Source organism: Schistocerca americana, chromosome X (genome assembly GCF_021461395.2).
Source record: "Schistocerca americana isolate TAMUIC-IGC-003095 chromosome X, iqSchAmer2.1, whole genome shotgun sequence".
NCBI lineage: Eukaryota > Metazoa > Arthropoda > Insecta > Orthoptera > Acrididae > Schistocerca > Schistocerca americana.
In genome coordinates, this window is record NC_060130.1 from 729,643,013 (window position 1) to 729,715,101 (window position 72,089).

The 72,089-nt window shown below is 38.8% G+C and overlaps 3 pseudogenes; 1 reads left to right on the plus strand and 2 right to left on the minus strand.

Annotated features, from left to right (window-relative positions):
- The first annotated feature begins 9,029 nt into the window (after positions 1-9,029).
- On the plus strand, positions 9,030-9,967 carry LOC124555583 (annotated as a pseudogene).
- A 409-nt stretch (positions 9,968-10,376) lies between these two features.
- Positions 10,377-19,632, minus strand: LOC124555582 (annotated as a pseudogene).
- A 6,041-nt stretch (positions 19,633-25,673) lies between these two features.
- LOC124556284 lies at positions 25,674-26,927 on the minus strand (annotated as a pseudogene).
- Positions 26,928-72,089: the final 45,162 nt, after the last annotated feature.

Sequence of the window (72,089 nt, forward strand, 5' to 3'; positions counted from 1 at the left end):
GTGCGGGTCATTGTCTGTTTCTCTGTTGGCGCGCGACGTTATTGGGATTAGGAGGCCGAACTTACACAAATTCACTCTGCCGAGAAGGCCCTGCCCTGTTTGAATCCCACCAGTTCTGATGCAATTCAGGTCTGTCGTTACGAATATATCGTCTGTCATCATGTCGGTAGATTCCGTAGTTTCTTCCTTGTCCGTCACGTGGTGGAGAATTTCTCCCTGAATCGTAACTGTGCGCCGAACTGTTGCGTCTGAAGTTATTCTGCCTTCCTTGATAATAATTGTTTTGGTTCCCATATTGTCTGTTTTTCTGATTGTCTCTGTGATAGTCATTACTACGGAAATGCGATCTTTCTCTGTAACTATTATTACTCTGCCAGTGTTTGTCATATGGGTGGTGTCTGTTTTGGTCACGATTTGCGTTGTAAGAACAGACTTGTCGTGTCCAGTTATTGTTTCTGTGGTCACGGAATTGTAACGGATGTGACCTGTAGTGATTGTTTTCCTGTTTTCGCATCCCGCGACTGTCTGTGTCAATTTCTGATTCTTGTAACAGTCCCTGAAAAGCTTCAATGTCGTCTTTGCAACGTCCTGCTAAAATAATATGTCGTAAATGTTCAGGCAATTTGATTAAGCAAATGCGGATGAGTTCTGAGGGGCTGTATGGGTTTGAAAGATACTGATTCTTATGCAACATGTCTTCAAAATATTTGACAAGACTGGAAAATTCAGATTGTTCAAAGTGTTTCATCATCATGATGCTATGTTTTACTCGGTCTTGTGTAGCTTGAGACCAATATGCTGAGAGGAAGGCATGGTAAAATTCTCCTTCACTGTGACAATCGTGAATGACCGATCGCATTCTTACAGCTGGTTCATTCTCCAAGTAGCCACACATCAATTCTAATCTGTGTTCTAACGACCAGTTGGGAGGAAAACAATGAGAGAATTGATGGAGCCATGCTTGTGGATGAATGTCATTGCCAGAATTCTTAAATGTTTTGAATTTACATGTAGTAATGAATAGCTTATAGTCAAAATCATCATGTCGGCGAGTCGCATATCGGTCATTGTTAGGTCGTGTCGGCCGTTCCATCTCAAAATTCGGTGCACATTCCCAATTTCTTTCATAACTTCCGAAATGCCCTGTGTTATTATTTTGTGGCTGTTCCGTATTTCTATGTCCCTCTTCCCGTATTGGGGCGCGAGTGTCCTCTGAAATACGTAATTCTTGTATTACCTGTGTCAGCTGATCTTGTACGTCCTGGATTTCTCTTTTGTACTGTGTATTGATTTGATTTTGGTTCTGTTTGAATTTTCTAATTTGTTCATACTCTTCTGTGTCAGTGAAGGCTACAGGTCTTGTGTCATTCAGATCATCATCTACCTTTGTAGATAAGTTAGTGACCTGATCCGAAAGTTCGGCTACTTTCTCCGATAGTGAACACATTTCCTCAGTGTGTTTTTCTGAACCAAGTTTCAGAGTGTCCATTTGTGTTGAAATCGAATCTACTGTGTCCTTTACGTTTTCCTGAGTTTTTGCAAGTTGTGTAACCGAATCTGTAGATGCAACTGAGTCAATTTTAGCCCACAAGGTCTCATGATTTTCATGAACAATGGTTTGCAGTTCTTTTATGGCTGCTTCGTGATTCTGTAATGCATTTTCATGCCGCGAAAAAATAGGGTGGAAATGCTCACAAACTTGTGTTTTTACGTCATTACAGACTTTTTGACATTTCGATTCGATGTTATGTAACTCAGTAGTTAAATCTTCACATGTTTGTTCAAGTGTGGTGTCTAACTTTTGAAGATTTTGTTCCATTGTGTCTAACTGTTGCTGTGTTTGTCTCTGGTGATGTTCCATTGTGTCTAACTTTTGAAGATTTTGTTCCATTGTGTCTAACTTTTTAAGATTTTGTTCCACTGTGTCTAACTTTTTAAGATTTTGTTCCACTGTGTCTAACTTTTTAAGATTTTGTCCCATTTGTCTCTGATTTTGTTCCATTTGTTGCATTAATTGCAATAATAATGTATTAGTGTCTGGAATCTGTTTCTCTACGCTTTTCGGCAGTGCATTTGCACCGGCAACATTAACATTTTGACAAGCAGAAAATGTGTCGTGACTTTTTCCTGTTTTTGCATCCCGCGACTGTCTGTGTCAATTTCTAATTCTTGTAGCAGTCCCTGAAAAGCTTCAATGTCGTCTTTGCAACGTCCTGCTAAAATAATATGTCGTAAATGTTCAGGCAATTTGATTAAGCAAATGCGGATGAGTTCTGAGGGGCTGTATGGGTTTGAAAGATACTGATTCTTATGCAACATGTCTTCAAAATATTTGACAAGACTGGAAAATTCAGATTGTTCAAAGTGTTTCATCATGAACGGTGATGACCCAAAACCTGAATCTACAGTATTTGCGAAATTGTGTCCTGTCATTTCGGATTCCTGAGGCGAGCTGTTGCCGACCGATCGATCGATAATGTTTCCCTGTTCACTACCTGTTTCACTGTCTACACCATTGTTTGCAGCCCTCTCCATTTCCCTATGCGCAATTACCAAATTACTACTTTGAACATCAGTTAATTCATTACTCGGTGGCGCTAACACACTGCTTTCGTCTTCACTGTCATTTCTCAGTTTACTTTGGAGCCTAGTATTACGTTTTTCACACGCCATAATTGTCACAATATTTCACACTGATAACACAGAAGAGCACAATTTGAAGAGCAAAATAAAATAACATAGCAATCGATATAATTTCTACTTAATTGCAAGCGCAGCTGCGAAATACTTTGTGCAAATCTACATGCGTGGCACACCTTTTTTTACAGTACAACAATGAAAGACTGCAACTACAAAGGAGATTCTCTCTACAATTACGCGCCAGCAATAAACAAAATCTACGCTAATTACACAAACTACAAGAAAATATCAGAAGATTCCCGTGAGGTATCCTCGGCTAAGGGTCAACATATGAAACTTCCCCTTTGAACAATTGTACAAGACTGTGCTTAAACTGACATACAATATTTTTAGCGCAACGCAATCTGACTTTCAAAAATCCCTATAAAAGAATGGCCCTGACTAACATTAACCTATACGTTTCACAAATCACTTACCTCACAAAAATCTTGGTTACTCGAAGTACCGCAATACAGCGAGCACCACTACTGCCAGCTAAATAAAAGATACAAACTACGGAAGGCACTAACTACTGATAGGGATAGTTAGCAAATGAAAGATATTAATAGAGAACAAACAATGTATTTGCCTTAATAGTCATAATATATATAGCAGTTCATGACAAATTACAAAACTCCGCCATCTCTCGCCCCATATCCACCACTGCTGGCAGCTCACCTCCAACTGCGCAACGCTACGTGCTGTTAACAGCCCAGCTGCCCAACACTACAATGGCGAGTATTACAACAATGCAAAGCAGCCACAGACTGCACACAGCACAGCCAGTGATTTTCATACAGAGGTGGCGTTACCAATAAAAAAAACCTAAACAGCCTACTTACACTATAATTGCAAATACTGCTCCTATAGATAATACATAATGGAAGTGGGCTACTACATAGTATGTATCATGCAATACAATATCAAGTGATGAATTTGCTAATACTAATGCTGTTAGTCCACCAATTGTGAATAGAAAAATAAATCCTAAAGCTCATAATAATGGTGGATTAAATTTGAATTTAGTTCCATATAGTGTAGCTAATCATCTGAATACCTTAATTCCTGTAGGTACAGCAATAATTGTTGTTGCTGATGTAAAATATGCTCGTGTGTCAACATCTATTCCTACTGTGAATATGTGATGTGCTCATACAATAAATCCTATTAGCCCAATTGATAATATAGCATAAATTATACCCAATGTTCCAAATGATTCAATTTTTCCTCTTTCTTGACATACAATGTGAGAGATAATCCCAAATCCTGGTAGAATTAAAATGTAAACTTATGGGTGTCCAAAGAATCAAAATAGGTCTGTTAATAGTATAGTAATAGCTCCCGCTAATACTGGAAGTGAAAGGAGGAGAAGGGCTGTAATAGCTACAAAACATACAAATAAAGGAGTTTGATCTAGGGTTATACTTTCTGATCGTATATTAATTGCTGTTGTAATGAAGTTTACTGCACCAAGAATAGAAGATACACCTGCTAAGTGGAGTGAAAAAATAGCTAGGTCTACAGTTGCACCCCCATGTGCGATAGCTCCTGCAAGAGGGGGGTAAACTGTTCATCCTGTACCAGCACCGTTATCTACCATAGAAGATGTAAGAAGAAGCGTTAATGAAGGCGGTAGTAATCAAAAACTTATATTATTTATTCGTGGAAATGCTATATCTGGTGCACCAATTATTAATGGTACGAGTCAATTACCAAATCCACCAGTTATAATAGGTATTACTATAAAAAATTATTACAAATGCGTGGGCTGTAATAATAACATTATAAATTTGGTCATCTCCAATTAGAGATCCTGGTTGACCAAGTTCAGCACGAATAAGTGTTCTTGTTAATGTTCTTACTATTCCTGCTCACGCTCCAAATAAAAAGTATAAAGTACCAATATCCTTATGGTTTGTTGAGAATAATCATTTTTGCAGTAAGATGGTTGAATTTTAGGTGGTAGACTGTAAATCTACTTATGAGATGTTTCTCTCTTACCATGTTTTAGGTCTTATATTCAATTATGATTTTAGAGTGCAATTCTAGAGGTGTAAAATTTTACTAAGGCCTAAAAGATTATTCTTTTAATTATAACTTTGAAGGTTATTAGTTTAATTAACTTAAATCCTTAGTATAATGAGATTAAGGTTGATGTTGAGATTAATCCTGTTGTCGAAATTATTACTGTTATAGGAAGAATAATTCTTGATTTTTGAGACTTTATTTTTATAGATCATGAATTTTCTGTGTATGACATACTTAGGGCTGTAAATCTAATATGTATATAATAATAAAGTGTAATTGTAGTTAATACAACCATAATGGTTATAATCGTTGTTATGTTATTTTCTATTAATGATTGTATTACAATTCATTTTGGTAGAAATCCAAGGAATGGTGGTAAACCACCAAGGGATAGGAGAGATAAAAATATTACGATTTTAATTTCAGTTTTTATATTTCTGGCTGAATAAATTTGGTTTATAAGAAATAGATTTATTTGCTTAAATAATAAGACCATAATTAATCTTAATAGTGTAGTAAATAATAAAATATAGTTCTCAGATGTTTTCTCTTACTGTTAGGGACCTAATTATTCACCCTAAAAGTCTAATTGAGGAATATGCTAGAAGTTGGCGTAGAGATGTTTGATTTAAGCCACCTATTGCCCCAATAATAATTCTTAGAATAATAATTGTTCAAATGAAAGTTCTTAGTTGAATACAATAAGATAATACCATTATTGGGGCAATTTTTTGTCATGTTATTAGTGTTAAACAGTTATTTCATCTCGAAGCTCCTATTACTTCTGGAAATCAGAAATGAAAGGGTGCAGCCCCAATCTTTAATAATAATCTAGATTTAATTATTATTGAGGGAATAAATTCTGTTCCTCACCCTATTGGATACTTTATTTGAATCCGCAAAATTGAAAATAATAGTATTGTCGATGCTATTGCTTGGACAATAAAATATTTAATTGACGACTCATTTATTATTATATTTTTATATCTTGTTAGGAGTGGAATAAATGAAAGTAAGTTGATCTCAAGTCCTATTCAAACTCCGAATCAGGAGTTTGATGAAATGGACAGGAACATTCCTATAATTAATGTTGATAGGAAGAGAAGTTTTGTAGAGTTGTTGGTCATTAAAAAGGAGAGGATTGATACCTCTATAAATGGGGTCTGAACCCATTAGCTTGTTTAGCTTACCTTTTTACATAAAGGTGTATGATGCACGTTAGTTTTTGATACTAAAGGAGGTAGTTTAATTCTGTCTTATGTAATTTTTAATGAAGGTAATTTTTATTTACTTGATTTACCCTATGAAGGTAACACTTTAATCAGGCACTTCATTTATATTTAAAAAAAAATTAAATTTTTTTTGATTTTGTTTATGTATTATGTTGGTTATTTCTAATTATTTTATCTCGATTCGAATAATTTGAATATATATATATAATAAATAATTTATATTAATATATTACATTTAATTAAATTTAAATACCTATAATGTTATTTTATTATTATTAAATGATTATTTTAAAACATTTATTTACCTAGGATTATAGCTACTTATGTTTTTAGCTTAAAATAGGTTTTTATATTATAAATTATATAATAATATGTAATTTAATATTAAATATTAGTATAATTGGATATAATAAATAAAATTAATGATATTAAATAAAAAATATTATATTAATATAAATGATTATATTAATTATAATAATATAATTACATAATTTTCAATAATTAAATTATTTAACTAACTAATATTTAAGTTCATTTAATATAAGGTTAATTTTATATTAGTAACATATTACAATAAATTTACATGATTTTATAAAATATATTTATTATATTATTTAATCTTTCTTTATTAAAGTGAAAAGAAATATTAGATAAGAAAGAATATAATACATTTATTGGTATACATGTTCCATATTAATCTTTATTTATATATAATAGAGACGTTGTTGTGCTCATATGGGGGTGCGTTCTTTTTTTTGTCATTTTTTGTGTTTTTTTTCTTTTTTTTCTTTAAATATTTGAATCTTTAATTTTTTCTTAATCTTATAAATTTTCAAATTTCTTATTTTTGTTTCGAAAAGTTTTATTCTTGCTTGTTTATTCAATTTTTCTTTGTATTATATGTAAGTTTCGTTAAACTAAATGTTGTTTTTGCAGTAATTTGATTTAATTATCAAGTGATTTTGGATTTAGCAATTGATTTAGTATCGGCATAATTCGTGCCAGCAGCCGCGGTTATACGATTGATACAAGTGAATATTATTGGTTAAAACAGTTGTTTATATTTTTAGGGTTAAAATATAGATTTGTAAGGTGAAATGTTAAAATTTATTTATAACTCTTTTTATGAATCTGTGAAATTTAAATAATAAACTAGGATTAGATACCCTATTATTTTAAATGTTAATTATATTTACCAGGGTACTATTAGTTAGGGTCTTTACACCCAAAGAATTTGGCGGTATCTCATTTCATTCAGAGGAACCTACCCCGTGATTGATAATACACGATTTACTCTACTTAATTTATTTGTTTGTATATCTCCGTTATCAGAGAATCTTTTTAGAGTTATAATTCTCAAGATTTATAATTATAAAATATTTCAGGTCAAGGTGCAGCTTATAGTTAAGAGGCGGTGGGTTACAATAGATTTTTGTTTATAACGGATTTGATGGTGATATACTGTTAATGAAGGTGGATTTGATAGTAATTTAATTTATTTAATTTAACTGATATTGGCTCTGAGGTGTGTACACATCACCCGTCGCTCTCATTATTGATTATTCTATTTTATTATTTTAAGGTAGCTTCAATTTAGATGAGATAAGTCGTAACATAGTAGATGTACTGGAAAGTGTATCTAGGAAGGGTTTCAAGATATAACTTATTAGTAAAGTGTTTCATTTACACTGAAAATTTTTCTGTGCAAATCAGGATATCTTGATTATTTATTTTATTATATTTATTTTTTGTTTGTTTAATTATTTAATAAAAATAATTTTGTCGAATTTTGTCTTAGTATATTTTGTAGAATTGATTTTTTAGATTATAGTTTATTGGTAATGTAATTGTTTTATGAAATATTATTTTAAATTTTAAAAAGTAGATTTTATTTATTGTACCTTTTGTATCAGGGTTTACCAAATTTTTAGTATTTACTTTACTTGTCTCGATTTGGGTTGATTTATAAATAATTTATAGTTAATGTATCACAATTAATATTAAATTATTTATAGAAATGAGATGTTAATCGTTTCCCAAGATATCTAGTTTCTTAAGAAAAAATTTAATGTTTTGAAGTTAATTGTTTTTATTTAATTTTTTAAGTATAAATATTAACTCATTTATTCTTTAAGGGATTAGCTTTGAAGTTTATAACCTATAATTTGTTTTATGAAATATAATAGTAAGCTTTAAACCAGCTATCTTTAAGATTACGTTTTAGTTCATTATTTTATATTTTGATTTTACAAGTATTTTAGGTTTGTTATTAAGATTATTGATTTAATTTGAAAATTTTTGTAATAATGATAGAATTAGAATATTTATTTGTATATAATTTTTACCTTGTGACTTTATTATAAGGAACTAGGCAAAATTGATTTCCACCTGTTTATTAAAAACATGTCGTCTGGCCTGCTCACTGAGCGGACTTTTGAAGAGCCGCAGTATTTTGACCGTGCAAAGGTAGCATAGTCATTAGTCTCTTAATTAGTGGCTGGAATGAATGGCTTGACGAGAAATCAACTGTCTCTTAATAAATTTTTGAATTTAACTTTTGAGTCAAAAGGCTTAGATTTTTCTTTAGGACGAGAAGACCCTATAGAGCTTAACATTTTACTTTTATATAGTTTTTTGTTTGTCTTTCTATATTTAATGACGATGTTTTGTTGGGGTGACATGAAGAATAAATAAACTCTTCGTTATTATATCATTTACTTATGTTTGTTGTTTTGATCCGTAATTTACGATCATAAGATTAAGTTACCTTAGGGATAACAGCGTAATTGTTTTTGAGAGCTCATATCGACAAAGCAGATTGCGACCTCGATGTTGGATTAAGAAAAATTTTGGGTGCAGTAGCCCAGTAATTAGGTCTGTTCGACCTTTAAATTCTTACATGATCTGAGTTCAGACCGGCGTGAGCCAGGTCGGTTTCTATCCTAAGATTATTAACTCATATTAGTACGAAAGGACCATATGATTGAAATATTTTTTATTTTATTGATTAATATTAATTAGATTACTATTTTGACAGATTAATGTGTTGAATTTAGAATTCATTTATGTAGGTTTTTTCTACAAATAGTATTGACACTTTATGATTTAATTATGTTTATTTTGCATTTTCTTTTATTAGTTATTTGTGTTTTAATTAGTGTTGCTTTATTAGAGCGTAAGGTTTTAGGTTATATCCAAATTCGAAAGGGTCCAAATAAAGTAGGATTTGTAGGAATTCCTCAACCCTTTAGTGATGCTGTTAAGTTATTTTGTAAGGAGCAGCCAATTCCTATTATAATTAATTATTTACTTTATTATTTTTTTCCTGTTTTTAATTTAATAATTTCCTTGGCTGTTTGAGTGATTTTCCCTTACTTAACTTATATATGTTATTTTTCATATGGATTTTTGTTTTTTTTATGTTGTACTAGATTAGGTGTTTATACCGTTATAATTGCTGGTTGGTCAATTAATTCAAATTAATCTTTATTGGGTTCTCTTCGGTCTGTTGCTCAAACAATTTTATACGAAGTTAGTTTAGCTTTAATTTTATTATCTTTCATTAATTTAATTGGTACTTTTAACATGTTTGATTTTATAAATTATCAGCTTTATTGTTGATTTATTATTATTTCTTTTTCTTTAGCTTTAGCTTGTTTTGCTTCTTGTTTAGCTGAAACTAACCGTACTCCTTTTGACTTTGCCGAAGGTGAGTCTGAGTTAGTTTCAGGTTTTAATATTGAATATGGTGCAGGCGGGCTTACTTTAATTTTTTTAGCTGAGTATACTAGAATTGTTTTTATAAGAATATTATTAGCTTTAATTTTTTTAGGTGGTGAGTTTTATTCTTTTATATTTTTTATTAAGCTTGCTGTTATATCCGTTGGTTTTATTTGAGTTCGGAGTACGTTACCACGTTTTCGTTATGATAAGTTAATGTACTTAGCTTGAAAAAGTTTTTGCCTTTATCTTTGAATTTTTTTATTTTGTTTGTTGGTTTAAAGATTTTATTTATTTCATTTATTTAGTGAAATTTTTTAAGGAAAGTTAATAGAAGAGTTAAACTTCTAGTTTTATGTTTTCAAAACATATGCTTTTCCTATGCTAATTAACTTGTTATTCCTTAATTAGTTTATCTCATGTGTTTGCAACATGAACATTAATTAAGAAGTATGTAAAGTAGATAATTGTTAAGATTTGTCCTGTTATAATATAAGTTTCTTCAACAGGTCGTTTACCAATTCATGTTACTAATCATTCAACAACTACTATAATTCAGCATGAAATCTGATTAAAAGGATAGAATTGAATACCTCGGATTGGTGTTTTATTATAAAATGGTAAAATTATTAAGATTCTAATTGATAAGAATAATGCAATAACACCTCCTAGCTTATTAGGGATTGATCATAGAATTGCATATGCAAATAAGAAATATCATTCTGGTTGAATATGAACGGGGGTTACTAATGGGTTAGCAGGTACAAAATTATCTGGATCCCCTAGGAGGTAAGGATTAATCAAGCACAGTATAATTAATAATGATGTTATTTATACTATAAGTAGGCTGTTTAGGTTTTTTTATTGGTAACACCACCTCTGTATAAAAATCACTGGCTGTGTTGTGTTAAGTCTGTGGCTACTTAGCATTGTTGTCTGGCATTGTAGTGTTGGGCAGCGGCAGCTGGATGTGAACACCGTGTAGCATTGCGCAGTTGGAGGTGAGCCGCCAGCAGTGATGGATGTGGGAAGAGAGATGGCGGAGTTTTGTAATTTGTCATGAACTGTTATATATATTATGACTATTAAGGTAAATATATTGCTTGTTCTCTATTAATATCTGTCATTTGCTAACTATCCCTATCAGTAGTTAGTGCCTTCCGTAGTTTGAATCTTTTATTTAGCTGGCAGTAGTGGTGTTCCCTGTATTGCAGTAGTTCGAGTATTGAAGATTTTTGTGAGGTAAGTGATTTCTGAAAGGTATAGTTTAATGTTAGTCAGGGCCATTTTTGTTCTAGGGATTTTTGAAAGTCAGATTGCATTGCGCTAAAAATATTGTGTGTCAGCTTAAGCACAGTCCTGTACAATTGTTCAAAGGGGACGTTTCATATGTCGACCCTTAGCCGAGGATACCTCACTGGAATCTTCTGATTTTTTCCTTGTAGTTTGTGTAATTAGCGTAGATTTTGTTTATTGCTAGCGCGTAATTGTAGAGAGAATCTCCTTTGTAGTTGCAGTCTTTCATTGTTGTACAGTAAAACAGTTGTGACATGAATGTAGATTTGCACCAAGTATTTAAGTAGACATTATTTCCATTTCTATGTTAATGTGTTATCTTATTTTGTTCTTCAAATTGTGCTTTTCTGTGTTATCATGTGATATATTGTGACAATAATGGCGTGTGAAAAACGTAACACTGGGCTCCAAAGTAAACTGAGAAATATTAGTGACGACGAGCGTAGCTTATCAGCACCACTGTGTAATGAAGTAACAGACATTCAAAGTAGTAATTTGGTAACTGTGCATAGGGAAATGGAGCGGGCGTCAAATAATGGTGTAGACAGGGAAACAGGTAGTGAACAGGGAAGCGTTATCGATCGATCGGTCGGCAACAGCTCGCCTCAGGAATCGGGAATGACAGAACACAATATTGCAAATACTGTAGACTCAGGTTTTGGGTTCTCACCGTTTTCTCAAATGAGTCAAGACACATTTTCCGCTTGTCAAAATGTGAATGTTCCCGGTGAAAATTCACTGCCGAAAAGCACTGATGAACATGTTTCAGACACCAGTGCATTGTTATTACAATTAATGCAACATATGGGACAAAAGCTTCTAAAGTTAGACACAATGGAACAAAATCAGAGACAAACACAGCAACAGCTTCAAAAGTTAGACTCATTGGAACAAACTCTTAAACAAACACGTGAAGATTTAACTACTGAGTTACATAACATTGAATCGAAATGTCAAAAAGTCTGTAATGACGTAAAAACACAAATTTGTGAGCATTTTCAACCTAATTTTTCGCGGCATGAAAATGCATTACAGAATCACGAAGCAGCCATAAAAGAACTGCAAATTATTGTTCATGAAAATCATGAGACCTTGCAAGCTAAAATGGACTCAGTTGCGGGTACCAATTCGGTTACGCAACTTGCAAAAACTCAGGAAAACTTAAAGGACACAGTAGAAAGACACATGCAAGAAATTAATACTTTATCAGAGAAAGTAGTTGATCTTTCGGATCAGCTAAATAATTTATCTACGAAGGTAGATGATAAGCTGAATGACACAAAACCGGTAGTCTTTAATGACACAGAAGAGTGCGAACAAATTAGGAAATTCAAACAAAATCAGAATCAAATTAATACGCAACACCAAAGAGAAATCCGCGAAGTACAAGATCAGCTGACACAGGTAATACAAGAATTACGTACTTCAGAGGACACTCGCGCCCCAATACGGGAAGAGGGACATAGAAATACGGAACAGCCACAAAATAATAACACAGCGCATTTCGGAAATTATGAAAGAAATTGGCAAGGTGCACCGAATTTTGAAATGGAACCGCCGAAACGACGTAACAATGACCGATATGCGACTGGCCGACATGATGATTTTGACTATAAGCTGTTCATTACTACACGTAAATTCAAAACGTTTAAGAATTCTGCCAACGACATTCATCCACAAGCATGGCTCCATCAATTCTCTCATTGTTTTCCTCCCAACTGGTCGTTAGAACACAGATTAGAATTTATGTGTGGCTACTTAGAGAATGAACCAGCTGTAAGAATGCGATCGGTCATTCACGATTGCCACAGTGAAGGAGAATTCTATCATGCCTTCCTCTCAGCATATTGGTCTCAAGCTACACAAGACCGAGTAAAACATAGTATCATAATGATGAAACATTTCGAACAATCTGAATTCTCCAGTCTTGTGAAATATTTTGAAGACATGTTGCACAAGAATCAGTACCTGTCAAACCCATACAGCCCCTCAGAACTCATCCGCATTTGCTTAATCAAATTGCCTGAACATTTACGACAGATTATTTTAGCAGGACGTTGCAAAGAAGACATTGAGGCTTTTCAGGGACTGTTGCAAGAACTGGAAATTGACACTGACAATCGGGGAACGCGGAAACAGGAGCACAAGAATTACAGGTCACATCTGTCACAATTCCGCGATGACAGAAATAATATCCGACAAGGCTATTCTTTCAACATAAATCGTGACCGAAACAGACACCACCCGTATGACAACCGTTGGCAGAGTAGTAATAATTACAGGGAAAGATCACCTCTCCGCGGTAATGACTATCACAGAGACAATCAGAGAAACAGACAATTTGGGAACCAAAATAATTATTATCACGGGAGACAGAATAACTTCAGATGCAACAGTTCAGCGCGCAGTTACAAATCAGGGAGAAATTCTCCACCACGTGACCGACAAGAAAGAAACTGAGGAATCTACCGACAAGACGACAGACGATATAATCACAACGACAGACGTGAATTTCATCAGAACTGGCGGGATTCTAACAGAGCTGGGCCCTCTCGGCAAGGCGAATTTGTAGAATTTCGGTCTCCTAATCCCAATAACAACGCGCGCCAACAAAGAGACAGACAATGACTCGCACAGCAGGCAGCCGCGTGCGCCCGCTGGCTCCGAGAAAAATAACATAAGACGCTAGCCTTGAGAAAAATTTTAGTATTCTTTACCGATGTATACAATACGATAATTGCTTTGAAGTTGAAAGTCTGCGTACTAGGAAGAGTAAAGGTTTACACCACATTTCACATGTAAAACCGTTTATTAAATGATAATCTGCTGAGTACTTAGTCTTTGCCATAAAACTTTTCACTTCACATTTCTAGTATGCTTTGTCAGATTTAGGAAACTGTTAACATGCAACAATGTTTGAAGTGAAATATCCAGTCTAGAACCTAGGGAACATTTTTAAACAGAAATTACGAATGTATTGTTATAGAGAACAGACGTCACAGTGTTATTGTGTGTGTACATTCTTGCTTGTTAGTTGCACGATTACGTAACGACTGTAAGGCTCACATACTTAGAACATTTACCAGTACTGATAATGAGATTTTAATGCAACATTTTGGTTTACTTGAATATATATTCCGGATTTAATGTACTTTCAGTGAGATACCAAATGACACAGTGGTTAGTTTATGTGACAGCTACACGATTTTATCACGATGCTACTAATGAGTGAAAACTTACAATGTTGCTTTTGCAGTGTTTCTGTTTTACATCTGTACAGTTTTCTGTTTTATTCTGGAAAGTAAAACATGTTTTAGTAGTAACTTTTGTGGTATAGCTACAATGAGACTGCCTTTTCCGTAGCACAACAATACGTTACAGCACAGTACTTTCTTCATCATGGCAATAAGCGTAATAACTAAGATATCTATACGTAAAGCATTTCACTTTTGTTTATCATGAGATAAGTACATTAACTTCTGCAGAACTTAGCTATCGGAGGACTATAAGTACGACACTTCCACAGAATTATCTTACAGCAAGACGCACATTTAGCGCTACAGGACACGCATTTGAGTGATTAATTTTGTACTTAAAACATTTATTTTTAAAGATATTTGAAGTACAATGATACAACGGTTTTCAGTGATACATTTCATTTCATTGTTGTAATCTGTAACACCTGAGGGTATAATTACATTAATCCTCAGGGGGGTACACGCTTACTTTGTGTATCATGTGTTTGGCAAGCACAAGGAGCCCTAGCTAATATGATATTTGCTTACACAACTTTACACATCGGTACCATATTTCTCTAACACAGAATTACACAGCTATCTGATCATTTAACTGAGAGATAAACATTTTTTTTTACTACATCAGTGACAGATGTTTACGTAATTACACAGTTGGATAACTTCACACTTACGAAATTGTATTTTGTCTGTACTTTGAGAAATGCTCATATTTTTCGGAACCATTGTGATACTACGAGAGCTTTGAATGATGTATTTGGTATGAGATCATGATTTTTAAAGTACGTTTGAGGTAGATGACACTATTTCAATGAGCAGAGAATTTTTTTTAGGTTTTTAAATTATTGCAGAATGCTACAACGTTTTTGAGAGTTGACTGAGGTGTTATGATGTTATTATTACGATGACTATGTGTATTATGCTGTTGCGGCATGTTTATGATCAATAAGCTGATGCTATATGAGGAATTTGATTATGCTATGTATTTATCACGATGAAATATTGAAGTGTCGTCGCAAGATTGACGTGTCGACGAATATGTATATGTGTAATAAGGTAAGGAGTAATGAAAAGTGATTAGGGACTTTGACTTGTGGAAAAGGATGTTGGAAACCAAGAATCGTACTTTAGAATTATGAAATGTGTGTAAATGCGTGAATGTATCACAATGCCGGTGAACATTTTTTGGACACTGTTATATTCATAAGATTTTGTTTCTACACATTTGTAACGCAATTTCTCAATCTGTGATTTTTTTTTATATGAGACTGCCACTGTAACGGAAACTGGTGTCGTAAATATTTCGGTAAGAATGTTAAGTGACCACCTGCACGTAATGCGTCGTGGGCACCCAGCTGGGCGACAGTCGCCTGAAAAAAAAAAGCCATTAGCCTTTCTGAGGTACAGGTGGAGAAAAAAAAAGGGAGGCCATTATCCTCGCTATTGACGTTCCTTTGTAGAAAGCATCGCAAAAAATGACGTGGTCGAACTTGAAAACATATGATTACACTGTGGAGCTCTTAATTTATGATATTTACTGAAATGACGAGAAATATTTTTATGTCTATACACCTGATTATGACTACTGTCTCTCTAGTTGAGAGATTTTTCTACTAACTTATGAAATGCCTCATGACTACTGAATGATGATCGTATGCTTTACTTTGTACATAGTTGCTTATTTCATTTGATATCTGGTTTCCAGCTGTCTTGCAGCATTGGTTTCATAAAATAAAATTAAATGCATTTGCTAATGTGAACACTTTCTGTCAACAGATCTATTAAATAATTATTTTATGACCCACATTCCTCGAAAAAGGAGCTCTTGGAATGTAAAGAACAATAAGAAGGGACTAATAACAGTAACTGCATAAATCATTTTCTTTTCAAGTACTTGGTAATTTCTTTTGTAGAAATAGTTGTGGTGCACCACTTTAATTACATAGACATTAAGATGTGAATATACATTTCCCTTGCCTGCATTGTTGTCTTTAGTGTAATATTTTTTTTGCTTGAGCTTTGTCATGTTTAGATATAATTTATTACCTTTGCTTCTGCTGTTCGCCAGGCATAGTGCTACTGAATTTTAATTTATGTTACTCTGCTAAGCCAGTTTACTACTGATTTATTTTTCTTGTTTGCTGCTCATTGCCTTATATTAGTTGTAATTTATGCTGCTTGCTTCGACATTTGTATTTTTGATCATTGCGGTTTGTGTTAATTGTTTTATGCTGCTGCATTGCCTCGTCCCTTAGTTTAGCATCTGAGCTCAGTAGATTTAAGTTAGCTTAAGAGGGGGTAGACTATATGAGAAACTGACTATGGACAATAGGAAAGAAATGCATTGAGAAGTTATATAAGAAAGATTTGGGCCAAAATGAGTATTGTACAGTGGAGAAAAACTATTTTGAAAGAGGATGTGAACAGAACACAGACAGCAGGCTTAGATAGTACTTTTGGGAATAATGATGAACAAAGGGAGATCTCCATGCAAAATACTGCAGTAAAACAAACCCTGTCCTTTCCTTTTGTGTCATCCCTCTATATGTTTGTGTACCCTTGTGTATTTGTGTTTTTCCTGTCTTTATGTGTTTATCTGATAAGACTTATGTTGTAGAATTTTTCTAGTACTAAGCTACATTCACTATGATGAGGAATACTGTTATCCTCAAATATAATTGGCATTAATAATATGTTATTTACCTTGTAAATATGCTTAGACATTATTTGTTCTGTTTTGTTTTAATGCTCATGTGTGAAGTTGATGTTTCAAAATTTATTCTGATCTTTTATGTATCTACTTATCTCATAATTCCTGTAACATTGATATATATGTTTATTTCTATTCTTTTGTAAATCCTGTATTACTACAAATGTTATCTGTATTATTATGTTTTTAATGATGTTTTCTGTATCTTTGTAATTGTATTCTTGTGTTATAAAATTGTAATTGTCACCATTCATCATATTATTAACTTGTAAGTTACATTTCACTGCACACATTTCTGTTGGTCATAGTATATGGACAATATGTGAGAAGTAGGGACTGATAGTGTTTGCACGTGTGTTAATAATTCAGCAAGGGACTGGATAACAGCATTGCTGGTTCTAAGGACAATTCCAAAAACTTCGTGAGTGTACAAGTGGTGGTTTATGGACTTGCTATATTGTCTGCAAGACTTCTAAGGACAATTCCAAAAACTTTGTGCGTGCACAAGTGGTGGTTATGGACTTGCTATCTTCTCTGCAAGACTCTTCAGTGGTGATTGTGCACCTGCACAGTCACAACAGATGGCTGCTGGCCATCTCTACAAAGACTACAGTGGGTCTACACCTTTGATGACTCACCAACACCATTATTTCTACAAGGACTGCAGTGGATCTGCACCTCTGGTGGCCCACCAATACCGTAATCTCTACATGGACTACAGTGGGTCTGCACCTTCGATGGCAACCAATACCATTATCTCTACAAGGACTACAGTGGGTCCACACCTTTGATGACTCACAAACACCATTATTTCTACAAGGACTGCAGTGGATCTGCACCTCTGGTGGCCCACCAATATCGTAATCTCTACATGGACTACAGTGGGTCTGCACCTTCGATGGCCCACCAATACCATTATCTCTACAAGGACTACAGTGGGTCTACACCTTTGATGACTCACCAACACCATTATTTCTACAAGGACTGCAGTGGATCTGCACCTCTGGTGGCCCACCAATACCGTAATCGCTACCAGGACTACAGTGGGTCTACTCTGTGACGACCTGCCTACCAGTATTCTTCAAAATTTCGACTGACTCCGCTGTAGGTTTGCTCTGTTGTGGCCCATTACCTGTCTGCATGTCAAGAGTCAGCACTGTCTTTCCATTGGAAGGACAACACTACTTCTTCAAGACTGCATGGAAATCCACTATTTCTGTGTGCAATTTCTTTTACTAATGAGACTTTGTGAAAAAAAAACTGTAATTACTATTATGATGAATGATCAGGACTGTCTTTATGGACTGTGACAAAATTTTAGCTTTTGACCAACATTGTATCAATAAGTGTGTGCCTTTGATATCTTTGTTATTGTAATTATGAAAAATTTTATCAAATCATTATTGATCACTGTCCAAAACAATTTGTAAATATTTTTGTGGGGAGCATGGGGGCTATGTAAGTAGGCTGTTTAGATTTTTTTATTGGTAACGCCACCTGTGTATAAAAATCACTGGCTGTGTTGTGTGAAGTCTGTGGCTAGTTAGCATTGTTGTCTGGTATTGTAGTGTTGGGCAGCGGCAGCTGGATGTGAACACCGCGTAGCGTTGCGCAGTTGGAGGTGAGTTGCCAGCAGTGATGGATGTGGGGAGAGAGATGGCGGAGTTTTGTAATTTGTCATGAACTGCTATATATATTATGACTATTAAGGTAAATATATTGTTTGTTCTATATTAATATCTTTCATTTGCTAACTATCCCTATCAGTAGTTAGTGCCTTCCGTTGTTTGAATCTTTTATTTAGCTGGCAGTAGTGGCGCTCCCTGTATTGCAGTAGCTCGAGTAATGAAGATTTTTGTGAGGTAAGTGATTTCTGAAAGGTATAGTTTAATGTTAGTCAGGGCCATTTTTTTTGTAGGGATTTTTGAAAGTCAGATTGCGTTGCGCAAAAAATATTGTGTGTCAGGTTAAGCACAGTCCTGTAGAATTGTTCAAAGGGGACGTTTCATAATACAAATGTAATAGAATCCTTGAAAGTAAAGTATGGGTGAAATGGAATTTTTTCAATATCTACATTGAGGCCTAAGGGGTTATTAGACCCTGTTTGGTGAAGAAAGAATAAATGAATTGCTGCCATTGCAGCAATAATAAATGGTAGTACAAAATGGAATGTAAAGAATCGATTTAATGTTGCGTTATCAACAGCAAACCCTCCCCACACTCGTTGAACTAAATCTGTTCCTAAATATGGAATTGCTGATAATAAATTAGTAATTACTATCGCACCTCAAAATGATATTTGACCTCAAGGTAAAACGTATCCTATAAATGCAGTTGCTATAACTAAGAATAGAATTACTGTACTAATTTTTCAGGTGTGTATGTATATGTAAGATCCGTAATAAATTCCTTGTCCTACATGTAAATAAATACAAATAAAAAACATAGAAGCTCCATTTGCATGTAAGGTTCGAATAATTCAACCATTATTTACGTCTTGGCAGATGTGAACTACACTACTAAATGCTATTTCAACATTTGATGTATAATGGATAGCTAAAAATAGTCCAGTTACAATTTGAATTACCAAACATAGCCCTAGTAGGGACCCAAAATTTCATCAAAATGAAATATTTGTTGGTGCGGGTAAATCAACTAAAGAGTTATTAATGATTTTAATTAAAGGATGACTTAATCATAAGGGTTTAATCATTAGTAAATTATCTTATTTTACAAATAGGCCCCTGGTTAATATTAGTGATTTTAACAACTGCTAATAGTGCTAAAAATAAATAAATTATTATTATTATTGTGATAATGAATGTTGGTCTATTATATAGTTTTTCTAAAGATATTGTTATTTCTTGATAATTGATTGAATTATCAATATTTATAGTTTCAGTATTCTTGAAAAAGTCTATAAATTTTGTTATATCTAAAATAATTAATGTTGATATAATAAATACTCATATTGTTAAGGTAATAATTATCGTAATTGATTTAGGTTGAAATATTTCGTTTGATGCAATTCTCGTAATATAAATAAATAGAATTAATATACCACCAAGAAACGTTAAAAATAAAATATATGTTACTCAATATCTTTCCATTATTGTTCCTGTTATTAGTCCAACTAGAAAAGTTTGTAGGATAATGAAAAGCATTATTGATATTGGGTGTCTTAATTTAATAAAATTAATATTTATTACGTTTGATAGTGATATAAATATTATTTTGATCATTTCAGTGGTTAGTTTATTAAAAATATCGGTTTTGGGGACCGATGATGGAAGCTTTTCCACCTCTGAAGTTTTAAAAGTGGGGGCTGGACTTATTTCCCGTTTAAAAGACCGGCGTTTTTTTAAACTATTAAAACTATTGTTTATATTCACTGTCTTTGCTTCTTTATTGGTTTATTTTGCTGGTGTTTATGTTTTTTCTTCTAAATGTAAGCATTTATTAATGGATCTTTTGAGATTAGAATATATTGTTTTTTCTTTATTTATATTAGTTATTGCTTTTCTTATTGAGTTTGATTATGATTATTTTTTTCCAGTTATTTTTTTGGTTTTTTCTGTTTGTGAAGGTGCTTTAGGTCTTTCTATTTTAGTTTCAATAATTCGTTCTATGGAAATGATTATTTTAATTCTCTTGGTTTATCTTTATGTTAAAGTATTTATTTATAACTATTTACTGGCCCCTCTTTGTTTGGTTAATAATTGTTGATGGTTGGTTCTTTCTTTAATATTTCTGTCTAGTTTTGTTTTTATGATTTGTGTTTATTCGTATGCAGATTTGAATATAATTACATATTATTTTGTTATTGATTATTTTTCTTTTAGTTTGATTTTGCTTAGTTTTTGAATTTGTTCTTTAATAATTACTGCTAGATTTTCAGTTTATTTAAGTTCTTATCATTCAAATTTTTTTGTCTTTATGGTCTTAATTTTAATGATTATGCTTTATTGTTCGTTTGCTAGATTGAGTCTTCTTTCTTTTTATATTTTTTTGAGGCTAGATTAGTTCCTACTTTACTTTTGATTTTGGGTTGAGGTTATCAACCTGAACGCTTACAGGCTGGTGTTTATTTAATTTTTTATACTCTGGTTGCTAGATTACCTTTACTATTAGTATTAATTAGGGTTTGTGGTTTTTCTAATACTTTATATTTTCCTTTATTGGTTGATTTTCGTTCTTATTATTTTATATTTTATGTGTTTATAATTCTTGTTTTTTTAGTTAAGATGCCAATATTTTTGGTTCATTTATGGCTTCCTAAGGCTCATGTTGAGGCCCCTACTTCAGGTAGAATGATTCTTGCTGGTGTTTTATTAAAGTTAGGTGGTTATGGTATTTTTCGTGTTATGAAGGTTATTTCTTATTTGGGTTTAAAGTTTAATTATTTTTGATTGTCTTTGGGTTTATCTGATGGGGTTATTGTTAGATTTATTTGTTTTCGTCAGGTTGATTTAAAGTCTTTAATTGCATATTCTTCTGTTGCTCATATAAGAATGGTTATTGGAGGATTGATGACCATGAATTGATGAGGTTGTATAGGTTCTCTTTCTTTAATGGTTGGTCATGGTTTATGCTCTTCTTTATTATTTTGTTTGTGTAATATTATTTATGAACGTTTAGGTAGACGAAGACTGTTAATTAACAAGGGTATAATTAATTTGATACCAAGAATGGCTTTATGAAGATTCCTTTTGAGATCATCTAATATAGCTGCCCCTCCTTCTTTAAATTTGGTAGGTGAACTTAGATTATTAAATTGAATTATGTCTTGATCTTCTTTTATAATTTTTGCTTTAATTTTTTTGTCTTTTTTTAGAGCTGTTGATACTTTAAATATGTATTCTTATTCTCAGCATGGTAATTATTATTCTGGTGTTTGTAATTGTTCTCTTGGTTATTTTCGTGAATATCATCTTTTACTTTTACATTGATTCCCTTTAAACATTCTTTGTTTAAAGGGTGAGTATTTTTTTGTTTAGGTTGCTTAAGTATTTTAATTAAAAATGTTGTTATGTGCAATCAATGATATGAATTTTTCATCTTAGGCCGTGAATTTATTTTCTATTTGTTCTTTGAGTTTTTTTTCTTTATTTTTATCTAGAACTATAATTTTTATTTTGGGTATTTATTATTTAATAATTGATTATAGAGTTATTGTTGAATGAGAACTTTTTAATTTAAATGGTTCTATGGTTGTTATGACTTTAATTTTGGATTGAATGTCTTTTGTTATATATGTTTCTTCTTTGGTTATTTATTATAGAGAGGATTATATATCGGGAGAAAAGAATATAAATCGTTTTATTGTTATTGTTTTAATATTTATTCTTTCTATAGGTTTTTTAATTATTAGTCCTAATTTGATTAGAATTTTATTAGGATGAGATGGTTTGGGTTTAGTTTCTTATTGTTTAGTTTTTTACTACCAAAATGTGAAATCTTATAGTGAAGGTATGTTAACTGCACTTTCTAATCGTATTGGTGATGTTGCTATTTTAATTTCTATTGCTTGAATATTGAATTTTGGTGGTTGAAATTATATTTATTATTATGATTTTATTTCTAATTCTTTTGAAATAAAGCTTATTACTATATTAATTGTTTTAGCAGCTACAACTAAAAGAGCTCAAATTCCCTTGACTTCCTGCTGCTATGGCTGCTCCTACTCCTGTTTCTGCTTTGGTTCATTCTTCTACTCTTGTTACTGCTGGGGTTTATTTATTAATTCGTTTCAGACCAATATTAGATACTTATAATTGTGGTTGATTCTTACTTTTAATTGGTTGTATAACTATATTTATAGCTGGTTTGGGGACTAATTTTGAATTTGATTTGAAGAAAATTATTGCTCTTTCTACTTTAAGACAACTTGGTTTAATAATAAGAATTTTGGCTATGGGTTATCCAAAACTTGCATTTTTTCATTTATTAGCTCATGCTTTATTTAAGGCGTTATTGTTTATGTGTGCAGGTTCAATAATTCATAATTTAAAGGATTCTCAGGATATTCGTTTCATAGGTTCAATTGTTAATTTTATACCTTTAACTTCAGTTTGTTTTCATGTTTCTAGTTTGTCTTTGTGTGGTATACCTTTTTTTGAAGGGTTGTATTCAAAGGATTTAATTCTTGAGATGGTTTGTTTAAGATGAATTAATTGTTTGATTTTTTTTCTTTATTTCATTTCTACTGGTTTAACTGCTTCTTATTCTTTTCGTCTTTTTTATTATTCAATATCTGGTGACAATAATTTTTATTCTAGATTTTCTTTTGATGATAAGGGTTATTATATTTCGTTTGGTATAATTGGTTTATTGTTTGTTGCTGTTTTTGGTGGTAGCCTTTTGTCTTGATTAATTTTCCCTGTTCCTCATGTGATTGCCTTGCCTTATTATTTAAAGTTTTTAACTATTACTGTAGTTGATTTAGGTGCTTATTTGGGTTATCTTATTTCTAATTTTGATTTTTCTCAAAATTTATTTTCTTTAAGTATACTTTCTTTTGTCTGATTTGCTGGTTCAATATGGTTTATACCCTTTCTTTCAACTAAGTTTATTAGATATATACCTTTAAAATTAGGTTATTATTCATCTAAATCATTTGATTATGGTTGAGGCGAATTATTTGCGGTCAAAGTTTATATAGACTATTTATTTATTTAATTGGTTATATACAGGGTTGATATGATTCTAATTTTAAGATTTATCTTTTAACTTTTATTTTTTGAATATTTATTTTGGTTTTATTATTTTTCGTTTACTTAAATAGCTTATAATTAGAGCATGACACTGAAGATGTTAAGGAAGTATTTTTACTTTTAGGTATTTATAAATATACATATATTATTTTTACAGTGAAATTGTAATGTTTTATTTAAACTATATAAATTTTAGAAATGTTAACGGAGTTTAACCGCTAATATAAAAAGTTAGCACCTTTCATATTGGCTTTACAATTCCTTAATTGGAACGTTATAGTTCAGTTACATTATTAACAGTAATACGCCTCTTTTTTGGCTTCAATTAATAAGAATAAGGGTACTTTATTTACCAACCTTCCAGGTCGAAACTGACTGCAATATTTCGTTTCTGATTCTATTTAAGGTTGACTGATTATATCAATACTTTTTGAATGCAACCCAAATGTTATAGTTTATCTACAACCCTTTATTCTGCTCATTGTAAGGCTCCTTGATTTCTTTCATGGTATAGTCCACCTAGTAATACTATAATAAAAAATATTGTTGATACTGTTCAGATTATAATGTCTGAAGTTTTAAAAATAATTACAATTGGATGGATTAGTGCGATTTCTACATCAAAAATTAAGAAAATTACTGCAATTAAGAAGAATCGAAGTGAGAATGTTATTCGTGCTGATCTTTTTGGGTCAAATCCACACTCAAATGGTGATCTTTTTTCTCGGTCATTAATTAATTTTTTTGATAATGTTGTTGCAAGGATTATAACAATTATTGGGATAATAAATCTAATAAAAATTCTTGTAGATAAAATCAGGATTGTTTTTCTTGATTTATATCAAGCTTTCTGATTGGAAGTCAAATGTACTATTAATACTAGAAAAACAATTATCTACCTCATCAATAAATAGAGATGTATAAGAATAATCGTACTATGTCTACAAAGTGTCAGTATCATGCTGCTGCTTCAAATCCAAAGTGGTGTCTTGGTGAGAATTGGTTTATTGAATGTCGAAGTAGACAAGTTGATAAGAAAATTGTTCTGATAATTACATGTAGACAATGGAATCCTGTTGCAACAAAGAATGTTGATCCATAAACTGCATCTGCAATGGTGAAGGGTGCTTCTCAATATTCGTATGCTTGAAGTATAGTGAAGTATAGTCCTAGTAATACTGTAAAGAATAGTCCTTGTAATGCTTGCATATGGTTAGATTCTATTAAACTATGATGTGCTCATGTTACTGTTACTCCTGATGCCAAAAGAACAGCTGTATTAAGTAATGGAATTTGTATAGGATTAAAAGGTTGAATTCCTATTGGGGGTCATAGTATCCCTAGTTCAATAGTAGGTGCTGGTCTTCTTCTAAAAAATGCTCAGAAATATTAAACAAAGAATAGTACTTCTGATGGAATAAATAAAATTTTTCCTCATCGTAATCCAATTGATACAAATCCTGTATGTAGCCCTTGGTATGTCCCTTCTCATACCACATCTCGTCATCATTGGATTATAGTTAGTGGGGTAATTCCGAATCCGATTATAAATAAGTTAATGTTAAATAGGTGAAATCATTTTGCTAATCCTGATACTAGACTTATTGCTCCAATTGCTCCTGTTAATGGTCAAGGTCTATAATCTACTAAGTGGAATGGGTGGTTTGAGTGAGTTGTTAACATAGGTTTAGTATACTTCTCTAGAATATAAAGTTCTTAAAATTGAGAAAACATAAGCTTGAATTATTGCTACTGCTGATTCTAAGATTAATGGAAGTTGGTTGGTTGGTTGTTTCGGGGAAGGAGACCAGACAGCGAGGTCATCGGTCTCATCGGATTAGGGAAGGACGGGGAAGGAAGTCGGCCGTGCCCTTTGAAAGGAACCATCCCAGCATTTGCCTGGAGCGATTTAGGGAAATCACGGAAAACCTAAATCAGGATGGCCGGATGCGGGATTGAACCGTCGTCCTCCCGAATGCGAGTCCAGTGTCTAACCACTAGTCTCTTAATTAGTGGCTGGAATGAATGGCTTGACGAGAAATCAACTGTCTCTTAATAAATTTTTGAATTTAACTTTTGAGTCAAAAGGCTTAAATTTTTCTTGAGGATGAGAAGACCCTATAGAGCTTAACATTTTACTTTTATATAGTTTTTTGTTTGTCTTTCTATATTTAATGATAATGTTTTGTTGGGGTGACATGATGAATAAATAAACTCTTCAATATTATATCATTTATTTATGTTTGTTGTATGGATCCGTAATTTATGATCATAAGATTAAGTTACCTTAGGGATAACAGCGTAATTGTTTTTGAGAGCTCATATCGACAAAGCAGATTGCAACCTCGATGTTGGATTAAGAAAAATTTTGGGTGCAGTAGCCCAGTAATTAGGTCTGTTCGACCTTTAAATTCTTACATGATCTGAGTTCAGACCGGCGTGAGCCAGGTCGGTTTCTATCCTAAGATTATTAATTCATATTAGTAGGAAAGGACCATATGGTTGAAATATTTTTTATTTTATTGATTAATATTAATTAGATTACTATTTTGACAGATTAATGTGTTGAATTTAGAATTCATTTATGTAGGTTTTTTCTGCAAGTATTATTGATACTTTATGATTTATTTATGTTTATTTTGAATTTTCTTTTATTAGTTATTTGTGTTTTAATTAGTGTTGCTGTTTGGTGAAGAAAGAATAAATGAATTGCTGCCATTGCAGCAATAATAAATGGTAGTACAAAATGCAATGTAAAGAATCGATTTAATGTTGCGTTATCAACAGCAAACCCTCCCCACACTCATTGAACTAAATCTGTTCCTAAATATGGAATTGCTGATAATAAATTAGTAATTACTGTCGCACCTCAAAATGATATTTGACCTCAAGGTAAAACGTATCCTATAAATGCAGTTGCTATAACTAAGAATAGAATTACTGTACCAATTATTCAGGTGTGTATGTATATGTAAGATCCGTAGTAAATTCCTCGTCCTACATGTAAATAAATACAAATATAAAATATAGAAGCTTCATTTGCATGTAAGGTTCGAATAATTCAACCATTATTTACGTCTCGGCAGATGGGAACTACACTACTAAATGCTATTTCAATATTTGATGTATAATGTATAGCTAAAAATAGTCCAGTTACAATTTGAATTACCAAACATAGCCCTAGTAGGGACCCAAAATTTCATCAAAATGAAATATTTGTTGGTGTGGGTAAATCAACTAAAGAGTTATTAATGATTTTAATTAAAGGATGTCTTAATCGTAAGGGTTTATTCATTAGTAAATTATCTTATTTTACGAGTAGGCCCCTGGTTAATATTAGTGATTTTAACAACTGCTAATAGTGCTAAAAATAAATAAATTATTATTATTATTGTGATAATGAATGTTGTTCTATTATATAGTTTTTCTAAAGATATTGTTATTTCTTGATAATTGATTGAATTATCAATATTTATAGTTTCAGTATTCTTGAAAAAGTCTATAAATATTGTTATATCTAAAATAATTAATGTTGATATAATAAATACTCATATTGTTAAGGTAATAATTATCGTAATTGATTTAGGTTGAAATATTTCGTTTGATGCTATTCTCGTAATATAAATAAATAGAACTAATATACCACCAAGAAACATTAAAAATAAAATATATGATAATCAATATCTTTCCATTATTGTTCCTGTTAATAGTCCAACTAGAAACGTTTGTAGGATAATGAAAAGTATTATTGATATTGGGTGTCTTAATTTAATAAAATTAATATTTATTACGTTTGATAGTGATATAATTATTATTTTGATCATTTGAGGGGTTAGTTTATTAAAAATATCGGTTTTGGGGACCGATGATGGAAGCTTTTCCACCTCTGAAGTTTTAAAAGTGGGGGTTGGACTTATTTCCGGTTTACAAGACCGGCGTTTTTTTAAACTATTAAAACTAATGTTTATATTCTCTGTCTTTACTTCTTTATTGGTTTATTTTGCTGGTGTTTATGTATTTTCTTCTAAACGTAAGCATTTATTAATGGTTCTTTTGAGATTAGAATATATTGTTCTTTCTTTATTTATATTAGTTATTGTTTTTCTTATTGAGTTCGATTATGATTATTTTTTTCCTGTTTTTTTTTTGTTTTTTCTGTTTGTGAAGGTGCTTTAGGTCTTTCTATTTTAGTTTCAATAATTCGCTCTAATGGAAATAATTTTTTTAATTCTTTTGGTTTATCTTTATGTTAAAGTATTTATTTATAACTATTTTTTTGATCCCTGTTTGTTTGGTTAAAAATTGTTGATGCTTGGTCCATTCTTTAATATTTCTGTCTAGTTTTGTTTTTATGATTTGTGTTTATTCATACGCAGATTTGAATATAATTAGATATTATTTTGGTATTGATTATTTTTCTTTTAGTTTGATTTTGCTTAGTTTTTGAATTTGTTCTTTAATAATTACTGCTAGAGGTTCAGTTTATTTAAGTTCTTATTATTCTAATTTTTTTGTCTTTATGGTCCTAATTTATGGTGATCGCAAGGCCAAAGCCTCAACAGGCACTGATTTTCAGACTGTCGCCACTCACAGACAATCTGGCTAGCCCACAAATAGCTTCTTTCCTACCCTCTCGTCTATTGTCATGACTAGTCTCCTGTGTTCTAGGAGCAATAAAGTTTCACAACTGTCCCTCTCTCTCTTTTTTATTTTGCAGAGAACTCTCTCACATTATCATTGACAACAATGTCCTAACATTGTTATTCTCCGTTTAGATCTCTGAGCAGCAAAGCGCAGTTTGCATTTATTGATTTTTGCTTTAACTGGCTGAGAGCAAATATTGAATTTTCCAAGAACTCACAGTTTTTGACACCATATAACAACAGCAAATATAGGCTTTTGACGAAATGGTTTCAACAGGTCATGTGTGGCGTCAAGCTTGATTTGTAACTATAAAAATTTAAATTTTGAAAAACTGAGCATTTACCAACTTTTGAAAAAAATGCTTCTCCATTGGATTATCAGGGGGAACAGTTCAACAAAAGAAAAAGAAAATCCCAAAATCTAACATTTATACTGAAGATGGTTGGTACTGTACACATACACTATAATGATCAAGATAATCATAAAATTGTACTAATAGTATACCACCATAATGTCCAGTCACTATATAACAAAACAGATGAATTAAATGTGTTGAAAGGGAGTGGATTTCAAAATGTTTCTATATTGTTCCTTTCTGAACACTGGCACTATATAAACTCAATAAAAACATTCTCCCCCTAAATCTTTACTCAGGTTGAGCTCCGCAGACTTACTGCAGATATGTGGGGTAGTAGATATCTGTTATAAAAATAATACAGAAGTCAGTATTCTGCCAGTAAACCTCATATCCTACATTCTAAAATTCACAGAAGTTCTCCTGCACAACTTGCAGAATTAGTACTACTGGAAGAAAGGATATTGTTGAACTTAGTCACAGCCTTCAAGACTGTATTCAGAATTGTGTGCTCTTCAGTGAAGTGTGCACTGATATGAAAGTTCCTGGCAGATTGAAACTGTGTGCTGGACTAAGATTTGAACCTGGGCAAGTTCTCTACTGACTGAGCTATCCAAGCACAGCTGACAAGCGATCCTCACAGCTTTACTTCTACCAGTATCTCATCTCCTGCCTTCCAAACTTCACAGAAATTCTGCTGCATAACTTGAGAGATTACGCCCCTGGAAAAGAGGATACTGCAGAGACATAGCTTAGCCACAACCTGGAGGACTGAAATTTCCACCCTGCAGCAGTATGTTGATATGAAACTTCTTGGCTGATTAAGACTTTGTTCCAAACTGGGACTCCAACGTGGGACCTTTGGCAAGTGATTTGCCAGCTGAGCTATGCAAGCATGATGCTAAGTATACTAATACTTATTTATTCCCATTTTAGTTTGAATCCTTCATGGCCACCGTGTGTCAAGGATTTGAGTTTGAGGCCAAAGAAATACAGGCCATCTTTAGGAAGATTTGTTAACAGCAGTGTTACTTCCATTGTACATTTGTGAATTATCCCACTAATGGAAGCCGTTGAGGGAGGTGGTACCTATATCTCATAATTAACCCTCGTAAATCAACAATGAACTCTCATGAAGTACAAAATAAATTTTTCTTTAGATGGAGTTAAGTGATCAGTACAATTTCTCCTGTTTTGCTATTGGTGGCACATTGAATTCTGCCTGTACCATGCTAGTGAAAAAGTTGCCGAGACATCTGTAAACATAGCAGAGAGGTTAGAAATCGTATTTTAAACAAGAACTAGTAATTGGCATTCTGGCAATTTATATTACGATTCTCAAGATCACACAAAAACATGATGTTTATACTTTTTCCACTAGGTACTAGAAATTTAAAGCTCCAGAAAGAATTTTAGTTAATACTTTCTACCGACTATTTTATTGGGATAAAATTTTCTCTTTGCACCGAACTTGTCTATGTCTTCCACCAATTTGAAAACTAAAGACGCTAACTTATCGTCCTGACAAGTTAAGTCCCTTTACAATCACACAATTACACTTAACGCCAGCACAGTTCAGGAACTATACCCCTTTTTATGCAACAGAACCTTCGTTATAGCTGCCAGTGCATGTTCCTAAAATACAAGGTAAGTGCAGGAAGGTGCACTCGTAAACCGTTGTATTTGACTTTTTTAAAAAGTAACGTTAACCATGAAAAGCGTTGCTGAAAATTAAAGAGTTTAGTCCAGAAGCGTATGCATTTTGCTTGAAGAGTTTTGGGAAGCTCTGACTCATTCCTCCATTTTATTCGTGGTCCCACGGATGATAGAGATAATCTGTACAATGTATTTCCTGAAGCATGTAGTTACTAATTGTAAACGTTTCATCGTGCTATGAATTTGAGGGTAAGAAAATAATCGAATGTAATTTACATAACTAATAAGCTAGGATATAAAGATTTACATGAGGCCTACATCCATTTACTGGTAATTCTTTTACGGCATTCTTAGAACGCCAACCCCCCTCCTTTCTCCGGGCTCTCGACCGGCAACAGCAACTGTAGAACTACCAAAGTCGCTCTGCAAGTACTGTAGGCGGAGTTAAAGGTTTCACAATAGCGCTACACAAATAAAACGTTAATAACTAATAGCCGCAAATGAAACCACAACATGTACTGGGGTAAAGGCAGTGTTAATCTCTCACAAATTGAACTTTTTTTTTAATTCCCCATCAGGGCGGGCTGGCAACAGCATATGCGCTGCTCTTCAGCCGAAAGACATAGAACAAACAATAGAAGACATTTAAAAATAACAAAGGAGAGAATATGCTGAACATAGATATAAAAAAGGAGGAACATCGTGGAAGGCAATAGACAGAAAACGGGGTGACTATAAAATGGAGATAAAAAAACTGTTTAAAAGTAGCACACACAAAAAGCCACACACTGCGACAAAAGAACACAAGGCACAGTATGACTGGAGCATAAAAGATATCAACGGATGGCGTAGCACATAACAAACACTGACAGCGAACCTCAAGGCAGTACACAATTAAAATCGCACCTCTTGACGCACAGGAGAAACAGCACTAAACAACAACACTGTTGCAGCACACTGACGATGATGAAAACGGAGGATCTACCAGGCAGAAGGAGATGAGGGAGACCGGAAGAAGGGAGGGAGGGGAAGAGAGGGTGGAGATGAGCAGGGAGGCGTGCTGAAGAGGGCCAGGTAGGGAGGGATGTGGGAAGGAAAGAGACAAGTATGGGGTGCAGGGTCTCAGTGGGGGGGGGGAAGGAGTCCACTCTGGGAGAAGGAGGGGAGAGGAAAAAGGGGGCCCTGGGGCCGGGGGGGGGGGGGGAACAAGGCCAGGTTATAGTTGGAAGGAAGGCTAGATGTCACAGCGAAGTTCGTCATCCGGGAGGGGGAGGCGTTAGGAAATTCCCTTATGAAGGAGATGGAGGGTGTGGAGGTGAAGAGAGGGAGGGATACAGCGATAGAGGCGCGGAAACAGGCGGGGGGGGGGGGGGGCGGGTGGAGAGGAAGGAGGAAACCAGAGGGTGGGGGGGGGGATCAAGCCTGCGGACAATGTAAAGGATGCAGAGATGTTGGAGGAACAGGAGGAGGTGGGGGAAGGGGATCAGTTCATACAGGAGCCGTGTGGGGGAAGGAAGGCGGATACAGAAGGCAAGGCAGAGCGCATGGCGTTCAAGGATTTGGAGGGCCTTGTAAAAGCGGGTGGGGGCGGAGATCCAGGCAACGCTGGGATAACAGAGGATAGGATGGATGAGGGATTTGTAGGTGTGGAGGATGGTAGAAGGATGCAATCCCCACATCTGGTCAGACAGGAGTTTCAGAAGGCGGAGGCGGGAATGGGCTTTCTGCTGGACGGTCTGTAGATGAGGGGTCCAGGGGAGGTGTCGGTCGAGGGTGAGGCCAAGGTATTTCAGGGTGGGGGTGAGCTGGATGGGACGACCATAAAGGGTGAGGTAGAAATCATGGAGGCGAAAGGAGCGAGTGGTGTGGCCTATGATGATTGCCTGGGTTTTGGAGGGGTTGAGACGGAGGAACCACTGGTTACACCAAGTGGTGAACTGGTTAAGGTGGGTTTGGAGGGTACGTTGGGACCGTTGAAGGGTAGGATAGAGAGCGTACTGGAGGAGGTGGACTGGTGGGGGTGGCTTGGGCATATCAGCCGTATACAAGAGATAAAGGAGAGGGGAGAGGTCAGAACCCTGGGGGACGCCAGCCGTGGGATAAAAGATATGGGAGTTGGTGCTGTGGAGGGTGACATAGGAAGGACGGTGCGAGAGGAAGGAAGCAACCAGATGGACAAAATTGATAGGCAGGGCATAGGTTTGGAGTTTAAAGAGGAGACCGGGATGCCATACACGGTCATAGGCATTTTGGAGGTCAAGGGAAACAAAAATGGCAGAGCGATGGGAGTTGAGCTGGAGGGACAGATGGTGAACGAGGTTGAGGAGTTGGTCTTCAGCAGAGAAGGAGGGTCGGAACCCACACAGGGTAAGGGGGAGGAGGTGGTGTTGAGCAAGGTGCTGATGGATATGGTGGGAGAGGATAGATTCAAATACCTTACTGAAGATGGAGGTGAGGCAGATGGGACGATAGGAAGAGGCAGCAGAAGGGGGTTTGTTGGGTTTGGGGAATAAGAGGACGCGGGAGGTCTTCCACAGGTCGGGGTAGAAGCCAGTAGAGAGGATGACATTATAGAGATGGGCGAGGACAGTCAGGAAGGAATGGGGGCTTTCTCGAAGGTGACGGTAGGTGACACAGTCGTGACCAGGGGCCGTGTTGCGTTTGGACCAGAGGATAAGTTTGATGTCTTGTGCTGTGATGGGAGTGTCTATGTCGGAGGCGGGCAACTACCCCAAGTACTGGAGACTAGGAGCAAGTGGAGTGACCAAGGTATCGGCACGTTCCATGATGGTAGGGAAAAGAGAATAATCAACGTGGGGATCATCGGGGATGGAGAAGACCTCGGAAAGGTGGCAAGCGAAGTGGTTGGCTTTACTGAGGTTGTCAGGAAGGGGGTGATCGTTATGGAGATGGGGGTAGTGGGGAACAGAAGAGGAACCAGTAGGGCGATGGAAGGTGGACCAGTACTTGGAGGAGTTGATAGGGAGGGTGGTGTTGAGTCGTGTGCAGGTCTGGCGCCAGTCTCGGTGTTTCGTTGCTGTAATAAGGTTCCGTACATGTTGCTGTATTTGCCGGTGGCGTTGGAGTGTATCCCTGTCACGAGTGTGCAGGAAGAAGCGATAGAGGCAGCGGGATTCAGGAGGGGGAGGACAGCCCACGGTGGGAGAGTGGGACGGTGTGGGTGGATGGTTTTAGTAGGAACATGGGGCTCCATGGCGTCAGTAATTACCTTCTGAAGGAAGGACGAGGCGTGGATGATGTCAGGATGGCGATAGGTAAGAAGGTGGCTTTCGACCTGGGTGGAGATGGAGTCCCGGTAGGCATCCCAGTTGGCACGGTGATAGTCATGGACGACCTTGGGAGGGGGTGCAGGGTGCGGAGCTGGAGGGGGGCCGTGAGCAGACGTTATGGTGAGAAGGACAGGGAGGTGATCACTACCTGCGGGGTCAAGGACGGTGACAGCGATACGCCCAAGGAGGTTAGCGGAGGCAATGACAACATTGGGGGTGGTGTCACTTTCAGGTCGGGTGTGCTGGGGAAGGGGAACAAGGTCACCTTGGATCGTGGAGAGGATCTGATGCCACCGCCAAAGGGCAGCAGGAGTGTGGCTAAGGATGTTGAGGTCGTAGGCAATGACATAGGCGGAGAAGGTGCGGTCAATGTGCGGGATGAAGTCATAAGGAAGAGGAGCAGTGGAGAGGACATAGATGGAGGCACAGGTAATGGTGAGGGAGGGGAAGGAAACGCTAAGGATAAGGTGTTCAGTGGGGTCATTGAGGAGAGGTTGTGGCCAGACAGGAATATGCTTAAGGTGGCCAATCGCAAATCCACCCTGTGCATGAGGACCAGGAGCATCAGTGTGGTGGAGGATATGGGGAGAGGTGCGGATGAATGGTGGGGCTGGAGAAAGTTTTTGTTCAAGAGGAAGGTGTCGACCTGGTGGTGGGAGAGGGTGTGCATGAGGAGGTATTTGTTGGAGCGGAAGGAGCGAATGTTCTGGAAGAGGATGCGACACTCGTGCCGTGCCATGGTGGGAAGGAGGGGGGGAAGAGAGGGAAGGGAAGAGACTTAAACTAGGGTGTCGAGACGGGTGAAGTGGGCTTGATTGTGGTAGTAAGTGGCGAAGGTGTTCAGGTGGAAAACGGAGCGAGCGGCAAGGGAGATTTGTTGGAAGGTGTGGGGGCGCTGGAAAGGGTGAATGTTTTGGAGTACATCGGTAAGGAACTGGATCATGTCCTCAGCCGTGGGGGTGGACGGAAGGAATTGTTGGGATGGACAGGGGGATCGATGGGACAAACTGGGACTGTAAGCTCAGGGGTGGCTGGAGGGGGTTTAGCTTTACACTTGAGGGAGTAGGTGGGGCTATTGCAGGTATTACAGGAAGGAGGAGCAGCGAGGTTGGGGCAGTTCTTAAGAAAGTGGGAGGCCTTGCAATGGGGACAGGTGGGAGGGTTTTTGCAGTTGGGAGTCAGGTGGTCATTGTACATCAGGCACCGCTGGCAACGGTAGGATTGGGGAGGGGATTTGGAGGATTCAACAGGGTGGTGACGGTGGTATATCACGGCACCCTGGGTGAAGAGATGGTCAATGGATGGGCGGACTCAGAGAATACACACATGAGGTGGGTGGGACCAGAGGCATTGTGGATACAGTGGGCAGAGCGGATTTCCAAGACCGAGTGGGAGTTCAGTTCTTCCAACACTTCATCCTCCGTGATCACCGGGCTGAGCTCGGTGATCACAGCAGTGTAGGTAGGGGCGACGAGGAGGCTGGGGCTGACGAGGAGTGGAAGTGGAAAGGAAGGGTGTCAGAGAGGCGTGGGGGCCAAACATAACTTGTGGGAGTTTTCGCAGCAGATCTGTGTGAAAAGATGGGGACGGGGACTCGATAAGGACTGAGTCCCTGCAGGGAATGAGTTGGGAGATGGGAGCACCAGGTAAGTACTTTCGTATCTCCACGGTGAGGGTACGAGCATCGAGGAACTTAGGATCGGGAGTTGACAGGACAAAGGTGTGGAGGGTGGGGGCCGAGGTATGGGTGGCAGGAGGAGGGGTGGTGTCCATGGAGACGGCAGGAGGAGGGGGAGGTGGTGTTGACTTTTTGTGGGAAGTGGCGGGAGCAGAGTCGGTAATGACGCGCTTTTGGGGTTTTTTGGAGACTGGAGGCTGGGAGGAGGGGAGAGGGATGGGGAGGAGAGGGAGGTGGTGGGTGGCAGATCCCTGTGGCGTAGTGGAGGCGCCGGGAGAAGCAGCTGGTTCAGTGGTGGCGATGGTGGCTCTTCGCGACGTGATGCGTGCAGGAGATGCAGATGATGAAGTGACGGGGTGGGTGAGAGAGGGGAAGCCAACCACCTCAGGGGCGGCAGCAGAGGCGTACGTGAGGGCGGGGGTAGTACTGGGAGCTGTTGAGGGTGTGGAGGCTGGAGGAAGGGTGTAGAGGTGTGGGTATACAGCAGGGGAGGAGATAGGGGGATGGGTAAGTGGGGGAAGGGGAGGGGAGATGTAAGGAGGGAGGCCAGGGGCGGCACTCCAGGAAGTGATTGTGGGAGGGGGGGAGGGGGAGGTGTAGGTGACAGTGGAGGTGGGAGTACTCATAGCAGACGAACGGCGACAGACGGGCAGCAGGCGGCGGCGGACAGACAGCAGGCGGTGGCGGTGGCAGTGGCGGTGGCGACGAACAGACAGCAGGCGGTGGCGGTGGCGGTGGCGATGAACAGACAGCAGGCGGCGGTGGCGACAAACAGACAGCAGGCGGCGGCAGCGGCGGCGACGACGGCGACGACGAACAGACAGCAGGCGGACAGACGGACAGCTACAGCAGCAAGCGGCGGGTGGGCGGGCAGGCAGGCAGACAGACAGACAGACAGAATATTCAAAGATGGAGATTCCACCCATTTTGAGTTTTAAACTCAATAGATATGGATTATGTACATCATTTCTGTAAGAAACTGCACAGAAGTGGACGGAGACCCCGTTACGTTGTGTTTCTCAACCGCTATACGAGATGGCAGCATGTGCATAATATTCTTGTGATGTAAATGATGTCCACAAAGCAAACCCTATTGGAGTGTATTTATCATCTTTTTTTAATAAATGTGTGTCGAGATAAAATGAGAAAACAGGTACACTGCACATGTTGAGCACGTTTTCAATTTTTATTTGCATATTTCGCAAATAATGGGAATGGAAATCTCCCAAAAAAAAAAATTGCAGTTGGGACTCCCTCTGAAGTCATAATTAATTATGTGCATATTAGTTGATAATAAACCTCTACAAACGAAGGGGAGTGCTTAAAGATTATTACAGAGTTTTTTACCCTTCAACTATTGTGCCGGTATACTATATTAATTTTTTTTTCTTTATTGTATTTCAATTCCCCATTGGGGCGGGCTGGCAGCAGCATATATACTATATTAAGAGCCACTACTGTATTTGAACGCATACAGTACTGAATGTTCATTAGAGCGTGGAATGTTGTCATAAACTAATTTATTGTCCGTACATAATGGACCAGAGGTGTTTCCTTAAAAGTTATTTGTCTGCGTTATTATTACTATGTAAATGATTCCCAGGGGAATGACAGGCAGGTGCTCTTTACTAGGCCTATGTAATAGCACTTCAGTTTTAACAGCGTTTCTTGCATAAGATGAGAAAAAGAAGTTGCACTCAATTTGATTAGGGCTTTTTATGTGACTTTCACTGCCGGATTATAAGTTGTATTTTTGTATCACTGGATACTGTTAGTACTGTAAGAGATCAGACTTTTTTTTAATAAACGTGTTGTACTGCTGTAGCCTACACGCTGTATTCATAAATGAGCAGTTGTCATTGGAAAGGATATTCCTGTACAAAACGTTATCATAGCTAATATTTGTTCTGAGACATTGAGATATTGATATTACTGGTACAACATCTCTGATTCTAAGCATATCACAATAAATTGACATAGCGCAACAGTGATTAATAATTTAATTTTGTCGCAATGTCGATGACACCTTCGTCATACAGCCACATGGAAAAGACCGGCTGAATTATTTTCTCATGCATCTCAATTCCAGATACGAACATCAGTTTTACATGGAAGTCTGGATTATTTACAGAATGATATTTTCACTCTACGGTGGAGTGTGCACTGATATGAAACTTCGCGGCACATTGAAACTGTGTGCCGGACTAAGATTTGAACCTGGGACTCTCACATTTTGTGGGCAAGTTCTGTACTAACTGAGCTATCCAAGCACAGCTTACAGCCCATCCTCACAGTTTTATTTCGGCCAGTATCTCACCTCCTGCCTCCCAAACTACACAGAAACTCTCCTGTATAATTTGCAGGACTTCTCTTCTGGAAAAGAGAATACTGCAGAGACATAGCTTAGCCACAACCTGGAGGATTGAAATTTCCACCCTGCAGCAGTATGTTGATATGAAACTTCCTGGTAGATTAAAACTTTGTTGCAAACTGGGACTCCAACCTGGAAACTTCCACCAAGTGCTCTATCAACAGACCTATGCAAGCATGATGCGAAGTATACTAATATTTATTCATTCTCATTTTACTTTGGATCCATCATGGCCACCATGTGTCAAGTATTTGAGCTCAAGGCCACAGATATACAGGCTGATAAAATTCTTATTACTCTTTTAATAATTGAGAATGAAAAATAACATGTGGTGCCATAAACACGGTCAGTGTTGAATGGACAGCACAATAAGGCTAAAGGTGGGGTTGAGTGCACCACATGTGGTTACCTGGATTGGAATTTCAATGTGTTTGTGCCCAATGTGGGCTCTGTTGAGAGAAAGAGGCAGATTATACACAAGTGTTGTGTAAAAACTCTCACATACTGTTACTGTGGTCATTGGTGGGTACAGCTTCTGAAGGAGCTGCTCATTATATCCCAATATAAGACTGAGTGCTCAGTAAGATCAGCTTTAACTCACAATTGGTGTGAAATACGGATTTGTGGCAACACTGACGTGCCATAACATCTCTGGTGCACAAAAACTCTTTGGGCCAAGGCGGCCATTATGTACTGTCTATGTGATACTTTCGATGTGTAATGACATATATCCAAAGTGTAACAGTAAAAATGTGCTCATTGTTTTAACAAGTGGATCAACGGGTTGTTATTTATAACGATAAGGACCCAAATACCCACATCGGTTATCCCGATGACTGTTTGTGACGCTCTTCCCGTGTTCTACGTGAGTTTAATAACAATAACAATCATGTGCGTACGAGTGAACCGCCTGTATCATCATGTGGCCTACGCAACAAGGTGTACTGCCGTACGATTTCTAAGGTCAGAATCCGACCATGCCACCCACCTACACTACGCATGGACTCTATACATCAAACATTTCGAGGCCCTCCGACCTGCGAGTGGATTGCAGTACCACAACACTCACAGACAACGCATACATACCGCCCGCCATCTTGCCTCAAGATCGTTCTTCCGAACATACAGGACAAAGTGTGAGAAGAGATCCGGACATTCCACCGCCAACGTCGCATGCTCAGGGGTGTGCAACCTCCCTCAGAACTTTGCACCAACTTTCAGAGCAGTCCCACTACACGGTTGCTACATCATCCGCGCCGCAAATTGGTTCCGCTCCTGGCTATGCACAGCCTCAATTTTCTGATCAAACTGAACAGTGTATAATGAATGTGACCTCTCCTAGTATGTCGCCCACTTTTGCTAGACATCAGATAGCAATAACAACTGATCCGAGGGGTGTATCAGTTTACGGGCCCCCAGGCCTACCCCCTCCCCCCCCCCCCGGCAGACGCCATATTGACTACTCCCACACCTGTGGCTCTTACACACCCAGTGGTCATGGATTCCAAACCAACAAAGTTACCTAAACTGCCGACTTTTGCCAAAACGCAGCCCAACACATGGTTCGCGTTAGTCGACTCTATTTTCGCCGCCACAGGCATTGACTCAGAAGAATCACGTTTCGTGTGTTTCGTGGGACATTTGCATGACCATTTGGATTTGATTAGCGACATTGTGATCAGCCCGCTGCCTTCACCGGAATATACGAACGCGAAAAGACTCATTTGTGAAAGACTTTCTCGAGCTCCGGACGAGATTATTCATCATATCATTCACGAGGAACACCTGCACGACCTCACGCTATCGGGACTATGGCAACGGCTTCGCGCCCTTGCACTTGTGGATTTGCTATCCGATACAGCATTATAGTCGATGTGGCTCATCAAAATTCCGGAAGCATTACAACTACAGCTCCTGCCACTCACCAACAGCACCTTGGACGTGAAGCTTTCGGTCGCAGATTGAGCTTTCAGAATTATTAACAGGCGAGCGCACAGCATGGAGATTGGGGGTAGCGATCTCAACAGCATGCCACCCCCCTTCCCCCTCCAGGATTCGGGCTAGCTCACTTCTTCAGTGCTCACGCTACGACAGCAGTGACATCTGCCTGCCGTCGCAGGGAACCAGATACAGCCTCCACGACATCCGCCATGACAACCGACACCGCACTGCAGCGTTTCACAATGGACAGAGCCGACACCAGGAGCTCTACATCACACCCGCCTAACGCAGCCTGGCTGCTGTGTTGGTTCCACGCCAACTTCGGTGACGCGGCCAGGAAATGTCGCAGCCCTTGCGTGGCAGGAAACGCAGCTCGCGAGGCACCATAGGTGCAGCGTCTGGCGCACAGGAAAAAAGATGCCTTACAGCAGCAACAGCATCCAACACAGTAAGCGCCAACGGTTGTCTATTTGCTCTTGACCTCGTCTCAGGAACTAAATTCCTCGTTGATAGTGGTGCTGATACAAGTGTAATACCCCCAGCTCTCGCACCTACCGTGTTAACTTCCTCGCCCAGACTGTTACGCATGGCTAATGACTCTAATATCAAAGTGTTAGGTACGGTGCCTTTAACGTTCAAACTGTCAAAAGACTTGAAGCTTTCGTGGACTTTTCATGTGGCACAGGTGACTTGTCCGGACTTAGGCATTGACTTTCTGTGATACCACAAATTTTCGCTAGACATTCCGCGAAGTACATTAGTCCACCAACCTTCGCAAAAGACTATCACCCTTACGGCCACTGTGTCTGTATCACCCATTTGGTCAACAAAAATTGACATTTCACTATTGCAAACTGAATGTGCTCTTCTTGCGGTCAAGTTAACTAGTAAAAGTTGCGATGTGCTACTCAAGCAAACGCAGGCCAAGCTCATCTCCCTTATCGAGCGTACCGAACAGACATTACAGAGCACGAAATCCGAACTCAGCTCACTTCGAGGTATTCACTCTTCGCACAAACTGGCGTTCACTCAAATCATTGACTCATTGTACGAGTGTTTGAACGCTAACAACACACCCTACGCATGCAGCATGTTATCAATCACGAGCGGCGCATGTCACAAACTCAATACAACTGAGGGCCCTCCGGTCAGACATCCACCACGACGCCTGAAACCACACAAACTCAAAGCGGAGAAAGCAATAATCTCGGACCTACTGAAAGCAGGCATTGTACGCACAACCTCCAGTGACTGGTTGTCACCGATTCATCTCACACCGAAGAAGGATGGTTCCTACAGACTCTGTGGCGACTATAGACATCTCAATGACCGCACAATCATGGACAATTATCCAGTACCAAACATTCAGGACTTTGCTTCTCAGTTGGCAGGCGCTAAAATTTGCAGTGTGGTAGACTGTGAGAAAGCGTATCACCAAGTACCAATGTACGAACAAGATATCCCTAAAACGGCCATCACCACACCCTTCGACCTCTTCGAATATGTTTATATGCCTTACGGATTGAAAAACGCCGCCCAAACCTGGCAGAGGTTCTTAGATACAGTGTTACGACCCCTACCTTTCTGCTACGCGTACCTGGATGGCATTTTGATCTTTTCTTCCTCTCGGGAGGAACACGAGCTTAACATATGGGCTGTGTTTGACACATTACAATCCCACGGTGTGATCGTCAACAAAGACAAATGCAAACTGAGACAGTATTCTGTTGCTTTTCTGGGACACATAGTTTCAGCCGATGGTATCCGGCCCACACAACAGAAAATATACATTATCAAACAGCTGCCGATACCAGAAACATACCATGAACTCCGCCGGTCCTTAGGAATGATAAATTTTTTCCGCCGCCACATTCCAAGAGCCCCCAAACTACAGGTCCCCCTCACAGACGCACTGCGCGGACCACAAACGTCAGACGACAGGCACGTGCCCTGGGACAGAGGTCACGCGTGCGTCTTTCAAAAAACTCAAAACCGCACTTGTGGAAGCAATCACGCTTGCCCATCCACACCCGGATGCAACTCTTTCGCTCACCACGGACGCTAGCGAAATATCTATCGGCGCAGTGCTTCAAGAACAGAGAGGTGAGGTGGTGCAACCTCTTAAGTTCTTTTCAAAAAAAACTTTCTCCCTCTCAGTGAAAAGAGAACTCTTAGCTGTCTATGAAGCCATTAGATATTTCCATGAAGATGTCGAGGGACGCCCCCTCACGACCTTTACAGATCACAAATCTCTCGCCCAAGCACTCACAAACCCTCCAGCCGATCCACCTCCTAGGAGGTACCATTATTTCGACCTCTTTTCCCAGTACACAACTAATGTACAATACGTTCGAGGATCCGACAACATAGCCGCTGATTATTTCTCCTGGATCTCGGGCATATCTTCCTCAATCAACTTCGACGCTCTTGCTTGAACGCAAACAAATGATGACTCCTTGGCGAGCCTTTTATCTGACAATAATCACTCTCTGCGCCTGGCGCGCAAGACGATTCCCGGCAAATGCTCGTAGGTATGGTGTGACACTTCCACTGGCGTGCCACGCCCCCTCGTCCCCTCCTCTTTGCGTCGCTCGGTGTTTGACGCACTGCCCAGTCTCACCCACCCGAGCATTCGCGCAACTATGTGCATCATCGCCGAGCGTTTCGTATGGCCTTCGGTTCGCAAAGACTGTCGCTTCTGGTGTCGCACTTGTATTTCGTGCCAGCGGTCCAAAGTCGGACGCAACTGCATGCCCCCCTCAGGCGTCTTCTACATCTACATCTACATCTACATCCATACTTCGCAAGCCACCTGACGGTGTGTGGCGCAGGGTACCCTGAGTACCTCTATCGGTTCTCCCTTCTATTCCAGTCTCGTATTGTTCGTGGAAAGAAGGATTGTCGGTATGATCCTGTGTGGGCTCTAATCTGTTTGATTTTATCCTCATGGTCTCTTCGCGAGATATACGTAGGAGGGAGTAATATACTGCTTGACTCTTCGGTGAAGGTATGTTCTCGAAACTTTAACAGAAGCCCGTACCGAGCTACTGAGCGTCTCTCCTGCAGAGTCTTCCACTGGAGTTTATCTATCATCTCCGTAACGCTTTCGCGATTACTAAATGATCCTGTAACAAAGCGCGCTGCTCTCTGTTGGATCTTCTCTGTCTCTTCTATCAACCCTATCTGGTACGGATCCCACACTGCTGAGCAGTATTCATGCAGTGGGCGAACCAGCGTACTGTAACCTACTTCCTTTGTTTTCGGATTGCATTTCCTTAGGATTCTTCCAATGAATCTCAGTCTGGCATCTGCTTTACCGACGATCAACTTTATATGATCATTCCATTTTAAATCACTCCTAATGCGTACTCCCAGATAATTTATGGAATTAACTGCTTCCAGTTGCTGACCTGCTATTTTGTAGCTAAATGATAAGGGATCTATCTTTCTATGTATTCGCAGCACATTACACTTGTCTACATTGAGATTCAATTGCCATTCCCTGCACCATGTGTTAATTCGCTGCAGATCCTCCTGCATTTCAGTACAATTTTCCATTGTTACAACCTCTCGATACACCACAGCATCATCCGCAAAAAGCCTCAGTCAACTTCCGGTGTCATCCACAAGGTCATTTATGTATATTGTGAATAGCAACGGTCCTATGACACTCCTCTGCGGCACACCCGAAATCGCTCTTACTTCGGAAGACTTCTCTCCATTGAGAATGACATACTGTGTTCTGTTATCTAGGAACTCTTCAATCCAATCACACAATTGGTCTGACAGTCCATATGCTCTTACTTTGTTCACTAAACGACTGTGGGGAACTGTATCGAACGCCTTGCGGAAGTCAAGAAACACGGCATCTACCTGTGAACCCGTGTCTATGGCCCTCTGAGTCTCGTGGACGAATAGCGCGAGCTGGGTTTTACACGACTGTCTTTTTCGAAACCCATGCTGATTCCTACAGAGTAGATTTCTAGTCTCCAGAAAAGTCATTATACTCGAACATAATACGTGTTCCAAAATTCTACATCTGATCGACGTTAGAGATATAGGTCTATAGTTCTGCACATCTGTTCGACGTCCCTTCTTCAAAACGGGGACGACCTGTGCCCGCTGTGTTCCGCTCTCCTTCTGGCAGACTCCGCCACATCCACATCGACATTGTCGGCCCCCTTCCCCAGGTGGATGGTTACCGATACTTGCTTACTTTTATCGACAGAACAACTAGATGGGTTGAGGCAACCCCTCTAGCCGATATTTCGGCCGAAACAGTCGCCAACGCTGTCGTCTCCACATGGGCCGCACGTTTCGGCTGCCCCGAAACCATTACTACAGACCGAAGCCGTCAATTCGAGGCTGTTCTCTTCACTAAAATGTGCAAGCTCTTCGGCGTCGGCTGCATTCGCATGACAGCCTACCACCCCCGATCAAACGGCTTAGTGGAACGATGGCACTACACATTAAAGACAGCGCTAATGTGCCACGAGGAACGGTGGTTACACGCCCTCCCGTGGGTACTGCTAGGCCTCCGTTCTGTATATAAAGATGACCAGCAGCGCTCAGTGGCCGAATTGCTCTATGGTGAGCCGTTGACCCAACCAGCCGAGTTTGCCGAGCCTTCACCGCTCCGAGATACCATCAAATACACCGTGCTAATCGAGAACATACGACAGATGATACAAGCGCAGAGAGCTCCCGCTCCGAAAGCACACACTCTGCCTAAAACATTCGTGCACCAGCGGTTAGACACGAGTGAAGCTGTGATGCTTAGGGACAATACAGTGCACGCCCCCCCTGCAACCCCCATACACAGGCCCTTACAGGGTACTTAGGCGCTTGTCGAATACATTCGACATCTTTATCAAAGGCAAACCCTTGGCAGTGTCAGTGTCTCGACTCAAGCTGCCGTGGGTCACTGCAGATGACAATAACTCCAGCGACCCGACGCCACCGACCACGACGGACGAAGACCTCCACACCGCCGCCTCCTCAAGGGACGACACACTGGCCACGCCCCCTTCCCCAACTCGGGGAACCCTCACTGGGCAGAGTCCGGGATCCACGTTCTTCACCCCACCCTCTCCTGCTACACCCGTCACACACTTCTCACCTGACATTCAACAACCCACTACCGTCTCCATCGACGTCTCACACTTTTCACCGTCTGACATCTGTATAACTACCACAAATGATTCTCTCTTAGTCATCCATGCTCCCCCCCCGCTCCGCCGACGATGACACCCTCCAACTTTCCATTCTCCACTCCTTACCGATCCCCAATTCCTTAGATCCTTCCCTCATTCAATCTTTCATTGACGCCACAGGGACACTGTACGTGTTGTACCCTGTGTCTCTGTCTATTCCCCCATCCTCTCTGTCTCCTCACAAACCAATTGCCACATACTACTACCGGTGTGGCACCGTGATTACATTTTTCCATCCAAAAGACCTCAAACCCTGGCCCCGCCCCGCCTAGTTCCCCCTCCGGACGAAGACGGTGCGACACCCACACCCTCCCTCCACAACAGCCAGAGCCTCGTGCTCTGCACTGCAGGGGGGGGGGGGGGGGGAGGGGGGACTCTGTGGCAGCACTGACATGCCATAACATCTCAGGCACACAAAAACTCTTTGGACCAAGGTGGCCATTATGTTCTGTCTATGGTCTATGTGATACTTTCGATGTGTAGTGACGTATATCTGAAGTGTGACAGTAAAAATGTGCTCATTGTTTTAACAAGTGGATCAACAAGTGGTCTATGTGATACTTTCGATGTGTAGTGACGTATATCTGAAGTGTGACAATAAAAATGTGCTCATTGTTTTAACAAGTGGATCAATGGGTTGTTATTTATAATGATAAGGACCCAAAAACCCACAGATTGTTTGATAGCGTCACTGAAAAGTGCACAATAGTTTACTTCAAAATAGCATGCCTTATTAATCAATAGAATAATATTTAGATATGTTCTATTTGTATGGCGTAATTTTGATAGAATCACAAATCTACCATATTTTGTGACTGAAAGAGAACCAGTAGAGGTAGAACCAAGTGTAAGGTCTGAAAATGACTGAAATCGTAAGACAAAGAAACTGCTGTAGTAGCCTTAATGTAATGAGAGCATGGAAGCAAGCCTATTTAAGGTGGCGTGTCCCTTTCCACATGGGTTAAATGTTTTCTTGTGCTTGGAGCAGCAGACATTTTGCCTCAAGACTTGGTAAATTTTCAGTGTGAGTGAGGCAGTAGAACTCTGTTTTTGAGCAGATCATTGTGCAGATGAACTTAAAAATTTTCATGAGTGTGACAGGTGGACATATACTTCTAAGTTTTCATGAGAGATGTACTTCATATAGGCAACAACATCTAATGTTGTGTTGGGTTTGATTTTCTGAAAGAGTGATTTGTATTTACTTACATTCACAACCATAGAACAGAAATGGAACTTTAGTTTCTCATAATAACATATATTAAGCTCTGGTCTGAGACTACATCAGAAACTTTATATACTGTTACAAAACCTGTGTTCACTGGTTATTTTAGAATCAGTTTGTGTAATCATTGTCTGAACAAACTACTACTTGAGGGCATGCAACTAGTGTAATTATAACATTTATTTGGCCAGCATTGTTTGAAAATGTATAATTAATGAATAACTTACATTATTCAAATGGTTCAAATGGCTCTGAGAACTATGCAACTTGACTTCTGAGGTCATCAGTCGCCTAGAATTTAGAACTAATTAAACCTAATTAGCCTAAGGACATCACACACATCCATACATGAGGCAGGATTTGAACCTGCGACCGTAGCGGTCGCTCAGCTCCAGACTGTAGTGCCTAGAACCGCATGACCACTCCGGCCGGCTTACATTATTCATTCAAGCTATTCACACTGTTCTACCTCCATTTACAAGTTGTGGGCTGCGTATTTGTAAGGTAGAGCCCACAAACATTAATTTGTAAAGAACACAAAACTACTGATAAGAAGAGTAATAACAGTAAGACTGTGTAACCTGACTCTACAACATCAGCCGAGAGCCATTGCTATTCAGTTATGTATCACACATGTTAGCCCAGCAGTATACAGTGTGAGAACATATACATGTGTGAACAGCACCACCTCGCTCATTGAGGAAGGTTACAGGACTGTTGGATATGTTACAAAGATTTCCCATAAGCACGATTCAAATTGTTCAGGAAGTGTTGAGATGGCATAAGATTTTAAAGATCTGTTAAGTCATTCAGATTATGTAGGGTGGCATGCTTTGGAAGGGGGTAGTCCAGTTGGCCCTAGGCCACAGTTTGACATTGATCATTCATCCAAGTAAGCTGTTTGTGACTATACTCGCATATAATGCTGTGGCTTAATTGGAGCTATATTTTAATTTTGATGGATCTGCTTTCACAATGTGGCTCTGTCTTTGATGGAGTACAATATGCCTATGACAGGGCTGCAATAGGAGGTTTTGAGTAGAGGAATGGGAGAGGTCTTGCACATGGTTTTTCCATTGGAATATCATGAATTTACCAAGGGATTGTAGGTAGAAGCCTATGGTAGAGAAGGATCATGCATATATAATATACAGGGCTAAGGCCCTGCATATTTGCCTGCCATGTTCGCATATATGCTTCACAGGCCAGGTGTGGCCCCTTCATTACTTCAGACAGCTGTTTATCAACTCCTTCAATGAGCTGATTATCGCAAAGCCTTCTGCAGCCACAACAGCATCTGGGAGCAGTCTGAGCCACTATGTGGTATGCAGATTGTGGTAAACAGAACTGCAGTTGTGGCGGACCTACTCACCCCTCTGCACAGTAACTTGTCCACACATTGGGCTGCAAAAGTACTTAGGTTGCTGCCATGTCCATCAATGGTCAATTCAACTCTGGCCTTCAGCTGCTCCTTGAGATTTCACTGTGGACTTCAACTGATGTCGCTGCTGCAACCCAGCCAACAGGCTACCTTGTGTCTTCACCGGGCTTCCAGTTGCTGCCAAATGACTGCCAAGCCAGAAGATGACACTTCCTCAGCTTATCGCCACTACTGATGATCAGGGACTTTGTCCCAGTGGGCACTGGTTATGAATCAGCACAGGTCATTTCCATTATATTTTGTACTGCCGTAGAAGGGCATTTCAGTTTCATTCATGCGTGAATTTTGTTCTTGAACTGTACTTGAGTTAATGTTCAATAAACAAACAGTGTTAGCACAAGTGTGCCAGACACTAACTTGTTACACCACTCGGCAGGACACTTCAGTTGGTAATGAGTATATTAGTTTCTTTCTTGGTGCTCTTCTTTTGCCCGGCATATATTTTAGTTGGTGTCATGGATACTGGTTTAGTGATACATGTGACACTCATAGTTTTTGTGGATTCTCAGTGCAATTGCTCTTCACTGTGACCACTACAGGCTCTATTTTCCTACAAGGCTGAGAACAACTGTCAACCTCGCAGTAGGGGCTACTTGCATATGTTGGTCAAGCACACTGTGGATTTCCATATCACCCTGTGGAGATGCCTCATCCTCCGCCACCACCACACCACCACCACACCACCACACCACCACCACCACCACCTCCTCCTCCATCACCCCTGCCACAGCCACCACCATCACAGCCGTCCCTCTTACGGCCAGCTGCCTCCACGATGATGCCACGGCTGACACTGCCACCACCGACATAGCCACTACCTCCATCAGTGCCTCAACGGCCATCACTTTCATGGCTGGGCCTCTCCGTGATGACACCCCACTGCCATCATCAGCATTGCCATGGCTGTCCCTCTTGTGGCCTGCCTTCTCCATGGTGCTGCTGCCGCCAACACTGCCATCACTGGCACCACCTCAGCAAACCCTCTCGCAGCTGTAGCTCATGCGGCTGTCTCGCTCTAGTGATGGGAACAACTGAATGAAAACAGTCAATTCAATCAATTGTTGGAAAACAATTGACTCATTTGATTGTAGTTTTACGTGTCAGTTGAATTATTCACCCATTCCTTTGACTGAAACCAGTCTATGGGAGCAACTTAATGAAAACAGTTGACTCAGTTGGTTGCACTATTCATTCGTTCTTTTGAATGAAACCAACTTGTAGGAGAAACCAAATGAAAATGACCAAGTCAGTCGCTGGCAGTTTTATGTATCAATTGGATTATTATTCTCTCATTTGTTTTGAGTGAAACCATTCTGTGTGGACATTCAAACAAAAATGGTTACCCAGTCCACCATAGTTTTGTATATTGACTGAATTATACTATTCATCCTTTCTTTTCAAGTGAAGCCAGTCTGTAGTTTTTCTGTCAGTTGAACCATATACATATATTTCTTCTCTCAGATGAAATCACTGTTTCCTTTGTTTTAGTTGATTGAGTTCTCCATTCATTTTTCTGAGTGAAACCAATCTGTAGTACTTTCATCAGTTGAACTAAAGTGGTAGTACACAACCAGGGTACACATACCCCCGAGGGTAATACCTTCCCAATGGGTATGTAAAGACATCTCTGGGGATACTCCAGACTTAAAATAAGCATTATACATGTTGTTGTTGTTGTGGTCTCAGTCTGAAGATGGGTTTGATGCCGTTCTGTGCAAGCCTCTCCATCTCCCAATAATTACCACATCCACATTATATTCATTTATTTATGTACTGAATAGACTAACTCGTATTTACATCATTTAAAATTGATTAACATACTGCTGTGGATTAAGTGATTCCAGACACAATTAATATGTAACTATCTAAGCTGGTGTATTAATGGGGCTACAACGATGTCCATTAATTGAAAACCACTTGACTCTAGACCTTAAGCAGCTATTCAGCCATTTATTTGTGTGAACGGTAAACGTAGTGTGTAGAAAATTATGATACTGACCACATTGTACAAATCATACTCGTGCACAAGAAACCTGTTTACATTTTACAGCCATCGAAAAGTAGCAGCTACAGTATTTCACAAGCGTGAAGAAGCACTATTAACATTCATATATTGGCACTTCAGTTTCACAGTTAAGCCTATCAGTAGTTACCAATGTAGACAGTCTGACACCAGTGACACCACCATGTTAGCACCCCTCAAGACTGCTATGAGTGACATGTTAAGGTGCCTTTACACCTGTGCAACTTTAGTGCAAACTAGGCACATGTGGCCATTGCTTGTAGCAGCAAGGGGCACATGCAGTGCATGCCTCTGATATGTGCACAAGGATCACTGTGTGTGAGCGCAGGAGCGGAGAAGGCACATGCGACAGTCATGCACATGCCGGGGTTCATTCTGTTTATTGGTTTGTTGGACTGTAACTGATAGTTGAAAGATATCATTCCTTTCCTTGTTTGTGGTTTGTCGGTTCTACCCACTATAGAGAGACAATGAAGTCAATTTGCACAACAAGCAGCATGACGCACATCGTAGTATTGATAAATAGTGTAGAGGTAATAAATGCATTAGGGTTCAAATATTACTATGGTCTTTTTTCAAATTTTTTTGCCCAGTTCAAATACCTGCATCATTTAAACATAAAATTTATCAAATATATGCTAATTAACACATATCTAATTATTCCTTTTATGAAAAATGCATGTCTTCATATTGCATGCAAAATTCCAGAGTTCACTGGAAATCAATTTCTTAATTAAAAATATTTTATTAGAGATTGTTAATACACATGTGACTTTTTAAATTTAAATGATCTTTGTTTGCAATATTTTATATAACATCGATAATTAATGATTTGTAACTAAAACTGGAATTTTGGATGTGATACATAATTAGAAACAAGGAGGTACACATTTTTGATAAAAATAATGATTCGATATATGTTAATTAGCATATATTTGATGAATTTTATGTAAAATGATGTAGGTATTCGAAATGAGAGAAAATAAAATATCCCATTGAAAAAATCTGTGGTTACTTCTGAGACAATATACATGAAAGTTTTGGGTATTAACAACATTACAAAATGCTCTTCTCTTTGGATGCTACCATTTACTAAAAACCCATTTTGATACCTAGAACCATTTACAAATATGATGGATGTTATGAATAATTCACTATAGCCATATCATTGTGAGTGTGGGCGGAAGTGAAAGTGGTACATAAAATCTATTTTCTCGAGATTGGAGGCAGATGTAGACTTCCTCCCAAACTGTGAACTCATAGTGACCACTGTTTTTTCAATGCAAACTATTTGAATTTTGTGTGGAGACATACATAATCTCTAAGTGTCACAATAACTGTGACCCTTAAAGAAACGGTAGGCAGTTCATCTTGAAGCTGATATATTACAGTAAATAACAGAGGAATAAAAATTTTTCACCTACTACTTTCCATAATATCGTTTGGTGTGCACACCCCTTCCTTCTGCCAGAGTAGAGCACCCACATGGGCAAACAATCTAAGTGTGAAGGGGACCACTCATGCACCCAAGTTGAGACTGAGGCACCTAGAAGTGTGCCTCTACTTGTGTGTGGGGCAAGCACAGCCACATGGCAACTAGCCAAAAGGTGAAAAGTCTTCTGTGCTACACCCAGGGCAGCAGAAGCTGCAGAGAGGTGGCACGTATCCTCCGCTGGCTGCAGCCATCCGTTATTACAGCAGCGGGTGTATGTTGCCACTAATGGTACCTCCTATATTTGGCTGCTCTCCTGGACAACCAGAAGACAGGTTGCACTCTGTCATGCATGGCAGGTATGCTAATTTCCAGAGGGAGTGAGTGGGAAGGGAGAGGATATTTACTGTCCAGGCATAGTTGGTGTTCATAGCTCAAGCAGTATCCAGTAATGGTCTGCTGAGAGTTCTTTAATGTGAAAAACGTATAATGAAGTTTTCCCCCAACAAACTAATTAATATTTTTAGAAATATAGTTTTCATTCACCTCTCCTTGATACCAAATATGTTATCTGTCTCTAAAAATGTTGGCAACTTTAGTTATTATTCATGTAAAGGCTGAAAAAATATGTAAGTGAAGTCACTCAAACCCAGACAGAGACTGAATGAAAACAACATTGTTCATGTGACAGACGTAACTGTCAGATACTTGTTTGTGTCAGTCAGTTGTCTCAAACTGAGTGGAAAACATTCATATAGATGACATAGCTGTAGAGATTAGTCACATTCAGGTGTTCCATTCAACTGAAAAAAATCGACTGAACAAAAAAAAACCAACGATTGGGTAAATTGGTTGTTAAAACAAGTCACTTGTCCCATCACTATCCCTCTTGTGGCCATCCCTCTTGTGGCTGTCTCTCTCTCTCTCTGTCAGACCTCTCACAGCAGGCCCTCTCCATGGTGACACAGCCACCTCTGTCACAGCAAGCCCACTTGATATTGTCCTGGCCACCACCACAGCTGCCTCTTCCACAACTGTCCCTGCCTCCAGACAGCTGTCCTTGTGGGCACTGCAAGGCCATTGTGTTCTTCCAGGCCTGGATTGTGTTTCCATGCTGCTGCCTTGTCCTCTGCCCATGCCTTTCCTGTTGCTGCCTCCAGTTGACTCTTTGTGCTTTATTTGTTGGAACTATTTTCATTCTTCACTGCCTGATTATCTTGTTATTTTGTTTCATTTCACGATGGGGGCTGCCTGGGGCCTTCTTCCCTGGCTGCCGCTTTTTGCTGAGATGATTGCACCACCTCCTTCGAGGGGGAATGGGTGTTGTATACGCAAGGTTGAGCAGCTGCATATTTGACCGTCACATTCACAGATATGCTTTGCAGGACAGGCAAGGCTACTGCATTTCCTCAGCCAGCCATTTATCAACACATTCACTGAAATATTTACAGCCAAGCCTCATGTGGCTGCGACAGCGTTTGGGGGTGCAGGCTGCTCCACTACACCATGTGGAGATCACTATAAACAGTGCTGCTGTCATGGGAGACCTACTCACGTCTGCGTAGTCACATGTTCACATGACACTGTGCCTGCGTCCCTACGTCCAAGTACCTATGTCATTCCCGAGCCCCTCGATGGGCAGTTCAGCTCTGGCCTCCAGGTGGATCACCAGACACACTATGCTAATGACCTTTCTGCCTGCTGCTTCTGCAAGCCAGTCAACAGAGCTGCCTTGCACCTCCACCAGGCTCCCAGTCAGTGCCATGTGACCACTGCTCCAGAAGACATCAGTTCCTCAGATCATCACCACTTCCAACAATCAGAGACATCATCCCAGTGAACCACAGTTATGCATCATCACAGAAGATCATTTCCATTGTATTCTTGCATCACCACGAAAGGACATTTCCATTTTATTCAAGTGTTGACTTTGTCCTTGAATTGTACTGTATTGATGTTCAATGAACAGTATTACTTCAAGGATGCCAACCAATCACAACGCCACTCAACAGGACACGACACTGCATACTCACCAGGTTCAATAAGTTTCAGGACTACCACAAAATAAAATACAAAATGAGGTTGAAAAAATTACTAATGTATTAGTTTTCAGCATACACCCTCCCCATGTCACACACTTGCAGGTACCCCATTAATTGATGGTGAGCTGATTCTCAGATTGGTGGAAGAAAAGCATGTACCACCTCAACATTAGGACTAGTCAGCAGCAACATTAATAGTAGCCAGAGTTTAAACTTTGCAATTTGTGCTTAGTTTAGTATTTTTTGCCAACGGCCTTGCTGCAGTGGTAACACCGGTTCCTGTCAGATCACCGAAGTTAAACGCTGTCAGACTGGGATAGGTGATCGTCTGGTCTGCCGAGCGCTGTTGGCGAAGCGGGGTGCACTTAGCCCTTGTGAGGCGAACTGAGGAGCTATTTGATTGAGAAGTAGCAGCTCTGGTCTCAGGAACTGACATACGGCTGGGAGAGTGGTGTGCTGACCACATGCCCCTCCGTATCGGCATCCAGTGACACCTATGAGCTGAGGATGACATGGCGGCTGGTCAGTACCGTTGGGCCTTCATGACCTGTTTGGGAGGAGTTTAGTTTAGATTTTTAGTATTTTTAAATGCGTCTGCTTGGAACCTGCCCGGATATCTGTGCATGTTAAAGCTCCACTTCTGGGATGGAGATGCGTGCCAGTTCCATATTGAATCTGGCTGGTGGATTAATGATGAGGGTGGTTGTGCCAACCAGTGTGGATGTGGATTTTAGGTGGTTTCCCACATCTGACTAGGTCAGTACCAGCATGGTACCCGAGTATCACCTCAATTACACAACTTCCAAACGTTTGAAAACGTTTTCTCACTTTCACACGAATAATACTACATGCAGACAGTTGCGGTACACATGTCCCATCTATAGGGGTACCAGGATGGCAACAGGAAGGGCATGCAGCCACCGTTTAAATTAACTGTGCCAAATCTGTTCATAACCACACTGACCCTGAACCGATGTAGCATAAATACACAAGAAAAAGAAGTGCCTCTGTCAGGAAGCAAGTAGCACTTTGTAATTTATTTACTTGTTTTTATTTTGTTTACAAAACTTAGGGTAATGCATTGCTGCCTCTGTAACATCAGTGTATAGTAATATCAGTGATCCTGAAAGGATAGAGACAGTAGCATTGAAGGTGCTGCCATGTAGACTGTGTGATCAGTGACTGTATTTGACATGGGACATGCCACAGAGTACAGCGTGCCTGAGCAGAGCATGCCTGACAAAACAGAGATCAAACTCACTTTCTACGCCAGCCTACATTAGGCATGCCTCAACTGCAATTCTTATAATGGACATTTCTTGTATTGTGAATGCTTTGATGGTAATCCTGGTCTACTGCTACATAACTGTGATTGTAGAATAAACTGCACCATGGATAATACATTAGAGATGAGGCTATTTGAACTCAATATGTACCCCCTTATGAATACAGTGTTAGTAAAGATGTTAGAACAGCAAGGAGAAACATTCTCAGAAGCTAACTGAACAGCAGCAGCTCTTACTTGGTCTACTTTTACAGCAACAGTAGGCCACACTGTTAAGTGAGCACCTCACAAGCCACTTCTGGGTGGCTGACCACATGCCATATTGATGATAAATATTATGATGAGGAAAATTTCAGTTGACAAAAGACTAGAGAAACATTTAAAAACATATTCTAGCCATTTATATCATCAAGTTAGATAGGGACTCATATGTCTGGTGGCTTCACTAGAATTTTCAGATGCTCCAGTGATCAGACCCACTGCTTGAAAAGTCTTTCTTATTATTACTGTCTAATTTTGAGATTTGCTGCATCTTGCACAAATTAATTCCCATAGCAGAACCAGTAGACTTGTCATTTCAAGAAACGTGTCATTTATTCAGCAACCGTTTTTGTAACCATACGAATATCAAAGTTCCCTGACCAAATGCCCACCAACTTTACAAATGAGAAGGATAATCATATCACTTGTAAGCTGCCAATTTTTGCAGCATTAGCCATAAATATAAATTTGATTGTGGGATGTGTGAAACAACTTATACAGACTCCCTGATCTGTGATACTGTCTTAGGCTGTGCCCTTGACAAGAAAATTTGTCAAGAAACATTACAATAGCTGGTTCTTCCTAGAGGATGTGCTGCACATATCTCAGACTTTTGAGATGACATAGGCCAGGAAAGAGCTACATCACATGAACATATCATCTTTCAGAACTGGCCATCTCTTTCCTCTGCAGATGAGTCTGAACAAACATGAGGTAAGCCAGCAGTCAGGCAGTGTCCTGTACAATGCGAGAAGGAAAAGCCAAAATATTGTTAAAAATCAAACAATAGAAACTCCAGGTTGGAATATCAACAGTGTAAGGAAAACGTAGATTGCTACTTACTGTAAAATATTGTTAGTTAACTCTGTGTTCCATACATATATTGATGATAAATATTATGATGAGGAAACTTTCAGTTGAACAAAAGACTAGAGAAACATTTAAAAACATATTCTAGCCATTTATATCATTATCATTGACTATTTATTTCTATTCAAGAATTCTTCTGTGGTGCAGAAGTGTTATAAAGGAGAAACAACTTTAATCTCCATTTGGAAATATTTTTGCTTACCGATATACATATTATTTCCATGGGCAGATTACCAAAGAGTTTTATAGCTGTGTTTCAGTCATTTTTGTGTATACTTTCCAATAGTCAGGAACCCCAGATGGGTGTCTTTCATCAGGCAAAATATTTTAATGTAAGTGTTCTTCAAGATTCTATTGAAAGAGGTGCACAAATGATAGGCTTATAGTATTCAATTTACTGGATATGAAAAACATCTTTGTGTTAGAGGCCTAAATGTATTTTCTTTCTCAATATAAGAATCAGTAAATATTTTGCTCAAATAAAGGGTCTGTGTCAAGATTTTCCACTTCTTTTTGAGCCCAGGCTGGGATGCACGAATAAATTTCACATGCCTATTAGACCGTCAATTAACACCAAGCAAGGTGGCACAGTGATAGAACACTGGACTTGTTTTCAGCCAGACGATAGTTCTGGCAATTAAAATTTAGGTTTTCCATGATTTCCCTTAATCAGTTATGGGAAATGCCAGAATAGTTCTTTTTGAAGAGCTTGGACAATTTCTTTCTCCATGCTTACCAAATCCAAGATTATGCTCCATCTCTAATGACCTTGTTGTCAATGGGTTTCAAACACTAATCTACCTTTCTTTCCTTCCAGCAACTACACAAAAAATATGTAGGACTCACCCAGTTCCATTCACTCTCACAGAATCACCAAAGTAAGAATTTGACAGATTACAGGCTACTGGAGTTATCAAATACATTTCTGTTACTGACTCAGTCACATCCATAGTAGTCACTGTGCTATTATGTGACACATTTATCACCAGCTGCAATTATAACAGACTTTTTGTTTGACTCACAATTGGCAGGCTTTGATTGAGCCCCATAAAGACTTAGTTGTGAGCCTGGTGGTGTCCTCTGTGCTGAAGCTGAGGAGGTTCGGAGAAGCAGCATGTTAGGTGGTGTTGTGTTGGCATCTGAGTGAGAAAGTTATCTTATTGAGAAGGAACACAATTTGTAAAGTGGCTAGAATGTGAAAACATCAAGAGTGCCATTGTACTGCAATGGAAGAGGGACAGCATGTCACTGTTAATCTGCTATATTGGTTGTATAGGCACTTGCAATGTGACTTTTATCATTAGCTGTCCTCTAACTCGTGTATAGTGCAGTACACAATGGATGTCTTAGATCAAGATGTTGTCAACGAAAGTTTGGTCCAATTGTTTTATAATAAAGTAATTAAGAGGAGGAAACATGCGAGGGGAGAGGCAGTACACTCAACAACTTAGTGAATTGAATTGGTATATTTTCTTTTGCTTATTACCTATGTACTTGCTGATTGTAACACTACGAATCTGCCTGTCCTCTCTTGTCATGTGCTTGAACTTTTGAATGTGCCAAGACTACTTTGTAAGAAGGTTACACTACTTTGGGGCTGGGCTCTAGGCAGTGATGTTACACGATGTATAACTTGGTTTGAGTTGTATAAGTTGATGAGCTGTGTTTAACCCTTTTCTGCCCAAACTATGAAAAAGTGTACTGAAAGATTTAATATTTCAGGAGAATTTTATCACAGTATAAAAGCAGTGAGTAGTGCATTGTAATACATATATATGCATATATTTATTTTAATTTATGTACGAAACACAAGTAAGACTTCTGCATCCCTTAAGGATCAATTTACATTAGCTAACACAATATAAACCCAGATTATAAACATCAAACCCCTCACAATAATTTCCTTTAATATCTTACAGTGAAATGAACAACACAGTGCATACAACAGACCGTCATTGTTTTCTGTCTTATTTGTACAGAGATATTGAACTATCACAGCCATAATTTCTTGTGCTACAGAAGAGGTACACAATTGTCCAGACAGGACACCAGAGCATGAATTCAACTCCTTGCTGTTATATAACTCTAGAAAGTCATGGGACTTTTAAGTACTGTCAGGTCAGAAAGGGTTAAGGAACTCTGACCACGCATTCGGATATTAGTATTTGTTTTGACTTGTCATGGTGGTCCTGGATATGGTTCCCAACTGACTGTATTTCCTTGTACATGTATTTGGCCAGAACAAAGCTTGCAAATGGGCACCGTACCAGATTAATTACAGTTCGTCTCATATGATGACATTTTGGTTTAAGGTTATCATAGAGTAATTTGTAATTTCACATCCAGGAGCTGTGGGATGTTGTTTTGTTGCTATGATTGTGTATTAGATATTGTTGTCTCAGGTTTTTTAAATTTAAATTGTGCTGGACACACGAAAGTTTTTTTCTTAAATAATCATTTTGAACTTGCTGACTAGCATGCCTGTTGTAAGTTCCTACCACTGAGCACTGAGTTTTGCTTTTACTAATACATAATTAATGTAATTGTAATGTTTGTTTAGTATCTTAAATGTACCAGCAAATTATAATATTATGTTTTTATTAGAAATTTAATTTGTGAATTCTTCACAGGATGTTATGTACTGACATAAGTACTGTAATTATTGCTATCTTACCCCAATGCTAATGATGGCTTCTTTTTCAAATAAGCAAAATTATCAACTTGTGTATACTAATTGCCAAAAGAGATGGATGGATGAAGATATGTACCTTTATGTATGAGAAGCAACAGTATTATCTAGGAGTGAAGGTAATTATTGTTATTATCCTGAGATAACATAATCGCTAATTGTATTAATAAAAACTGCTGAGGCAGGCAGTATAATTTATTCATCAGTATTTGTTGCAGCATGAAATTGTCAGATATTAGTTTTTGGAATTTGTAATATTAAGATAATAAATGCTAACAGATCATTTTGCACATTAATTACTTAACTGATATATTCACTCTACAGTGGAGTGTGCGCTGATTTGAAACTTCCTGGCAGATCAAAACTGTGTGCCGGACTGAGACTCGAACTTGGGACCATTGCGTTTCGCAGGCACACAGTTTTAATCTGCCAGGAAGTTTCATTAATTACTTGCTTTATCACTCTCATTACTTACCAGTGTAACGTCATAGAGAAACCAAATGGATCCCGAAGAGTTTGTGCAGATTTCCAAAATATAATTAATGCCTAGGCAATATGACACACATGCTCCATTCCATGCATGGATAAACTTTTAGGTAAATTACTAGGTGGCAAATATTTTTTTCTAAAATTGACCTAATAGATGCTTTCTTATAACTTCCCTTATATGAGGCATTATGGAGAACTGCTGTAATATATATTCCTTTTTAAACCTGTTTATATATAGCTTATCTCATGGAATGTCAAGTACTCCAGAAGTATTGCCAATGTTTCCGGAACAACTAACACAGCATGTATGTCATCAGTTGTTCTTTGTTCTCTCAGGATACGTACAGTGGCCTAGGGAGCCAAAATCAATTGTGGTATTTAAAATTAAAATAAAAGTGCAGCTTGTACTGTCATTTTATTCCAAATATATACCAGTACATGAACTATCTCAATGATGTTATTATGAGAGGAACTGACCATAAGATCATACATATGTTGTTGGATGGGATCTGCCTTTAGCGAAACACAATTTTGTTTTTTATACCAAACATGTTTCACTGCAGTTGCAATATCAACAGTGGGCTTTTGTTTTATGGCTGTTAAAGATAAAGAATGTTCTTTACAATTTGTATACATGTAAATATTACTTTTTAAAATCATAATTACAGATTTTTGAAGAAACACACAAAATTATGAATTCATAAATTATGAATTCATACATTTTACTGAGAAAGAAGGCAATCACTGTATAAATGTAATACATCAGGAAACCGCATCACGTGGTAAAAAGGTATGAATTCATAATTTTGTGTGTTTTTTCAAAAAATCTGTAATTACAATATTAAAAACAGTGACTGTTCTCTTTCACAGTAGAAACAAAATACATCACGAGAACCATGTGGTAAAAAGGTGTGACTTCATAATTTTATGTGTTTCTTCAAAAATCTGTAATGACAATTTTAAAAACTAATATTTACATGTATACAAACAGTAAATCACATTCTTTATCTATAACAGCCATAAAATAAAGCCCACTGATGATGCTGCAACTGCAATGAAACATGTTTGGGATAAAAAATAAAAATATGTTTTGCTAAAGGTGAACCCCATCCAAAAACTTACGTGTTGTTAAAGCAAATACGGAAAAAAGAGCTTCAACCCCGAGATGATTATGACCATAAGATCATTTGGATAATAACATGAAATTATTTGCTAACCAAGATGTGATAAGCTTAGAATGTAACTTAAAGAAATGCAGTTTGTTTCAAGAACAGATAGAATATCATGGACATGTGCTTAGTATGAGAGATATTTAATCTATAAAGTTCACATGTAAGCAATGAAAGTTTTACCAGTCCCACAAAACTTAACAGAGCTGCAGGTCTTGTTGTGCTAGATGGGCTACTAAACACATTCCCAATGCTGCATAAAGTAAGGACCCATGGCTGGTTTGAGAACAATTTCTTATATAACTGAATTATCATTTGGTGCACCCCACCTCTCCGTTTTCCATCATAAATTTTTACTTTTGTCAGTTTTTGTAATAATTTTGATTCACATTGCAAACAAATCTTGCACCTGGGTTCCCCACACAGCTTAGTGCCCCAAGCAGCTGCTACTAATTGTAATATGTGCAGTATAGGAAACTTGCAGGTGTGACACCTCTGATACATCTGTCAGCTTGGCACCTCATTGGCGGCTTGTGTCACTTGCGCCTTAAACTGGCCCAATATGCATCCGTGATGTTGTCTTTGCCTTTTGTTGTTTGGCAGACTGTGAATCAGTATTTAGGTCCCTTTAAACAAAATTATGCCCCACACTGGCTCTCATGACACTCACACCAGACAGACAGCCGGTGTTGCAACAGATGCATCCCTATACAGGATAGGCACAGTACTATAATACAAAAATGAAAATGGTAGTGAACACCCTGTTGCATGCACATTTAAACACTATTTTTACTGGTTAACTATTGAAAAAGAGCCTTATGCATGCACATTTAAACACTATTTTTACTGCTTAACTATTGAAAAAGAGCCTTATGTAGGGTAAAGAAGTTCCACATATTTCTCTGTGGGATAGAATTTTACTTCACTATTGCCCATAAGGTATTAGTCACAAATTTTGATCCACATAACAATATTACACAACAAACAACGGAAAGCTTAGTGATGAGAATTAGTCCTTAGGTCTTACAATTATTGTTTGCCTCTGTAGCTAAGTAGGCCAACAGTCTTGCTGAATTGGTAACACTGGTTCCTGTCAGATCACCTGTGGGCTGAGGATGACACGGCTGCCGGTTGGTACTATTGGGCCTTCCAAGGCCCAAACGGATGAGTTTAGTTCTGTATCTAAGTAGCCTGTATGTATGACTGCTATGTGTAAGATCCAGTGTCAGTTCCTGCTACTGCGAGGGATTTTTCTTTGGTGAGAATACTGGAATGAGGTGCAGTCAGCCTTATGGTGCTAACTGACTAGCAGCTTGAATGAGAAGTAGTGGCTCTAATGTGTAGGAAGTTTACGACACCAGAGATGTGCTGACCCCGTATCCAAGTGACACCATTGGCAGCGAGTGAGTAGCCTATCAGGGCCCAGTACATGGAACTAGTTAACTAGTTCTTGCAATTATCATGTATTTTATAGGCTAACTGTGGATGTTCTGTTACAACTTCCAGTGTGCCCAGACCTAGAATTTGTCATAAGAGCTAGTATTTTACCAACTTGATAATGATCTTTGTATGGTGGTGGATGGTTTGTTATTATGGCCTAAGTTATTGCATAATTTACAAAACAGGGCCACATCTTAAAATATTAATTGCATTTGAGATGTAACTAGCAAGTAAGGAGGGCTACATAATGAAGTACTAATACTGGATTGATATGGGAGTAGGCAATACACTTTTCAATAACTGCACTATGTCATACCTACAATTACATGAATACTCAATACATTATATTTTTATTATTTTTACCTGCATTTTTTCTCTTCTTCCACATGTAATAAGAGACCTTTTCATAGCTGTTTCTTCTCGGCAACTGCAGTACACGCTGACAAGCCATAAATGTATGACCACCTGCTGAATAACTTGTTGGTCCATCTTTGGAATGCAGTGAGTCACAGATTCTGCATATCATAGATTCAACAGTTTGTTGGTTGGTTTGTGGAAGTATGTCACACCTGGTGTCCACGCACAAGTCATGTAACAATAATAATGTCGTGTCACTAGGGCCTCCCGTCGGGTACACCATTCGCCGAGTACTAGTCTTTCGATTTGACGCCACTGTGGTGACTTGCGCGTCAATGGGGATAAAATGATCATGATTAGGACAACACCCAGTCCCTGAGTGGAAAAAATCTCTGATCCAGCCGGGAATCGAACCTGAGCCCTTAGGATTGACATTCTATCGCACTGACCACTCAGCTACTGGGGACAGACACAAGTCATCTAATTTCCTGATTTTTGCAGGTGGTGATGGCACCTAATAACAACCCAAATGGATTCTATCGGATTCACATCAAGTGAATTTCATGGCCAAGACATCAATGTGAGTACACTATCATGCTCCTCAGACCACTGTAGCATGAGACACGGACAGATATCCTGCTGGAAGATGACATCGCTGGCGAGGAAGACATCAAGCATGAGTTTATAGTTGCAGGTGGTTCACATCTGTCAGCATGTCTTTTATTTGTACCACAGGTCCCTTTCAAGCACAGCAAAATGTCTCCCAGAGCTTAGTACTACTCCCACCAGCCTGCATCCTTGGTGCAATGCACATTTTGAACCACCGTTCACACGGATTATGGTGTTTGTGGAGATGGTCATGGACCTGGTGTAGCAAAGATGTGATTCATCCAATGCCATGGCATTTTTCCATTGATCCATTATCCAATTTCAATGATCCTGTGGTCACTGCAGTTGTAACTGATGATGTCGTTTGGCCAACATGTGAACACATAGGGATTTTCTGCTGCAGAGCCCCATGTTCAACAATGTATGATGAATGGTGTGCTCGAAAACACTTATGCACGCACCAGCATTGTGCTCTTTAAATAGAGATGCCACAAATTTCCATCTATGCTGCTTTACAGAGCAAGCAAGTTTCCCACGTTCTGTGAAGAGTTGTGGGTATCCAACCAATTATCACCCAATGGTAGTTTCACTGTCATTCTGTCACTTTCCATAGATGCTGACTACAGTATCATATGAACATTTGAACAACTACACCATTTTTGAGATACTCGTTCGCAGGCTCTGGGTAACAATAATATCACCTTCCTCAAAATCATTTGTGTCAGTAGATTTTCCCATTTGTGACCCGTGTCATTGCTACAATGATTCCCCATGTGTCTCTGATCCACTTATATACTTTCCTTACCGTGTCACACTGGCGCATTGCCACCAGGTGACATCCATCCTTGCGGTAGGCAGTGGTCATAATGTGTTTGGTTACCAGTTTATGCTTCAGAATAAAATTTAGTTGTCAAGTGCATGCTTGGGAAGTTTATTTTGCTTTACCAATTTCAATAGATTAATCTGTCATCTTCAGAACCCTACAAAATTTGGGATACTATTAATCTTTAGAATTTGGCCATACATGTAAGTAAAGTATAGGAACTGTATTACAACTGCCACTTAATATTGGTTTAGTGATGATAGACAGTTGTTTTTCCGTTGCTGCATTTGCAAGTTGAACAGGAAAGGAAATGACTACTAGTGGCACACGGTACCCTCCACCATGCTCTGTATGATGGCTTGTGGCATATCTATGTAGATGCACATGTGGTAATTGTAACCACAGAATGATAATTTACAGTGACTGAATCGCATTTATGTACTTAATGAACATGTACCATCAACCAGGAATGTATATAAAAACTTATAAAAGTTATATCTACATCTACATGATTACTCTGCAATTCGCCTTTAAGTGCCTGACAGAGGGTTCATTGAACCATCTGCAAGCTATTTCCCTACCGTTCCACTCTCAAATGGAATGTGTGAAAAATGAGCATTTAAATCTTTTTCTGCATACTCTGATTTATCTTATTTTATCTTGGTGATCATTTCTCTATATGTACGTGGGTGTCAGCAGAATATTTTTGCAATCCAAGGAGAAAGTTGGTGATTCAAATTTCTTGAAAAGATCCTATCACAACGAAAAATGAATTTGTTTTATGACTGCCACCAGAATTCGTGTATCACATCTGAGGCACTCTCTTCCCGATTTTGCGACAACACAAAATGGGCTAACCTTCTTTGAACATTTTAGATGTCCTTCATCAGTCCCATCTAATGCGGATCCCTCACCTCACAGCAGTATTCCAGAAGAGGGTGGACAAGCATGGTGTAAGATGTCTCTTTAGTAAGCTTGCTGCACTCTCTAAGTGTTCTGCCAATAGATCACCGTCTTTGGTTTGCTTTACCCACAACATTAGTACTGCAATCATTCCAGTTTAAGTTGTTCATAATTGTAATGTCGAAGTATTTAACTGAATTCACAGATTTTAAATTTGTGTGATTTATTGTGTAACCAAAATTTAACAAATTTCTTTTAGTACTCATGTGGATGACTTCATACTTTTCATTATTTAGAGTGAATTGCCACTTTTCACGCCATACAGATATCATGTCTAAAACATTTTGCAATTGGTTTTGGTCACCTGATGACTTAACAAGATGGTAAATGACTGCATCATCGGCAAACAATCAAAGTGGATTGTTCAGATTGTCTCCTAAGCTGTTCATGCATATCAGGATCAGCAGAGGACCTATGAGACTTCCTTGGGGAACGCCAGATATTACTGCTGTTTTACTCAGTGACCTTTCATTTCCCTTGAGGTAATTCATAATGTTCCAAAATCCTACTGAAAATCTGTGTTAGTGATATGGGTCTGTAATTCAGTGGATTACTCCTATTTCTTTTCCTGGGTATTAATGTGACTTGTGCAACTTTCCAGTTTTTACGTACAGAGCTTCTGAAGAGCAAGGGGTTGTATATAACTGCTAAGTATGAAGCTATTGTGTCAGCATATTCTGAAAGGAACGTGACTGGTATACATTCAAGTCCAGAGGCCATTCCCTTATTAAGTGATTTAAGCTACTTCTGTATTACTCTTCTTGGCAGTTGTCTTAGATTCAAACTGTGGAATATTTACTTCATCTCCTTTGATGAAAGAGTTTTGGAAAACTGTGTTTAGTAACTCTGCTTTAGTGACATTGTCATCAGTGACATCTTCATAGTTATTGCTCAGTGAAAGTATTGAAACCCTCTTGCTGCTGGCGTACTTTACATATGACCAGAATCTCTTAGGATTTTCTGCAAGATTTCAAGAGAGAGTCTCATTGTGGAAACTATTAAAAGCATCTCACATTGTAGTTCATTCAAAGCAATTTTGGAAATTTTGCAGATTTTTAAATTTGGCATGCTTTTCTCATTGCTTCTGCAACAGTGTTCTGACCAGTTTTCTGTACTGTCTCTTATTGATTTATGTGGTGTGTATCTCTCAATTGCCAAGGACTTTTAAACAGTGGTAATGCCGGTTCCTGTCTGATCATCGAAGTTAAGGATGTCATGCTTGGCTAGCACTTGGATGGGTCACTGTCTGGGTCTGCTAAGTGTCGTTGGCAAGCAGAGTGCACTCAGGCTTAGTGAGGCCAATTGAGGAGCTACTTAATTGAGGAGTTGTCACGAAAACGAAAAATGGCTGGAAGAGCAGTGTGCTGAACAAATACTTCTCTGCCAGCCTTTCTCGTATTTAAACTGCAGCACTTACATGGTCAGATTGGAAGGAGTGGAAACTGTCTCTGAGAAAGGCGTCAAATGAATTTTTATCTGCTACTTTAAATAAATGTATTTTGTGTTTATTTTTGGTCCGTTTGGATGTTACGGTATTCAGTCTTGTTACAATTGTCTTATGGTCACTAATCTCTGTGTTCATTATCATGCTCCATACTTGCTCAGGATTATTTGTTGCTAAGAGGTCAAGTATGTTTTTGCAACAATTTACATTTTGAATGGGCTCCTGAACTAACTGTTCGAAATAATTTTTTGAGAAAGCATTCTGTAAAATTTTGTGTGATACTTTAAGCCTTCAGTGCTTTCTATTAGCAGTTGGATCTCTGGTTCTTTCCCAACACAGCTACAACAATTTACAACTACAATACCGATTGTTACTAGGTCTGCATTCCTGTGCTTACCTTGTACCCTTTTAGCCTGCCACCCTTTCTGTAGCTTCCTGAGACCCTCTAACCTAAAAAGGTATATAAAAAGGAATTTATATATCACACACATGAAAAACATGGCACATAGTTCCATGTAAGCTATTGCTAACATTAATATCTGAGTGAAATTGAATAATGTTCATCATTTTCTAAGAGATGCTATACAATTAAAATAGTGTACATTTTTCAATGCAAGCTGGTCAGTTAACAAATCTTTGGAATTTAAATAGGAATGTTTATCTGTTTTGAACTCTTTTAAGAGGTTCATTTTGTAGCCCATATTGATTATATGCAAAATTTCAATATTAAATAAAAATGGAGGAGTAAGAGTGTGTTTCTCAATTTTGAGATGTTCATCAAAAAATGACATTTTAATTTTCGCTATCTTCTTTTAGCAATGACAGACAGGAAGGGCAATTAAGACCCACTTTTGTGAGCACTTGCTCAATGAAGACAATGGAAATTGTCAATTGAAATGTAAGTCAACTTTTGAACAAAGTTCGAAATATACAGTGTGAGTCAAAAAGAACTTTACAACATTGGAATGATATAGAATCAGTAGGTCTGTCATTTTGTAGCAAACATCCTCATGTTTCGCATAAAAGTGTCAAGTCTCATTTTGGTTCGGTATGACTACCATTTGTGATATGACAAACATTTCAGCAGTAATCAATTTCTTCCCACACCAACTGCTGCAAATCAGATGTAACTTGTACAACGGTAGTGTAGATTCAATTTTTCATGTCAGGGGGGGACATACAAATGGTCTTTAATGAAAACCCAGAAAAAGAAATCCAATGGTGTCAAGTCTGGGGAGCAAGGTGGCCATGTGATTGGTCCTTCGCAGCCAATCCATCAACCTGTAAAGCTATTATGGAGGAAACCTGAAACTTCTGTGAGGAAATAAGGTGGTGCACCATTTTGCTGGTTACTACCACTCCATCTTGGTCATCTTCATAAATCTGTGGAATTAAAAAGTTTTCAAGCATATCCAGATACACAATACCAGTGACAGTTTTCTCCATGAAGAAGAAAGGGCCATACACTTTCAGTTTGCTAAGGGCATGAAACACATTAACTCTGAGGCTGTCATGTAAGTGTACCATGATTGCTTGTGGATTTTCACTGCCCCATAGTCTGCAGTTGTGGGTGTTCACCAAGCCACTGATATGAAATGTTGACTCATCACTGTTCAGGAATGTGCATGCACCACACCAGTGAAAGTAACCATTTTAATTGCACACTATACTGGTGCTCCTGCTGGCAGAATGCGGTACTGATGCACTATGTGAATCAAACTTAAGGTACCAAGCGAGGTGGCACAGTGGTTAGCACACTGGACTCACATTTGGGAGGATGACAGTTCAAACCCATGTCCGAACATCCTGATTTAAGTTTTTCGTGTTTTTCCTAAATCACTTCAGCCAAATACTGGGATGCATTCTTTGAAAGGACACAGTGGACTTCCTGCCACATTCTCCCCTAATCTGATGGGACCAATGACCTCACTGTTTGGTCCCTCCCCCAAATCAGCTAACGAGCCAACCAAACTTAAGCTTTTTCACAACAAAGTGACACGTCTACCAATTCCGTAAGCTATCTCAAGCTGTAAAGTCCTTTTTGAGTCTCTCTTTATAAGAATGTTGCATTCTCAAATATTGTTGCAAAATGCCTGATATGTATTGTTCACATGTTTGACGGCTCTGTGGTGGATGGTTATGTTACTGCCGGTGAATGGGCCACCAGCCATTACACACAAATTTTTTGTGATGAATCTATAATCATAGTATCTGAATCTAACTGTTGGCCTCTGAGCCACTGCACAAGTATCCACCACCAGGACAGTTTTTCAGTTTCCGAGAAGAATTTATGTCTCAGCTATAGGTTATTTTCAATTTATGTGACTTTTGGCTCCCTGCTATTTGGGATAAAGTACGAGTGTGCTTCCTGCATTTTTCTAGTTTCCCATCATTTTAACTTAGGTTTTGCGGGATGTGACTGCAATGCTGTTATAACAGCATACTAGTGTTGGGAAGAATAGCTTCTATTCTCCTCTTTATGTGAGCACTTCACTTCTGATGCCTGATGCCTGTAGCTTGTGGTGCATCACCAGCTGGACTGTGGGGTCATATCACAGTGCTTTGCCAATGCTGCAGAGGCCTCTTTCAACATGACATGGCATGTTCGCTGGCAGACGTAGCTCTCCTGAGGCGGCTAGTGCATGCAGACTGCTCCCAGGGGCAGCGATATGTCCGGAGGACCCTTTCCCTCCCCAGTGTATTGTTAAATAAAGATTCAAGTGGTGAGATCCAAACTTAGAGTTAGGTGAAGTAGTATCCAATGACCATAACCTCTCAGTGAATAACAGTCTGAGGAAAACCTGCCAGTGAGGTCAACAGACACATATCTCACATTCTTTGTCTCAGATGGTAATCTGATATCACGGTGCCAGTATTTCTGAACTTCGGTTCTGGCGCCACCAACCCAGTGCCAGTATTCCAGGTCAGCTAGCATGACAATGCGCCGACAACCCACCGCTGGACAGCTGTTGATGATTCAAGACTTGCAAAAGTTGTCCTATCCTTCTCAAAAGGAATATATGTTCAAATGTCATTGGGGTAAATAGCAGGTTATTGAACAATATGCTTCCCCTAATTCCTGGTGCAAACTGAAACGTTCTGAGATGTGTTTTCGAAATATCTTGCGAAGACTGACACAGTGAGCAATAACAACACATCTGTCTTCTCACTGCCACCTCCCAAAGGTGCACGAGTCTGCAGACCTAGTTCTCCCTCAGAATACAGCCCTATTGAAGCATTCCTATTGGCTCCTGCGAAATTAGTGGGTAGATGCTTTGAGAACTCAAATGGGGATCACTGAAGGGAAGACGATGTTCTTTTCGAGGAAAATTATTGAGAATTGACATTTGAAGCTGACCGCAGAAGGATTCTACAGCTGCCAATGTACATTTCGCATTAAGAACCATGAAGATACGAGTAGTTAATGCTCATAGGGGACATATAGGTAGACTTTTTCATTCGATCTATTTACGAGTGGAATAGGAAAGGAAGTGACTAATAGTGGTACAAGGTACACTCCACCTCACACTGTACAATGGCTTGAAATGTAAGCATGTAGCTGTAAATGTAAATTTAGTCTAACTATTAAGATGTCGGTCCATCCATTAATAGGTACACAAAAGTTATGGAAGAATGTTGTCCCTTATTTATCGAGAAAACAAAAGACAGAACTTCTGCTGCTGATCGTCTCTCTGTAGAAACCGTCATATTAGCTCCTAATTTTCTCACTCCAGTCACCTCGCGAGACATATGTGAGAGGCTGTAATATGCTTGCCCACAATACTTAGAAGAAAACGGTGTAGTGCTCGCCTCTGAACTCCCCTTTCGTCACAGTACTGCTTACCTGCCGTATTCTCATGAATCTTCTAGTCTTCGATATACAGAATTTGAATCTACCTGATTTTGATGAGTAACAGATGTCCCCCGCCGAGTTGCAGACCCATGCTAATTCTCTCAAAATCCCATTACGTTCTGACAGCACTGTTCCATTAGGTAGAAGGCTGACAGGTAGAGAGTTATCATGACGAGAAAAATAGCACACTAACGTGCAAGAGAAAATTCACAACCATGCAATGAATACATGGATTGCCCACAGAAGTTCAGAAGTATAGCACCTACAATTCATCAAAATCGAATGACAGTCTCTAAATATCACTCCGTCCGTTCATGTCCTAATATCCTTTACCATGTTCCTATGATAACCACGCAAGAAATACAACAGTGCAATGGTGACCGAGTCTTTGTCGACAGCACAGTGTCTCTCTCTCCCCTCGTTACTTTTTTAATATCCAACAGAGTAAAACTACGAAGTATAAAAACTTCACTAAAGATACGTGGTAGAGAAATCAAGACAACTCAATAAGATTTTACCGTATTTTGCTTTCTTCTGATATATTGGGGAAACAAATACCGTCTACATGTTGACATCGACCATATGTGGTGATCCCATTAAAAAAACGTGTTATCAGTCCACTAGTGCAGGAGACCAGATATCAAAGTCGCTTTCTTGAATGCATGTCAAGTTTGGTCGTCTGCACTGGAGAAATACTGTATCGACAATAAATCACAAGGAGATGGTTTCGGTTTTGTTATTTCATAAGCAGTTTGACATATTGTTTTTCTGCTGTAACACATCCAAGCAGTGTATGACTACAGCTTTGTACACCGCCATACATTTTTGTTTTTCCACCACGACTTTAAGGTCTGTGTCAGGTACTAAACCGACAATAACATGCTTCAATCCATTGACTCTCACAGAAAGGTAGACATTGCATGGTGTAAACTATGCTGCTTTCACAGCACACATGATGGTTTAAATAAAAGAGAGGGGCTGTGTTTCTTACTGAGAAAAATGTGGAAGGCGTCGCAACATATGGCAACTGGAAGAGTTTGCGGCATTGTTGAGCGTTTCCAAAGAGCTGTCCGAAGGTGATGACCCCTACATTTAATCTCGTTTCCCACAGTGATGGGGATAGCAGATGTCTCAGCATTCTGTTTAAAAGAGACCAAGAGCATTGATTCCTTGTACTGCAGTCATGTACGTGATTACTGTTCTGATGCTGGCCATCCGTGGAAGGTGTTACTAACACCAAGACTCTCTCCATCTCAAACAAGTGGTATCAGAGAATCAATATGTGGTGATCAACAGTGTACCAGTGGATGGATAGGATGTAAAAGACACTGTCGATGTACTGTAATAAGCACCATAGTTGCAATCAATTTTAGCAATTTTACCAGCTTTTCCGCAATTTCAACGCCAGCCAGTCACATGGCTGCATGCAGTCTTTGTATCGTAGCTAAATCTCCCCTCCATATCTTTGCGAATACCATATAGTAGATTGCGAATGACTGTGTAGTACATCCATTCATTGTTAATTCTCGAATGTATACACCAAACTATACCAGACAGCTTCCTATACTGATGTAGTTAGGTTATCTACATATTTCTAGCACTTCGATCAAAATGCGGAATTTACGATTATGATTGGTCATCTTTCCTGTGTGGATGTGAGTAACAGAGTATTCTCCCATTCATAGAATAAAGTTGGATTTTGAAAGATCACCCCACATTGTATTTCACCAACCCTCCCTGCAACATTATCGTTTATTTAATTTGCAGCTGACCAGAAGTAGGAGGATCCTATACACACTAAATTCCACATCTCATGAAGGAACAGAGTGAGCTGAATCCGTAACTGCTGTTCAGCGAAGACTGTTCCACACCAATCTTACAGCACTCATCCAAGTGCACAAGATCTCTCCAGATGAGTGCATGTCAAGGAGGTTAGTACCCCTTATTGGTGTTGAGTAGACATCAGAGATTTGTGGTGGTGTAATAGATGGTTAAGAAGAAATATGTGGTTTATGCATGGTGGAGGTACTGATGGATGGAGTTTGAAATATTTTATGTACGAGGGCGGTTCAGAAAGTAACCTCCGATTGGTCACAGTGCGGGTTGTGGGGGGAGTAGCGACGCCATCTGTGCGTTCTCGCACTCAACAGGTCAGTCGGCATCAAGCCGTGGTCGAGTGAACGTCGTACCTGCGCTAGTTTAGTTTTTGTGGCAGTTTGAAATGTGTGCTACAATAGAAAACCCCGCCAAATGTGAAGTGCGTGCTGTCATAAGGTTTTTTACAGCCAAAGGATATTCTGCAGCAGCTATTCATCGTGAGCTTTGTGCCAAGCGTTATGAGTGAAGGAGTTGTCCGTGAATGGGTACGTTTATTTAAAAGCGGACGAGAAAACGTTCATGATGAAGAGAGGAGTGGTAGACCATCATTGGTGACTGACGAACTCGTTCAGACAGTTGATGCAAAAGTTCGTGAAAATCGACGTTTCTCAATGTCGGAGTTGTCTACTGGTTTCCCACAGATTTCTAAGACTCTCTTGTACGAGATAGTGACAGCAAGATTGGGTTACCGTAAGTTCTGTGCACGATGGGTGCCCAAAATTCTTACCGACCACCACAAAACTCAAAGAATGGCCTCTGCATTAGACTTTCTGTCACGTTATGAGGACGAAGGAGAACCATTGTTAAACAGAATCGTGACCGATGACGAAACCTGGATTAAGTACGTGAACCCTGAGACAAAAGAACAATCAAAGATGTGGGCACATTCAAATTCGCCTACCAAACCAAGAAAAGCCTCGCAAGATTTTTCTGCCAGAAAACTGATGGCAACGGTGTTTTGGGATGCCAAAGGGGTGTTGTTGGTTGAATTCATGGAACGTGGTACGACCATTAAT